Here is a 66,986-nt window from a genome sequence, read left to right as displayed (position 1 = left end):
AACAGAGAGTGGCAAAGAGAGGGAGATGGAGAGAGATAAAGCGGCAGAGAGAAAAAGAGAGAGTAGAAGAAAGAGAAAAAGTGATGGAGAGAGAGAAATAGAGTGGAAGAGAGAGAAGAAAAGAGAGAAAAATAGGGAGAGGAAGAGAGAGGAAAATAGAGAGTGGAAGGGAGAGAGAGAAGAAGAGAGAAAATTAGAAGAAGAGGAAGAGAGAGAAGGAGGAGGGAGGGGGAGAGAGAAAAGAGAGAGAGTGAGAGAGAGAGAGAGAAGAAAAGAGACAGACACCGAGGGAGAGAAAGGAAGACAAAGAAGGGGAAATGGAGAAGAGGACAGAGTGGAGGATATATATATATATATATATATATATATATATATATATATATATATATATATACACACACACACACACACAGAGAGAGAGAGAGAGAGGTGGAGAGAAAGATAGTAGAAGAGAAAGAGGAAGAGAAAAAGAGAAAGGCAGAAAAGGGGAATTAAGAAAGAGGAAGAGAGAGGGAAAAATAGAGAGTGGAAGAGACAGGGAGAAAAATAGAGAGTGGAAAAAGAGAGGGAGAGGGAGAGAGACAGAAAGCGGGAGAGAGAAAAAAAGAGAGTGGAAGAAAGAAAGAAAAAGAGAGAGAGAGGGAGAGAACGAGTGGAAGAGAGAAGAAAAGAGAGAGAAAATAGGGAGAGGAAGGGAGAGAGAGGAGGAGAGAAAAATAGAAGAAGAGGAAGAGAGAAGCAGGGAGGAAGGGAGGGGGAGAGAAAAGGAGAAGAAAAGAGACAGACACAGAGGTAGAGAAAGGGAGGGGGAAATAGAAAAGAGGAGGAGAGAGAGGAAGAGCAATGGAGAGAGAGTGGAAGAGAGAGAGAGAGAGAGAGAGAGAGAGAGAGAGAGAGAGAGAGAGAGAGAGAGAGAGAGAGAGACACGAAGAAAGAATGGAAAAGAGGTGGAGAGAGAGAAAGATAGTAGAAGAGAGAGGAAGAGAGAGAAAAAAAGAAAGGAAGAAAGAGGGGAAAAAAGAGGAAGAGAGAGGGAAAATAGAGTGGAAAAGAGAGGGAGAAAGAGAAAGCTGGAGAGGGAGAAAGAGAGAGTGGAAGAAAGAAAGAAAGAAAAAGAGACAGAGAAAGAGGGAGAGAGAGTGGAAAAGAGAAGAAAAGAGAGAGAAAAATAGGGAGAGGAAGAGAGAGAAAAATAGAGAGTGGAAGGCAGAGAGAGAGGAAGAGAGAAAAATAGAAGAAGAGGAAGAGAGAGAGGGAGGGAGGGGGGAGAGAGAAAAGAGAGAGAAGAGACAGAGAGAGAAAAGGAGAGAAAGCAGGAAATAGACAAGAAGAAGAGAGAGGAAGAGCGATGGAGAGAGAGTGGAAGAGAGAGAGGAAGTAAAAAAGAAAGGAAGAGAGGTGGAGAGAGAGAAAGATAGTGGAAGAAAGAGAGAAAAAGAAAGAAAGAAAGAGGGGAAAAAAGAGGAAGAGAGAGAAAAAGGAAGAGGGAAAATAGAGTGGAAGAGAGAGGGAGAAAATCAGAGCTTGGAAAAGAGAGGGAGAGAGACAGAAAGTGGGAAAGAGAAAAAGAGAGTGGAAGAAAGAGAAATAGAGAGAAAAATAGGGGGAGAAAGAGAGAGAAGGAGGGAGGGAGGGGGAGAAAGAAAAGAGAGAGAAGAAAAGAGACACAGGGAGAGAAAGGAGAGAAAGAGAGGGGGAAATAGAAAAGAGGAGAGAGAGGAAGAGCAATGGAGAGAAGGTGGAACAGAGTGATAATAGTGTGTGAGAGAGAGGAAGAAAGAAAGGAAGAGAGGTGGAGAGAGAGAAAGATAGTGGAAGAGAGAGAGGAAGAGAGAAAAAGAGAAAAGAAGAAAAGGGGAAATAAGAAAGAGGAAGAGAGAGGGAAAAATAGACAGTGGAAGAGAAAGGAAGAAAAATAGTCGAAAAGAGAGGGAAAGGGAGAGAGAGAGAGAAAGCGGGAGAAAGAAAAAGAGAGAATGGAACAAAGAGAAAAAGAGAGATGGAGAGAGTGTGAGAGAAATAGAGTGGAAGAGAGAGAAGAAAAGAGAGAAAATAGGGAGAGGAAGAGAGAAAAATAGAGAGTGGAAGGGAGAGAGAGATGAAGAGAGAGGAAAATAGAAGAAGAGGGAGAGAGAGAAGGAGGGAGGAATGGGAGAGAGAAAAAGAGAGAAGAAAAGTGACAGACACCGAGGAAGAGAAAGGAAGACAGAGAGGGGGAAATAGAAAAGAAAAGGAGAAAGAGGAAGAGCGATGTACAGAGGAAGAGAGAGAGAGAGAGAGAGAGAGAGAGAGAGAGAGAGAGAGAGAGAGAGAGATGAAGAGAGGTGGAGAGAGAAAAAGATAGTAGAAGAGAGAAAAATAGAGAAAGGAAGAAAAAGGGAAAAAAGAAAGAGGAAGAGAGAGGGAAAAAATAGAGAGTGGAAGAAAGAAAGTAAAAGAGGGAGAGAGAGAGAATGGAAGAGAGAAGAAAAGAGAGAAAAATAGGGAGAAGAAAAAAGAAAAATAGAGAGTGGAAGAGAGAGAGAGGAAGAGAGAGAAAGAAGAAGAGGAAGAGAGAGGAGGGAGGGAGGGGGGATAGAGAGATAGAGAGAGAAGGAGAAGAAAAGAGACACACAGAGAGAGAAAGAGAGGGGGAAATAGAAAAAAGGAGGAGAGCGAAAAAGAAAGAGATAATAATACAGAGAGAGAGGAAGAAAGAAAGGAAGAGAGGTGGAGAGAGATATCGGAAGAGAGAGAGAGAAAGAGAAAGGAAGAAAGAGGGGGAAAAAGGAAGAGATGGAAAAATAGAGAGTGGAACAGAGGGGGAGAGAGAGAGAGAGACAGAAAGTGGGATAGAAAAAGAGAGAGTGGAAGAAAGAGTAAAAGAGAGACAGAGAAGAACCGAGAGTGAAAGGGAGAGAGAGAGGAAGAGAGAAAAATAGAAGAAGAGGAAGAGAGAATAGAAGAGAGGGAGGGGGGAGAGAGAGAGAAGAAAAGAGACAGACACAGAGGAAGAGAAAGGAAAAGAGAGAGGGGGAAATAGAGAGGAGGAAAGAGAGGAAGAGCTATGTAGAGAGAGTGGAAGAGAGAGAGATTAGTAGAGAGAGAGAGAGAGAGAGAGAGAGAGAGAGAGAGAGAGGAAAGAGAGAGGATGAAAGAAAGGAAGAGAGGTGGAAAGAGATAAAGATAGTGGAAGAGAGAGGGAGAAAAATAGAGAGTGGAAGAGAGAGAGAGGGAGAGAGAGAAAGGAAGAGAGGTGGAGGGAGAGAAAGGTAATGAAAGAGAGAGAGAAAGAAAGAAAGGAAGAAAGAGGGAAAAAGGATAGGAAGAGAGAAAAATAGAGAGTGGAAGAGAGAGAGAGAGAGAAAGAGTGGAAGAAAGAGAGAAAAGAGGGACAGACAGAGAGGGAGAGAGAAAAATAGAGTGGAAGAGAGAAGAAAAGAGAACATTAGGGAGAGGAAGAGAGAGAAGGAGGGGAGGGATGGGGGAAGAGAGAGAGAGAAGGAGAAGAAAAGAGACAGACGGCAAATAGAAAAGAGGAGGAGAGAGGAAGAGAGAGATAATAATACAGAGAGAGGAAGAAAGAAAGGAAGAGAGGAGGAGAGAGAGAAATAGCGGAAGAGAGAGAGGAAGAGAGAGAAAAAGAGAGGAAAAAGGGGGGGAAAGTAAGAGAAAAAGAGGAAGAGAGGGAAAAAATAGTAGAAGAGAGAAAAAGCGGGAGAGAGAAAAAGAGAGTGGTAGAAAGAGAGAAAAAGAGAAGGCACGAGAGAGAAATAGAGTGGAATAGAGAGAAGCAAAGAGAGGAAATAATAGGGAGAGGAAGAGAGAGAGAAAAATAGAGGGTGGAAGGGAGAGAGAGGAAGAGAAAAAGAGAAGAAGAGGAAGAGAAAGAAGGAGGGAGGGAGGGGGAGAGAGAAAAGAGAGAGAGAGAGAGAAGAAAAGAGACAGACACAGGAAGAGAAAAAGAGGGGGAAATGGAGAAGAGGAGAGAGAGGAAGAGCTATGGAGAGAGAGTGGAAGAGACAGATATTAATAGTGACGGAGAGAGGAAGAAAGAAATAAAGAGAGGTGGAGAGAGAGAGTGGAAGGGAGAGAGAAAAAAAGAAAGGAAGAAAGAGAAAAAGGAGAGGAAGAGTGAGAAAAATAGAGAGTGGAAGAGAGAGGGAGAGAGACAGAGAATGTGGGAGAGAGAGAGAAAAAGAGAGAGTGGAAGAAAGAGAAAAAGAGGGACAGAGAGGGAGAGAGAAAAATATAGTGGAAGTGTGAGAAGAAAAGAGAGAGAACAATAGGGAGAGAGAGAGAAGGAGGGAGAGAGAGAGAGAGGGAGGGGGAGAGAGAAAAGAGAGAGAGAAGAGACAGAGGGAGAGAAAAGAAGAGGGGGGGAAATAGACAAGAGGAAGAGAGAGAGGAAGAGTGATGGAGAGAGTGGAAGGGAGAGATAGTAATAGTGAGAGAGAGAGAGAGAGAGAGGGAGTAATAAAGAAAGGAAGAAAGGTGGAGAGAGAGAAAGATAGTGGAAGAGAGAGAATAAGAAAGGAAAAAGGGGAAAACGAGGAAGAGACAGAAAAAGAAAAAGGAAGAGAGCGAAAAAATAGAAAGTGGAAGAGAGATGGAGAATATCAGAGAGTTGAAAAGAGAGGGAGAAAAAGAGACAGAGAAAGTGGGAGAAAGAAAAAGAGAGAGTGGAAGAAAGAGAGAGAGAGACAGAGGGAGAAAGAGAGAGAAAAATAGGGAGAGGAAGAGAGAGAAGGAGGGAGGGAGGGGGAGAAAAAAAGAGAGAGAAAAGAAAGAGAGACACAGAGGGAGAGAAAGGAAGAGAAAGAGAGGGTTAAGTAGAAAAGAAGAGGAGAGAGAGGGAAACGATTGAGAGAGAATGGAAGAGAGAGATAATAGTGAGAGAGAGGAAGAAAGAAAGGAAGAGAGGTAGAGAGAGAGGAAGAGAGAAAAAGAGAAAGGAAGAAAAGGGGAAATAAGAGAGAGGGAAAAATAGAGTGGAAGAGACAGGGAGAAAAATAGAGAGTAGAAAATAGAGGGAGAGGGAGAGAGATAGAGCAAGTGGGAGAGAGAGAGAGAGGGGGGAACAAAGAGAAAAAGAGAAGACGGAGAGAGGAGAGAGACAAATAGAGTGGAAGAAAGAGAAGAAAAGAGAGAAAAATAGGGAGAGGAAGAGAGAGGAAAATAGAGAGTGGAAGGGAGAGAGAGAGGAAGAGAGAAAAATAGAAGAAGAGGAAGAGAGAGAAGGAGGGAGGGAGGGGGAGAGAGAAAAGAGAGAGATTGAGAGAAGAAAAGAGACAGACACAGAGGGAGAGAAAGGCAGAGAAGGGGAAATAGAGAAGAGGAGTACAGAGAGGAAGAGCTATGGAAGAGAGAGATATTAATAGAGAGAGAGACATACACACACTGAGAGAGATGAAGAAAGAAAGGAAGAGAAGTGGAGAGAGAGATAGTGGAAGGGAGAGAGAAAAAAAGAAAGGAAGAAAGAGGGGAAAAAGGGGAAGAGAGAGAAAAAGAGAGTGGAAGAGGGAGAAGAAAAGAGAGAGAAATGGGAAGAGGAAGAGAGAGATGGAGGGAGAATGGAGAAAGAAAACAGACAGACAAAGAGGAAGAGAGAGGGGAAAATAAAGAAGAGGAGAGAGAGGAAGAGCAATGGAGAGAGAGTGGGAGAGAGAGAGAGAGAGAGAGAGAGTGGGAGAGAGAGAGAGTGTATAAGAAAGAAAGGAAGAAAGGAGGAGAGAGAGAAAGATAGTAGAAGAGAGAGAAAAAGAAAGGAAGAAAGAGGGAAAAAGAGGAAGAGAGGGAAAAATAGAGAGTGAAAGAGAGGGAGAAAATCAGAGAGTGGAAAAGAGAGGGAGAAAGAAAGTAGGAGAGAGAGAAAAAGAGACAGAGGGAGAGAGAGAAGAAAATAGAAGAAGAGAGAGAAGGAGGGAGGGAGGGGGGAAAAAGCAAAGAGAGAGAGAAGAAAAGAGACAGGCATGGGTGCGGGGGAGAGAAAGGAAGAGAAAGAGGGGGAAATAGAAAAGAAGAGAAGAGAGAGGAAAAGCGATGGAGAGAGAGTGGAAGAGAAACTTAATAATAGTGTGAGAGAGAGAGGAAGAAAGAAAGGAAGAGAGGTGGAGAGAGAGAAAGAGTGGAAGAGAGAGAGAGGAAGAGAGGAAAAAGAGAAAGGAAGAAAAGGGGAAATAAGAAAGAGGAAGAGAGAGGGAAAAAATAGAGAGTGGAAGAGACAGGGAAAAAATAGAGAGTGGGAAAGAGAGGAGAGGGAGAGAGAAAGCAGGAGAGAGAAAAAAAGAGAGAGTGGAAGAAAGAGAAAAAGAGAGAGGGACAGAGAGGAGAGAGAGTGGAAGAGAGAGAAGAAAAGAAAGAGGAAAAAATAGGGAGAGGGAGAGAGAAAAATAGAGACTGGAAGGGAGAAAGAGAGAGAGAGAAATAGAAGAAGAGGAAGAGAGAGAAGAAAAAAGGAAGAGAGGTGGAGAGAGAGAAAGATAGTGGAAGGGAGAGAGAAAAAAGAAAGGAAAAAAGAGGAAGAGAGAAAATTAGTGCGTGGAAGGGAGAGGGAGAAAGAAAGAGAAAGTGGGAGAGAGAAAAAGAGAGAGTAGAAGAAAGAGAGAAAAAGAGGGACAAACAGAGAGGGAGAGAGAAAAATAAAGTGGAAGAGAGAGAAGAAAAGAGACGGAAAATTAGGGAGAGGAAGAGAGTCGGAGGGACGAGGGAGAAAGAAAAGAGAGAGAGAAAAGAGTCAGAGACAGAGTAAGAGAAAGGAAGAGAAAGGGGAAAATAGACAAGAGGAAGAGAGAGAGGAAGAGCGATGGAGAGAGTGGAAGAGAGAGATAGTAATAGAAAGAGAGAGAGACACACACACACACACTGAGAGAGATGAAGAAAGAAAGGGAGATGGAGAGAGAGATAGTAGGAGAGAGGAAGAGGGAAAAAAAAAGAGAAATTGAAGAAAGAGGGGAAAAAAGAAAGAGGAAGAGAGAAGAAAAATAGAGAGTGGAAGAGAGAGGGAGAAAATCACAGAGTGGAAAAGAGGGAGAGGGAGAGAGACAGAAAGCAGGAGAGAGAGAAAAAGAGTGGAAGAAAGAAAGAAAAAGAGAGTCAGACAGAGAGTGAAAGAGAGAGAAAAATAGAGAGTGGAAGAGAGGGAGAAAAATAGAGAGTGGAAGACAGAGGGAGAGTGGAGAGACAGAGAAAGTGGGAGAGAGAGAATAAAAGTGGAAGAAAGAAAAAGAGGGACAGATAGAGAGGGAGAGAGAAAAATAGAGCGGAAGAGAGAGAAGAAAAATAGAAGAAGAGAGTGAAGGAGGTAGGGAGGGGAGAGAGAGAAAATAGAGAGAGAAGAGAAGAGACAGACACAGAGGGAGAGAAAAGAAGAGAGGGGGAAATAGACAAGAGGGAGAGAGAGAGGAAGAGCGATGGAGAGAGTGGAAGAGAGAGATAGTAATAGTGAGAGGGGGGGTGGAATAAGAAAGAAAGGAAGAGAGGAGGAGAGAGAGATAGTAGAAGAGAGAGAAAAAGAAAGGAAGAAAGAGAAAAAAGAGGAAGAGAGGGGAAAAATAGAGAATGGAAAAGAGGGATAAAATCAGAGTGGAAAAGAGAGGGAGAAAGAGAGAGACATAGAAAGTAGGAGAGAGAGAGAAAGAGAGAGTGGAAGAAAGAGAGAGAGACGAAGAAAGAGAGAAGAAAAGAGAGAAAAATAGGGGGAGGAAGAGAGAGAAGGAGGGAGGGAAGGGGGAGAAAGCAAAGAGAGAAGAAAAGAGACAGGCACGGGGGGGGGGGGAGAAAAGAAGAGGAGAGAGAGGAAAAGTGATGGAGAGAGAGTGGAAGAGAAAGACAATAATAGCGTGAGAGAGAGAGGAAGAAAGAAAGGAAGAGAGGTGGAGAGAGAGAAAGATAGTGGAAGAGAGAGGGGAAAAATAGAGAGTGGAAGAAAGAGAAAAAGAGAGGGAGAGGGAGAGAGTAGAAGAGAGAGAAGAAAAGAAAGAGAAAAATAGACAGTGGGAGAGAAAAATAGAGACTTGAAGGGAGAAAGAGAGAGAGAAATAGAAGAAGAGGAAGAGAGAGAAGGAGGGAGGGATGGGGAAGAGAGAAAAGAGAGAGAAGAAAAGAGACAGACACTGAGGGAGAGAAAGGAAGACAGAGAAGGGGAAATAGAGAAGAGGAGGAGAGAGTGGAAGAGAGAGATATTAATAGAGAGAGAGACAGAGAGAGATGAAGAAAGAAAGGAAGAGAGGTGGAGAGAGAGGAAGATAGTAGAAGAGAAAGGAAGAGAGAAAAAAGAGAAAGGAAGAATGAGGGAAAAAAGAAAGGAAGAGAGAGGGAAAAAATAGAGAGTGGAAGAGAGAGGGAGAAAATCAGAGAGAGGAAAAGAGACGGAGAGGGAGAAAGAGAAAGTGGGAGAAAGAGAAAAAGAGATAGTGGAAGAAAGAAAGAAAAAGAGAAACAGAGAGAGAGGGGGAGAGATAGTGGAAGAGAGAGAAAAATAGGGAAAGGAAGAGAGAGAAAAAAATAGACAGTGGAAGGAAGAGAGGTGGAGAGAGAAAGTGGGAGAGAGAAAAAGAGAGAGTGGAAGAAAGAGAGAAAAAGAGGGACAGACAGAGAGGGAGAGAGAAAAATAGAGTGGAAGAGAGAGAAGAAAAGAGAGAGAAAAATAGGGAGAGGAAGTGAGAGGAAAATAGAGAGTGGAAGGGAGAGAGGAAGAGAGAAAAATAGAGAGATGGAAAAAAAGGGAAGAAAGAGGGAAGAGAGAAGAGAGATAGAGAGAGAGAGAGAAAAAAGAGAGAAGAAGGAGGAAAAGAGGGAGAGAGAGAAAAGAGGGAAGAAAAGAAAGAGAAAAATAGAAGGAGGGAGGGAGAGAGAGAAAGAGAGAGATTGAGAGAAGAAAAGAGACAGACACAGAGGGAGAGAAAGGCAGAGAAGGGGAAAAAGAAAAGAGGAGTACAGAGAGGAAGAGCTATGGAGAGAGAGTGGAAGAGAGAGATATTAAGAGAGAGAGAGAGAGACACACACACACTGAGTAAAATGAAGAAAGGAAGGAAGAGAAGTGGAGAGAGAGAGATAGTGGAAGGGAGAGAGAAAAAAAGAAAGGAAGAAAGAGGGAAAAAGGAGGGGAAGAGAGAAAATAGAGAGTAGAAGAGGGAGTGAGAAAAATAGAGAGTGGAAGGGAGAGGGAGAGAGAAAAAGAGAGTAGAAGAAAGAGAGAAAGAGACAGAGTGGAAGAGGGAGAAGAAAAGAGAGAAATGGGAAGAGGAAGAGAGATGGAGGGAGAACGGAGAAAGAAAAGAGAGACAAAGAGGAAGAGAGAGGGGAAAATAAAGAAGAGGAGAGAGAGGAAGAGCAATGGAGAGAGAGTGGAAGAGAGAGAGAGAGAAAGAAAGGAAGAGAGGAGGAGAGAGAAAAAGATAGTAGAAGAGAGAGAAAAAGAAAGGAAGAAAGAGGGAAAAAGAGGAAGAGAGGGAAAAATAGAGAGTGAAAGAGAGGGAGAAAGAGAAAGTAGGAGAGAGAGAAAAAGAGAGTGGAAGAAAGAGAGAGAGACAGAGGGAGAGAGAGAAGAAAAGAGAGAGAAAATAGAGAGAAGAAGAGAGAGAAGGAGGGAGGGAGGGGGGAGAAAGCAAAGAAAGAGAGAAGAAAAGATACAGGCATGGGGGGGGAGAGAGAAAGGAAAAGAAAGAGAGGGGGAAATAGAAAATAAGAGGAGAGAGAGGAAAAGTGATTGAGAGAGAGTGGAAGAGAGAGGGAGAAAATCAGAGAGTGGAAAAGAGAGGGAGAGGGAGATCAACAAAGAAAGTGGAGAGATAAAAAAGAGAGAGTGGAAGAAAGAAAAAGAGAGACAGAGAGAGTGGAAGAGAGATAAGAAGAGAGAAAAAATAGGGAAAGGAAGAGAGAGAAAAATAGACAGTGGAAGGAAGAGAGGTGGAGAGAGATAGTGGAAGAGAGAAAGAGAGAAGAGGGGACATACAGAGAGGGAGAGAGAAAAATAGAGTGGAAGAGAGAGAAGAAAAGAGAGAGAAAAATAGGGAGAGGAAGAGAGAGGAGGGACGTAGGTGGGAGAGAGAAAAGAGAGAGAAGAGAAGAGACAGACACAGAGAGAGTGAAAAGAAGAGAGGGGGAAATAGACAAGAGGAAGAGAGAGAGAGAGCGATGGAGAGTGGCAGAGAGAGATAGTAATAGTGAGAGAGAGAGAGAGGGGAGTAAGAAAGAAAGGAAGAGAGGTGGAGAGAGAGAAAGATAGTGGAAGAGAGAGAGAAAAAGGAAGAAAGAGGGGAAAAAAGAGAAAGAGAGAGGGAAAAATAGAGAGTGGAAGAGAGAGGGAGAAATTCAGAGACTGGAAAAGAGAGGAGAGGGAGAGAGACAGAGAAAACGGGAGAGAGAGAAAAAGAGAGAATGGAACAAAGAGAAAAGAGGAGAGAAAGGAGAGAGAGAAATAGAGTGGAAGAGAGAGAAGAAAAGAGAGAAATAGGGAGAGGATGAGAGAGGAAAATAGAGAGTGGAAGGGAGAGAGAGAGAGGAAGAGAGAGGAGGGAGGGAGGTGGAGAGAGAAAAGAGAGAGATTGAGAGAAGAAAAGAGACAGACACCAAGGGAGAGAAAGGAAGACAGAGAAGGGGAAATAGAGAAGAGGAGGACAGAGAGGAAGAGCTATGGAGAGAGAGTGGAAGAGAGAGATATTAATAGAAAGAGAGAGAGAGAGAAACACACACACACAGATAAAGAAAGGAAGGAAGAGAGAGAGAAAAATAGTAGGAGAGAGGAAGAGGAAAAAAAGTGAAATGAAGAAAGAGGGGAAAAAGAAAGAAGAAGAGAGAGGGAAAAAAGAGAGGGAGAGAGAAAAATAGGAAGAGAGAGGGAAAAATAGAGTGGAAGAGAGAGGAGAGGGAGAGATACCGAGAAAGAGAGAGTGGAAGAAACAGAAATAGAAGGAGAAAGAGAGAGTGGAAGAGAGAGAAGAAAAGAGAGAAAAATAGGGAGAGGAAGAGAGAGAAGGAGGGAGGGAGGGGAGAAAGAAGAGAGAGAGAGAGGGAGAAAGAGAGAGAGAGAAGAAAAGAGACACCGAGGGAGAGAAAGGAAGAGAAAGAGAGGGGGAAATAGAAAAGAGGAGAGAGAGGAAAAGCGATGGAGAGAGAGTGGAAGAGAAACATAATAATAGTGTGAGAGAGAGAGGAAGAAAGAAAGGAAGAGAGGTGGAGAGAGATAAAGATAGTGGAAGAGAGAGAGGAAGAGAGAAAAAAAGAAAGGAAGAAAAGGGGAAATAAGAAAGAGGAAGAGAGAGGGAAAAAATAGAGAGTGGAAGAGACAGGGAGAAAAATAGAGAGTGGGAAAGAGAGGAGAGGGAGAGAGAAAGCAGGAGAGAGAAAAAAAGAGAGAGTGGAAGAAAGAGAAAAAGAGAGAGGGACAGAGAGGAGAGAGAGAGTGGAAGAGAGAGAAGAAAAGAAAGAGGAAAAAAATAGGGAGAGGGAGAGAGAAAAATAGAGACTGGAAGGGAGAAAGAGAGAGAGAGAAATAGAAGAAGAGGAAGAGAGAGAAAGAGGGAGGGATGGGCAAGAGAGAAAAGAGAGAAAGAGAGAAGAAAAGAGACAGACACCGAGGGAGAGAAAGGAAGATAGAGAAGGGGAAATAGAGAAGAGGAGGACAGAGAGGAAGAGCTATAGAGAGAGAGTGGAAGAGAGAGATATTAATAGAAAGAGAGAGAGAGAGGAAACACACACACACAGATAAAGAAAGAAAGGAAGAGAGGTAGAGAGAGAGAAAAATAGTAGAAGAGAGAGGAAGAGGAAAAAATGAAATGAAGAAAGAGGGAAAAAAGAAAGAAATAGAGAGAGGGAAAAAATAGAGAGTGGAAAAGATAGGGAGAGGGAGAGAGAGACAGAGAAAGCAGGAGAGAGAGAAAAGAGAGAGTGGAAGAAAGAAAAAGAGTCAGAGAGAGAGAGTGGAAGAGAGAGGAAAAATAGGGAGAGGAAGAGAGAGAGAGAGAGAGAGAGAGAGAGAGAGAGAGAGAGAGAGAGAGAGAGGAGAGAGAGAGAGAGAGAGAGAGAGAGAGAAGAAAGGAAGAGGAAGTGGAGAGAGAGAGAGCTAGTGGAAGGGAGAGAGAGAGGAACAGAGAAAAAATAGAAGAAGAGGAAGAGAGAGAAGGAGGGAGGGGAGAGACAGAGACAGAGAGAGAAGAAGAAAGGAAGAGAGGTAGAGAAAGATAGTGGAAGGGAGAGAGAAAAAAAGAAAGGAAGAAAGAGGGAAAAAAGAGGAAGACAGAAAAAGAGGAAGAGAGAGGGAAAAAAATGGAGAGTGGAAGAGAGGGAGAAAATCAGAGTGAAAAGAGAGGGAGAAAGAGGGAGAAAATAGGGAGAGGAAGAGAGAGAAAAATAGAAGAGGAAGAGAGAAGGAGGGAGGGGAGAGAGAAGAAAGGAAGAGAAGTGGAGAGAGAGAAAGCTAGTGGAAGGGAGAGAGAGAGGAACAGAGAAAAAAATAGAAGAGGAAGAGAGAGAAGGAGGGAGGGGAGAGAGAGACAGAGAAGAAGAAAGGAAGAGAGGTGGAGAGAGAGATAGTGGAAGAGAGAGACAGAAAAAAGAAAGGAAGAAAGAGGGGGAAAAAGAGGAAGAGAGAGGGGAAAAAATAGAGAGTGGAAGAGAGGGAGAAAATCAGAGGGGAAAAGAGAGTGAGAAAGAGACAGAGAAAGTGGGAGAGAGAGAAAAGAGAGAGTGGAAGAAAGAGAGAAAGAGACAGAGGGAGAAAGAGAGAGAAAAATAGGGAGAGGAAGAGAGAGAAGGAGGGAGGGAGAGGGGAGAAAGCAAACAGAGAGAGAAGAAAAGAGAGGCGGGGGGGGGGGGGGGGGAGAGAGAGAAAGGAAGAGGAAGAGAGGGGGAAATAGAAAAGAAGAGGAGAGAGAAAAAAGTGATGGAGAGAGAGTGGAAGAGAGATAATAATAGTGTGAGAGAGAGAAAGGAAGAAACAAAGGAAGAGAGGTGGAGAGAGCGAAGAAGATAGTGAAGAGAGAAAAAGAGAAAGAATAAAAGGGGAAATAAGAAAGAAGAAGAGAGAGGGAAAAATAGAGAGTGGAAGAGACAGGGAAAAAATAGAGTAGAAGAGAGGGAGAAAATCAGAGAGTGGAAAAGAGAAGGAGAGGGAGAGAGACAGAGAAAGCAGGAGAGAGAGAAAAAGAGAGAGTGGAAGAAAGAAAGAAAAAGATTCCAATTGATTAATGATGGACATTCCAATTGATTAATGATGGACAGAACCAGCTACATCCAGAAAAGGAACACTGGGAAATGAGTGTAAACTGTTATTTTTACCTTCTGAATCCAATTCTTCCTGTGCAACAAAAAATTCGGTTCTACACACATATATTGTATCTAAATTATACTGTAATATATTTAACATATATAAGACTGCTTGCCATCTGGGGGAGGGGGTTGGGGGAGGAAGGGAAAAAATCTGAATAGAAGTAAGTGCAAAGGATAATGTTGTAAAAAATTACCCATGCATATGTACTGCCAAAAAATGTTATAATTATGAAATAAAATAAAAAAAATTAAAAAAAAAAAAGAAAAAGAGAGACATAGAGAGAGGGGGGAGAGAGAGAAGAAGAGAGAGAGAAAAATAGGGAAAGGAAGAGAGAGAGAAAAATAGACAGTGGAAGGAAGAGAGGTGGAGAGAGAGATAGTGGAAGAGAGGGAGAGAGAGACAGAAAAAGAGGGAGTGGACAAAAGAGAAAAAGAGGGACAGAGAGAGGGAGAGAGAAAAATAGAGTGGAAGAGAGAGAAAAATAGGGAGAGGAAGAGAGAGAGAAAAATAGACAGTGGAAGGAAGAGAGGTGAGAGAGAGATAGTGGAAGAGAGGGAGAGAGAGACAGAAAAAGAGGGAGTGGACGAAAGAGAAAAAGAGGGACAGAGAGAGGGAGAGAGAAAAATAGAGTGGAAGAGAGAGAAGAAGAGAGAGAGAAAAATAGGAAGAGGAAGAGAGAGAAGAGAGAAGAGAAGAGACAGACACAGGGAGAGAAAAGAAGAGAGGGGGAAATAGACAAGAGGAAGAGAGAGAGGAAGAGCGTTGGAGAGAGGAAGAGAGAAAGTAATAGTGAGAGAGAGAGAGGGAGTAAGGAAGAAAGGAAGAGAGGTGGAGAGAGAGATAGTGTAAGAGAGAGAGAAAAAGGAAGAAAGAGGGGAAAAAAGAGGAAGAGAGAAAAAGAAAGAGGAAGAGAGAGGGAAAAAATAGAGAGTGGAAGAGAGAGGGAGAAAATCAGAGAGTGGAAAAGAGAGGGAGAGAGACAGAAAGCGGGAGAGAGAAAAAGAGAGAGTGGACAAAAGAGAAAAAGAGGGAGAGAAAGAGGGAGAGAGAAAAATAGAGTGGAAGAGAGAGAAGAAGAGAGAGAAAAATAGGGAGAGGAAGAGAGAGAAAAATAGGGAGAGGAAGAGAGAGAGAAAAATAGACAGTGGAAGGAAGAGAGGTGAGAAAGAGATAGTGGAAGAGAGGGAGAGAGAGACAGAAAGTGGATGAAAGAGAAAAAGAGGGACAGGGAGAGGGAGAGAGAAAAATAGAGTGGAAGAGAGAGAAGAAGAGAGAGAGAAAAATAGGGAGAGGAAGAGAGAGAAGAGAGAAGAGAAGAGACAGACACAGAGGGAGAGAAAAGAAGAGAGGGGGAAATATAGAAGCGGAAGAGCGATGGAGAGAGGAAGAGAGATAGTAATAGTGAGAAAGAGAGAGAGAGAGGGAGTAAGAAAGAAAGGAAGAAAGGAAGAGAGTTGGAGAGAGAGATAGTGTAAGAGAGAGAGAAAAAGGAAGAAAGGGAAAAAAGAGGAAGAGAGAAAAAGAAAGAGGAAGAGAGAGGGAAAAAATAGAGAGTGGAAGAGAGAGGGAGAAAATCAGAGAGTGGAAGAGAGGGAGAGGGAGAGAGAGAAAGCCGGAGAGAGAAAAAGAGAGAATGGAACAAAGAGAAAAAGCGAGACAGAGAGGAGAGAGAAATAGAGTGGAAGAGAGAAATAGGGAGAGGAAGAGAGAGGAAAATAGAGAGTGGAAGGGAGAGAGAGAGAGGAAGAGAAAGAAAATTAGAAGAAGAGGAAGAGAGAGAAGGAGGGGGAGAGAGAAAAGAGAGAGATTGAGAGAAGAAAAGAGACAGACACCGAGGGAGAGAAAGGAAGACAGAGAAGGGGAAATAGAGAAGAGGAGGACAGAGAGGAAGAGCTATGGAGAGAGAGTGGAAGAGAGAGATGTTAATAGAAAGAGAGAGAGAGAGAGAGACACACACACACACACACACACTGAGAGAGATGAAGAAAGAAAGGAAGAGAGGTGGAGAGAGAGGAAGATAGTAGAAGAGAGAGGAAGAGGAAAAAAGAGAAATGAAGAAAGAGGGGAAAAAGAAAGAGGAAGAGAGAGGGGAAAAATAGAGTGGAAGAGAGAGAGAGAGAAAATCAGAGAGTGGGAAAGAGAGGGAGAGGGAGGAAAAGAGAGAGTGGAATAAAGAAAGAAAAAGAGAGTCAGAGAGGGAGAGTGGAAGAGAGAGAAAAATAGGGAGAGGAAGAGACAGAAAAATAGACAGTGGAAGGGAGAGAGAGAGAGAGAGGAAGAGAGAGAAGGAGGGAGGGGGGAGAGAGAGAGAGAGGAAGAGAGAGAAGGAGGGAGGGGGGAGAGAGAGAGAGAGAGAGAGAGAGAGAGAGAGAGAGAGAGAGAGAGAGAGAGAGAGAGAGAGAGGGGAAGAAGAAGAAAGGAAGAGAGGTGGAGAGAGAGAAACTAGTGGAAGGGAGAGAGAAAAAAGAAAGGAAGAAAGAGGGAAAAGGGAGAGGAAGAGAGAGAGAAATAGAGAGTGGAAGGGAGAGGGAGAGAGACAGAAAGTGGGAGAGACAGAAAGAGAGAGTGGAAGGGAGAGGGAGAGAGACAGAGAAAGTGGGAGAGACACAAAGAGAGAGTGGAAGAAAGAGAGTGTGGAAGAGAGAAGAAAATAGAGAGAAAAATAGGGAGAGGAAGAGAGAGATGGAGGGAGGAGGGAGAAAGAAAAGAGAGAAGAAAAGAGACAGGAAGAGAAAGAGGGGAAAATAAAGAAGAGGAGAGAAGAAGAGCGATGGCGAGAGAGTGGAAGAGAGAGATATTGAGAGAGAAAGAAAGAAAGGAATAGAGGTGGAGAGAGAGATATAGTGGAAGGGAGAGAGAAAAAAAGAAAGGAAGAGAGAAAAATAGAAAGTGGAAGAGAGAAGGAGAAAAATAGAGAGTCGAAGGGAGAGGGAAAGGGACAGAGAAAGTGGGAGAGAGAAAAAAAGTGGAAGAAAGAGAGAAAAAGAGGGATAGACAGAGAGGGAGAGAGAAAAATAGAGTGGAAAAAAGAGAAGAAAAGAGAGAAAAATAGAGGAAGAGAGAGAAGTAGGGAGGAAGGGAGGGGAGAGAGAAAATAGAAGAGAAGAGACAGACACACAGGGAGAGAAAAGGAGATAGGGGGGAATAGACAAGAGGAAGAGAGAGAGAGGAAGAGTGAGAGAGAGAAAGAGGGAGTAAGAAAGAAAATAAGAGAGGAGGAGAGATAGTAGAAGAGAGAGAAAAAGAAAGGAAGAAAGGGAAAAAATTGAAAGTGGAAGAGAGGGAGAAAATCAGTGTGTGGAAAAGAGAGACAGAAAGTGGGAGAGAGAGTAGAAGAAAGAGAGAAAGAGACAGAGGGAGAAAGAGAAAAATAGGGATACGAAGAAAGAGAAGGAGGGAGGGATGGAGAAGAGAGAAAAGAGAGAGAGAGAAGAAAAGAGACAGACACCGAGGGAGAGAAAAGAAGACAGAGAGGGTGAAATAGAGAAGAGGAGGAGAGAGTGGAAGAGAGAGATATTAATAGAGAGAGAGAGACAGAGACAGAGAGACGAAGAAAGAAAGGAAGAGAGGTGGAGAGAGAGATAATAAAAGAGAGAGGAAGAGAGAAAAATAGAAAGGAAGAATGAGGGAAAAAAGAGAGGAAGAGAGAGGGAAAAAATAGAGTGGAAGAGAGAGGGAAAAAATAGAGAGTGGAAAGGAGAGGGAGAGGGAGAGACAAAGAAAGCAGGAGAAGGAAAAAAGAGAGTGGAAGAAAGAAAGAAAAAGAGAGAGAGAGGGGGAGAGAGAGAAGAAGAGCGAGAAAAAATAGGGAAAGGAAGGAAGAGAGGGAGAGAGAGAGAGACAGAAAGCGGGAGAGAGAGAGAAAAAGAAAGTGGACGAAAGAGAGAAAAAGAGGGACAGACAGAGAAGGAGAGAGAAAAATAGAGTGAAAGAGAGAGAAAATTGGGAGAGGAAGAGAGAGAAGGAGAGATTGGGGGGAGAGAGAAAAGAGAGAGAGAAGAGAAGAGACAGACATAGAGGGAGAGAAAAGGAGAGAGAGGGGTGGAAATAGACAAGAGGAAGAGAGAGGAAGAGCTATGGAGAGAGTGGAAGAGAGATAATAATAGAGAGAGAGAGGAAGGAAGAAAGAAGAGAGGTAGGGAGAAATAAAGATAGTGGAAGAGAGAGAGGAAGAGAGAGAAAAAGAGGAAGAAAGGGGAAATAGGAAAGAGGAAGAGAGAGAAAAAGAGAGAGGAATAGAGAGGGGAAAAAACAGAGTGGAAATAAAGGGAGAGAGAGATAGAGAAAGCGGGAGAGAGAGAAAGGGAGAGTGGAAGAAAGAGAGGAAAAGAGAGACGGAGAGAGAGGAGAAAAAGAAATAGAGTGGAAGAGAGAGAAGAAAAGAGAGCAAAATAGGAAGAGGAAGAAAGGGAAAAATATAGAGTGGAAGTGAGAGAGAGAGGAAGAGAGAAAAATAGAAGAAGAAGAAGACAGAAGGAGGGAGGGAGGGGGGAGAGAGGACAGACAGAGAGAGAGAAGAAAAGAGACAGACACCGAGGGACATAAAGGAAGAGAAAGAGAGGGAAATAGAAAAGAGGAGGAGAGAGAGGAAGAGCGATGGAGAGACAGTGGAAGAGAGAGAGAATAGTGAGAGAGAGAGATGAAGAAAGAAAAGAAGAGAGGTAGAGAGAGAGAAAGATAGTGGAAGGGAGAAAAAGAGGAAGAAATAGGGGAAAAAAGAGCATGAGAAAGAGAAAGTGAAAGAGGGAGAGAGAGAGAAAGTGGGAAAGAGAAAAACAGAGAGTGGAAGAAAGAGAGAAAAAGAGGGACACACAGAGAGGGAGAGAGAGAAATAGAGTGGAAGAGAAAGAAGAAAAGAGAGAGAAAACTAGGAAGAGGAAGAGAGAAGGAGTGCGGGAGGGAGGAGAGAGAGAAGAGAAAAGACAGACACAGAGGGAGAGAAAGGAAGAGAAAGTGGGGGAAATAGACAAGAGGAAGAGAGAGAGGAAGAGCGATGGAGAGAGAGTGGAAGAGAGATAGTAATAGTGAAAGAGAAAGAGAAAGAAAGAAAGGAATAGAGGTGGAGAGAGAGAAAGATAGTGGAAGAGAGAGAGAAAAAGAAAGGAAGAAAGAAGGAAAAAAGAGAGGGAGAGAGAGAAAAAGAGGAAGAGAGAGGGAAAAATAGAGTGGAAGAGACAGGGAAAGGGAGAGAGACAGAAAGCTGGAGAGAGAGAAAAAGAGAGTGGAAGAAACAGAAATAGAGGGAGAAAGAGAGAATGGAAGAGAGAGAAAATAGGGAGAGGAAGAGAGAGAGAAGAAAAGAGACACCGAGGAAGAGAAAGAGAGGGGGAAATAGAAAAGAGGAGAGAGAGGAAAAGTGATGGAGAGAGAGTTGAAGAGAGAGAAAAAATAGAGAAAGGAAGAAAAAGGGAAAAAAAGAAAGAGAAAGAGAGAGGGAAAAAAATAGAGAGTGGAAGAGAGAGGAGAAAATCAGAGAGTGAAAAAGAGAGGGAGAGAGACAGAAAGGAGAGAGAAAAAAAGAGTGGAAGAAAGAAAGAAAAAGAGAGACAGAGAGAGGGAGAGAGAGAAATAGAGTGGAAGAGAGAGAAGAAAAGAGAGAAAAATAGGGAGAGGAAAAGAGAGAAAGAGGGAGGGAGGGGGAGAGAAAAAAGAGACAGACACCGAGGGAGAGAAAGGAAGACAGAGAGGGGGAAATAGAGAAGTGGAGGAGAGAGAGGAAGACCGATGGAGAGCGAGAGAGAGAGAGAGGAAAGAAAGAAAGGGAGGTGGAGAGAGAGAAAGATAGTAGAAGAGAGAGAAAAATAGAGAAAGGAAGAAAAAGGGGAAAAAAAGAGGAAGAGAGAGGGAAAAAATAGAGAGTGGAAGAGAGAAAATCAGAGAGTGGAAAAGAGGGAGGGGGAGAGACACAGAGAAAGCCGGAGAGAGAAAAAAAAGATTGTAAGACAGAAATAAAAAGAGAGAGAGGGAGAGAGAAGAAAAGAGGAGAGAGTGGAAGAAAGAAAAAGAAAGACAGAGAGAGGGAGAGAGAAATAGTATGGAAGAGAGAGAAAAATAGGGAGAGTAAGAGAGAGAAGGAGAGAGGGAGGGGGGAGAAAAAAAGAGAGAGAGAGAAGAAAAGACAGACACAGAGGAAGAGAAAGAGGGGGAAATAGAGAAGAGGAGAGAGAGGAAGAGCTATGGAGAGATAGTGGAAGAGACAGATATTAATATTGCGAGAGGGGGGAGAGGGAGGAAGAAAGAAAGGAAGAGAAGTAGAGAGAGAGAAAGATAGTGGAAAAGAGAGAAAAAGATAAAGGAAGAAAGGGGAAAAGAGGAAGAGAGAAAAATAGAGAGTGGAAGAGAGAGGGAGAAAATCAGAGAGTGGAAAAGCGAGGGAGAGAGACAGAGAAAGCTGGAGAGAGAAAAAAAGAGTGGAAGAAACAGAAATAGAGGGAGAACGAGAGTGGAGGAGAGAGAAGAAAACAGAAAAATAGGGAGAGGAAGAGAGAGAAGGAGGGAGGGAGGGGGGAGAAAGAAAAGAGAGAGGGAGAGAGAGAAGAAAACAGACAGACACAGAGGAAGAGAAAGGAAGAGAGAGGGGGAAATAGAGAGGAGGAAAGAGAGGAATAGCTATGGAGAGAGAGTGGAAGAGAGAGATATTAATAGAGAGGGGGGGAAGAAGGAAAGAAACGAAGAGAGGGAGAGAGAATGAAAAGGAGAGAGAAAAAAGAAAGGAAGAAAGAGGGAAAAAGGAGAGGGAGAGAAAAATAGAGAGTGGAAGAGAGAGGGAGAAAAATAGAGAGTGGAAGAGAGGGAGAGAGAGAGAAAAAGAGAGAGTGGAAGAAAGAGAAAAAGAGGGACAGACAGAGAGGGAGAGAGAAAAATAGAGTGTAAGAGAGAAGAAAAGAGAACATGAGGAAGAGAGAGGAGGGAGGGATGGGGGAAGAGAGAGAGAAGGAGACAGACACAGAGGGAGAGAAAGGGAGGGGCAAATAGAAAAGAGGAGGAGAGAGAGGAAGAGAGAGATAATACAGAGAGAGAGGAAGAAAGAAAGGAAGAGGGGAGGAGAGAGAGAAATAGCAGAAGAGAGAGAAAAAGAGAAAGGAAAAAAGGGGGGCAAAGTAAGAGAGAAAAATAGGAAGAGAGGGAAAAATAGAGAGTGGAAGAGAGGGAGAGAGAGAGAGAGAAAGCAGAAGAGAGAAAAAGAGAGAGTGGTAGAAAGAGAGAAAAAGAGAGAAGGCGAGAGAGAGAAATAGAGTGGAATAGAGAGAAGCAAAGAGAGGGAATAATAGGGAGAGGAAGAGAGAGAGAAATAGAGTGTGGAAGGGAGAGAGAAGAAGAGAGAAAAATAGAGGAAGAGAAAGTAGGAGGGAGGGGGAGAGAGAAAAGAGAGAGAGAGAAGAAAAGACACAGACACAGGAAGAGAAAGAGAGGGGGAAATGGAGAAGAGGAGAGAGAGGAAGAGCTATGGAGAGAGAGTGGAAGAGACAGATATTAATAGTGACGGAGAGAGGAAGAAAGAAATAAAGAGAGGTGGAGAGAGAGAAAGTGGAAGAGAGAGAGAAAAAAGAAAGGAAGAAAGAGAAAAAGGAGAGGTAGAGTGAGAAAAATAGAGTGGAAGACAAGAGGGAGAGGGAGAGAGACAGAGAAAGTGGGAGAGAGAGAAAAAGAGAGAGTGGAAGAAAGAGAGATAAAGAGGGAGAGAGAAAAATAGAGTGGAAGAGAGAGAAGAAAAGAGAGAGAAAAATAGGGAGAGGAAGAGAGAGAAGGAGGGAGAGAAGGGGAGAGGGAGGGGGAGAGAGAAAAGAGAGAGTGAAGAGAATAGACTCAGGGAGAGAAAAGAAGAGGGAGGGAAAATAGGAAAGAGGAAGAGAGACGGGAAGAGTGATGGAGAGAGTGGAAGAGAGAGATAGTAATAGTGAGAGAGAGAGGGAGTAATAAAGGAAGAGAGGTGAAGAGACAGAAAGATAGTAGAAGAGAGAGAATAAGAAAGGAAAAAGAGGGAAAAAAGAGGAAGAGACAGAAAAAGAGAAAGAGGAAGAGAGAGGGAAAAAATAGAAAGTGGAAGAGAGATGGAGAAAATCAGAGAGTGGAAAAGAGAAGGAGAGAGAGAGAAAGTGGGAGAGAGCAAAAGAGAGAGTGGAAGAAAGAGAGAAAGAGAGGGAGAAAGAGAGAGAGAGAAATAGGGAGAGGAAGAGAGAGAAGGAGGGAGGGAGGGGGAGAAAGAAAAGAGAAAGACACAGAGGGAGAGAAAGGAAGAGAAAGAGAAGGGGAAATAGAAAAGAAGAGTAGAGAGAGAGAAATGAAGAGACAGTGGAAGAGAGATAATAGAGAGAGAGAGAGAGAGAGAGAGAGAGAGAGAGAGAGAGAGAGAGAGAGAGAGAGGAAGAGAGAAAAAGACAAAGGAAGAAAAGGGGAAATTAAAAAGAGGAAGAGAGAAGGGAAAAAATAGAGTGGAAAAAGACGGAGAAAAATAGAGTGGAAAATAGAGGGAGAGGGAGAGAGATAGAGGAAGCTGGAGAGAGGAAAAGAGAGTGGAACAAAGAGAAAAAGAGAAGACAGAGAGAGAGGAGAGAGAGAAATAGAGTGGAAGAGAGAGGAAAAGAGAGAAAAATAGGGAGAGGAAGAGAGAGGAAAATAGAGAAAAATAGGGAGAGGAAGAGAGAGGAAAATAGAGAGTGGAAGAGAGAGAGAGAGGAAGAGAAAGAAAAATAGAAGAAGAGGAAGACAGAGAAGGAGGGAGGGAGGGGGAGAGAAAAAAGAGAGAGATTGAGAGAAGAAAAGAGACAGACACCGAGGGAGAGAAAGGAAGACAGAGAAGGGGAAATAGAGAAGAGCAGGACAGAGAGGAAGAGCTATGGAGAAAGAGTGAAAGAGAGAGATATTAATAGAAAGAGAGACAGAGACAGAGACAGACACACACACACACACACACACACACACACTGAGAGATGAAGAAAGAAAGGAAGAGAGGTGGAGAGAGAGAGATAGTAGAAGAGAGAGGAAGAGGGAAAAAAAGAGAAATGAAGAAAGAGGGGGAAAAAGAAAGAAGAGAGAGGGAAAAAATAGAGAGTGGAAGAGACAGGGAGAAAATCAGAGAGTGGAAAAGAGGGAGAGAGACAGAGAAAGCAGGAGAGAGAGAAAGAGAGAGTGGAAGAAAGAAAGAAAAAGAGAGAGAGAGTGGAAGAGAGAGAAAAATAGACAGTGGAAGGGAGAGAGAGAGGAAGAGAGAGAAAATAGAAGAAGAGGAAGAGAGAGAAGGAGGGAGGGGAGAGAGAGACAGAGAGAGAGAAGAAGAAAGGAAGAGAGTTGGAGAGAGAGAAAGATAGTGGAAGGGAGAGAGAAAAAAAGAAATGAAGAAAGAAGGGGAAAAGGAGAGGAAGAGAGAAAAATACAGAGTGGAAGGGAGAGGGAGAGAGAGAGAAAGTGGGAGAGACAGAGGGAGAAAGAGAGAATGTGGAAGAGAGTGAGAAATAGGGAGAGGAAGAGAGAGATGGAGGAAGGAGGGAGAAAGAAAAGAGAAGAAAAGAGACAGACACAGGAAGAGAGGGGAAAATAAAGAAGAGAAGAGAGAAGAAGAGCGATGGAGAGAGAGAGTGGAAGAGAGAAATATTGAGAGAAACAGAGAGAGAGGTAGAAAGAAAGGAAGAGAGGTGGAGAGAGAGAGATAGTAGAAGAGAGAGGAAGAGGAAAAAAAGAAATGAAGAAAGAGGGGGAAAAAGAAAGAGAGAGGGAAAAAATAGAGAGTGGAAGAGACAGGGAGAAAATCATAGAGTGGAAAAGAGGGAGAGAGACAGAGAAAGCAGGAGAGAGAGAAAAAGAGAGAGTGGAAGAAAGAAAGAAAAAGAGAGAGAGAGTGGAAGAGAGAGAAAAATAGAAGAGGAAGAGAGAGAAGGAGGGAGGGGAGAGAGAGACAGAGAAGAAGAAAGGAAGAGAGTTGGAGAGAGAGAGAGTGGAAGGGAGAGAGAAAAAAAGAAATGAAGAAAGAAGGGAAATGATAGGAAGAGAGAAAAATACAGAGTGGAAGGGAGAGGGAGAGAGAGAGAAAGTGGGAGAGACAGAAAGAGAGTGAGATAGAGGGAGAAAGAGAGAGTGTGGAAGAGAGTGAGAAATAGGGAGAGGAAGAGAGAGATGGAGGAAGGAGGGAGAAAGAAAAGAGACAGACACTGAGGAAGAGAGGGGAAAATAAAGAAGAGAAGAGAGAAGAAGAGCGATGGAGAGAGAGAGTGGAAGAGAGAGATATTGAGAGAAATAGAGAGAGAGGTAGAAAGAAAGGAATAGAGGTGGAGAGAGAGAAAGATAGTGGAAGGAAGAGAGAAAAAAGAAAGGAAGAGAGAAAGATAATAAGTGGAAGAGAGAGGGAGAAAAATAGAGAGTGGAAGGGAGATGGAAATGGACAGAGAAAGTGGGAGAGAGAAAAAAAGTGGAAGAAAGAGAGAAAAAGAGGGACAGTCAGAGAGGGAGAGAGAAAAATAGAGTGGAAAAGAGAGAAGAAAAGAGAGAGAAAAATAGGAAGAGGAAGAGAGAGAAAGAGGGGGGAGAGAGAAAATAGAGAGAGAGAAGAGAAGAGACAAACACAGGGAGAGAAAAGAAGAGAGGAGGGGAAATAGACAAGAGGAAGAGAGAGAGAGGAAGAGCGATGGAAAGAGAGTAGAAGAGAGAGATAGTAATAGTGAGAGGGAGAAAGAAAGAGGGAGTAAGAAAGAAAGAGGAGGAGAGAGAGAAAGATAATAGAAGAGAGAGAAAAACAAAGGAAGAAAGAGGGAAAAAAGAGGAAGAGAGAGGGAAAAGTAGAGAGTGAGAGGGAGAAAATCAAAGAGTAGAAAAGAGAGGGAGAAAGAGAGAGACAGAAAGTGGGAGAGAGAAAAAGAGAGAGTAGAAGAAAGAGAGAAAGAGACAGAGGGAGAAAGAAGAAAAGAGAGAGAAAAATAGGGAGAGGAAGAGAGAGAAGGAGGGAGGGAGGGGAGAGAAATCAAAGAGAGAAAGAAGAAAAGAGACAGGCATGGGTGCGGGGGAGAGAAAGGAAGAGAAAGAGAGGGGGAAATAAAAAAGAAGAGGAGAAAGAGGAAAAGCGATGGAGAGAGAGTGGAAGAGAGAGATAATAATAGTGTGAGAGAGAGAAAGGAAGAAACAAAGGAAGAGAGGTAGAGAGAGAGAAAGATAGTGGAAGAGAGAGAGGAAGAGAGAAAAAGAGAAAGAAAGAAAAGGGGAAATAAGAAAGAGGAAGAGGGAAAAAATAGAGAGTGGAAGAGACAGGGAGAAAAATAGAGAGTGGAAAAGACATGAGAAGGAGAGAGAGTGGGAGAGAGAAAAAGAAAGAATGAAAGAAAGAAAGGAAAAGAGAGACAGAGAGATTGAGTGGAAGAGAGAGAAGAAAAGAAAGAGAAAGATAGGGAGAGGGAGAGAGAAAAATAGAAACTGGAAGGGAGAAAGAGAGAGAGAGAGAAATAGAAGAGGAAGAGAGAGAAGGAGGGAGGGATGGGGAAGAGAGAAGGGGGGGGGAGAGGAAGACGAAGAGAAGTGGAGAGAGAAAAAGATAGTAGAAGAGAGAGAAAAATAGAGAAAGGAAGAAAAAGGGGAAAAAAGAAAGAGGAAGAGAGAGGAAAAAAATAGAGAGTGGAAGAGAGAGCGCTAAAATCAGAGAGTGGAAAAGGGAGGAAAAGGGAGAGAGACAGCGGGAGAGAAAAAAAGAGAGTGGAAGAAAGAAAGTAAAAGAGGGAAAGAGAGAATGGAAGAGAGAAAAATAGAGAGAAGAAAAAAGAGAAAAATAGAGAGTGGAAGGGAGAGAGAGGAAGAGAGAGAAAAATAGAAGAAGAGGAAGAGAGAGGAGTGAGGGAGGGGGAGAGAGAAAAGAGAGAGAGTGAGAGAGAGAAGAAAAGAGACAGACACCGAGGGAGAGAAAGGAAGACAGAGAAGGGGAAATAGAGAAGAGGAGGACAGAGAGGAAGAGCTATAGAGAGAGAGTGGAAGATATATATATATATATATATATATATATATATATATATATATATATATATATATATATATATATATATATATATATATATATATATATATATATATATATACACATATACATAGAGAGAGAGGGGGGGGTGGAGAGAAAGATAGTAGAAGAGAGAGAGGAAGAGAAAAAGAGAAAGGCAGAAAAGGGGAATTAAGAAAGAGGAAGAGAGAGGGAAAAATAGAGAGTGGAAGAGACAGGGAGAAAAATAGAGAGTGGAAAAAGAGAGGGAGAGGGAGAGAGACAGAAAGCGGGAGAGAGGAAAAAAGAGTGGAAGAAAGAAAGAAAAAGAGACAGAGAGAAAGGGAGAGAGCGAGTGGAAGAGAGAAGAAAAGAGAGAGAAAATAGGGAGAGGAAGGGAGAGAGAGAGGAAGAGAGAAAAATAGAAGAAGAGGAAGAGAGAAGGAGGGAGGAAGGGAGGGGAGAGAAAAGGAGAAGAAAAGAGACAGACACAGAGGTAGAGAAAGGGAGGGGGAAATAGAAAAGAGGAGGAGAGCGAGGAAGAGTGATGGAGAGAGAGTGGAAGACAGAGATATTGAGAGAGAGAGAGAGAGAGAGAGAGAGAGAGAGAGAGAGAGAGAGAGAGAGAGAGAGAAAGGAAGAAAGAGGGGGAAAAGAAAGAGGAAGAGAGAGGGAAAAATAGAGTGGAAAAGAGAGGGAGAGGGAGAAAGAGAAAGCTGGAGAGGGAGAGAGTGGAAGTAAGAAAGAAAAAGAGACAGAGAAAGAGGGAGAGAGAGTGGAAAAGAGTAGAAAAGAGAGAGAAAATAGGGAGAGGAAGAGAGAGAGAGTGGAAGGCAGAGAGAGAGGAAGAGAGAGGAAAATAGAAGAAGATGAAGAGAGAAGGAGGGAGGGAGGGGGGAGAGAGAAAAGAGAAGAGAGAAAGCAGGAAATAGACAAGAAGAGAGAGGAAGAGCGATGGAGAGAGAGTGGAAGAGAGAGAGGAAGAAAGAAAGGAAGAGAGGTGGAGAGAGAGAGATAGTGGAAGAGAGAGAAAAAAAGAAAGGAAGAAAGAGGGGAAAAAGAGGAAGAGAGAGAAAAAGGAAGAGAGAGGGAAAAATAGTGGAAGAGAGAGGGAGAAAATCAGAGCTTGGAAATGAGAGGGAGAGAGACAGAAAGCGGAAAAGAGAGAAAAAGAGAGTGGAAGAAAGAGAAATAGAAAGAGGGAGAAAGAGAGAGTGGAAGAGAGAGAAAAATAGGGGGAGGAAGAGGGAGAAGGAGGGAGGGAGGGGGAGAAAGAAAAGAGAGAGAGAAGAAAAGAGACACAGGGAGAGAGAAGAGAAAGAGAGGGGGAAATAGAAAAGAAGAGGAGAGAGAGGAAGAGCAATGGAACGAAGGTAGAACAGAGTGATAATAGTGTGAGAGAGAGAGAGAGGAATAAAGAAAGGAAGAGAGGTGGAGAGAGAGAAAGATAGTGGAAGAGAGAGAAAGAGAAAAGAAGAAAAGGGGAAATAAGAAAGAGGAAGAGAGAGGGAAAAATAGTGGAAGAGAAAGGGAGAAAATAGTGGAAAGAGAGGGAAAGGGAGAGAGATAGAGAAAGCGGGAGAAAGAAAAAGAGAGAATGGAACAAAGAGAAAAAAAGAGATGGAGAGAGTGAGAGAGAGAAATAGAGTGGAAGAGAGAGAAGAAAAGAGAGAAAATAGGGAGAGGAAGAGAGAGAAAAATAGAGAGTGGAAGGGAGAGAGAGAGGAAGAGAGAGGAAAATAGAAGAAGAGGGAGAGAGAGAAGGAGGGAGGAATGGGAGAGAGAAAAAAAGAGAAGAAAAGTGACAGACACCAAGGGAGAGAAAGGAAGACAGAGAGGGTGAAATAGAGAAGAGGAGGACAGAGAGGAAGAGAGAGATATGAATAGAGAGAGACAGAGACAGAGAGAGATGAAGAAAGAAAGGAAGAGAAGTGGAGAGAGAAAAAGATAGTAGAAGAGAGAGGAAGAGAGTAAAAAGAGAAAGGAAGAATGAGGGAAAAAAGAAAGAGGAAGAGAGAGGGAAAAAAGAAAGAGGAAGAGAGAGGGAAAAATAGAGAGTGGAAGAGGGAGGGAAAAAATAGAGAGTGGAAGTGAGAGGGAGAAAATCAGAGAGTGGAAAAGAGAGGGAGAAGGAGAGAGAAAAAAGAGTGGAAGAAAGAAAGAAAAAGAGACAGATAGAGAGGGAGAGAGAGTGGAAGAGAGCGAAAAAATAGGGAAAGGAAGAGAGAGAGAAAAATAGACAGTGGAAGGAAGAGAGGTGGAGAGAGAGAAAGTGGAAGAGAGGGAGAGACAGAGAAAGTGGGAGAGAGAGAAAAAGAGAGTTGACAAAAGAGAGAAAAAGAGCGACAGACAGAGAGGGAGAGAGAAAAATAGAGTGGAAGAGAGAGAAGAAAACAGAAAAATAGGGAGAGGAAGAGAGAGAAGGAGGGACGTAGGGGGGAGACAGAAAAGAGAGAGAGAGAAGAGAAGAGACAGACAGAGGGAGAGAAAAGAAGAGAGAGGGGGAAATAGAGAAGAGGAAGAGAGAGAGGAAGAGCGATGGAGAGAGAGTGGAAGAGAGAGATAGTAATAGAGAGAGAGAGGGAGTAAGAAAGGAAGAGAGGTGGAGAGAGAGATAGTGGAAGAGGGAAAAATAAAGAGGAAGAGAGAGGGTAAAATAGAGAGTGGAAGAGAGAGGGAGAAAATCAGAGAGTGGAAAGAGAGGGAGAGGGAGAGAGATAGAGAAAGCGGGAGAGAGAGAAAAAGAGAGAATGGAACAAAGAGAAAAAGAGAGACGGAGAGAAAGGAGAGAGAGAAAAAGAGTGGAAGAGAGAAGAAAAGAGAGAAATAGGGAGAGGAAGAGAGAGGAAAATAGAGAGTGGAAGGGAGAGAGAGAGGAAGAGAAAGAAAAATAGAAGAGGAAGAGAGAGAAGGAGGGGGAGAGAGAAAAGAGAGAGATTGAGAGAAGAAAAGAGACAGACACCGAGGGAGAGAAAGGAAGACAGAGAAGGGGAAATAGAGAAGAGGAGGACAGAGAGGAAGAGCTATGGAGAGAGAGTGGAAGAGAGAGATGTTAATAGAAAGAGACACACACACACACACACACACACACACACACACACACTGAGAGAGATGAAGAAAGAAAGGAAGAGAGGTGGAGAGAGAGGAAGATAGTAGAAGAGAGAGGAAGAGGAAAAAAGAGAAATGAAGAAAGAGGGGAAAAAGAAAGAGGAAGAGAGAGGGGAAAAAATAGAGTGGAAGAGAGAGAGAGAGAGAAAATCAGAGAGTGGAAAAGAGAGGGAGAGGGAGAGAGACAGAGAAAGCAGGAGAGAGAGGAAAAGAGAGTGGAAGAAAAAGAAAAAGAGTCAAAGAGCGAGTGGAAGAGAGAGAAAAATAGGGAGAGGAAGAGGGAGAAAAATAGACAGTGGAAGGGAGAGGGAGAGGAAGAGAGAGAAAAATAGAAAAAGAGGAAGAGAGAGAAGGAGGGAGGAGAGAGACAGAGAAGAAGAAGAAAGAAAGAGGCAGAGAGAGAGAGTGGAAGGGAGAGAGAAAAAAAGAAAGGAAGAAAGAGGGAAAAGGAGAGAGAGAGAGAGAAAAATAGAGAGTGGAAGAGGGAGAGAGAAAATCAGAGAGTGGGAAAGAGAGGGAGAGGGAGGAAAAGAGAGAGTGGAATAAAGAAAGAAAAAGAGTCAGAGAGGGAGAGTGGAAGAGAGAGAAAAATAGGGAGAGGAAGAGACAGAAAAATAGACAGTGGAAGGGAGAGAGAGAGAGGAAGAGAGAGAAGGAGGGAGGGGAGAGAGAGAGAGAGAGAGAGAGAGAGAGAGAGAGAGAGAGAGAGAGAGAGAGAGAGAGAGAGAGAGAGAGAGAGAGAGGGAGGGGGGGGAAGAAGAAGAAGAAAGGAAGAGAGGTGGAGAGAGAGAAACTAGTGGAAGGGAGAGAGAAAAAAGAAAGGAAGAAAGAGGGAAAAGGGAGAGGAAGAGAGAGAGAAATAGAGAGTGGAAGGGAGAGGGAGAGAGACAGAAAGTGGGAGAGACAGAAAGAGTGGAAGGGAGAGGGAGAGAGACAGAGAAAGTGGGAGAGACACAAAGAGAGAGTGGAAGAAAGAGAGTGTGGAAGAGAGAAGAAAATAGAGAGAAAAATAGGGAGAGGAAGAGAGAGATGGAGGGAGGAGGGAGAAAGAAAAGAGAGAAGAAAAGAGACAGGAAGAGAAAGAGGGGAAAATAAAGAAGAGGAGAGAAGAAGAGCGATGGCGAGAGAGTGGAAGAGAGAGATATTGAGAGAGAAAGAAAGAAAGGAATAGAGGTGGAGAGAGAGATATAGTGGAAGGGAGAGAGAAAAAAAGAAAGGAAGAGAGAAAAATAGAAAGTGGAAGAGAGAAGGAGAAAAATAGAGAGTCGAAGGGAGAGGGAAAGGGACAGAGAAAGTGGGAGAGAGAAAAAAAGTGGAAGAAAGAGAGAAAAAGAGGGATAGACAGAGAGGGAGAGAGAAAAATAGAGTGGAAAAAAGAGAAGAAAAGAGAGAGAAAAATAGAGGAAGAGAGAGAAGTAGGGAGGGAGGGAGGGGAGAGAGAAAATAGAAGAGAAGAGACAGACACACAGGGAGAGAAAAGGAGATAGGGGGGAATAGACAAGAGGAAGAGAGAGAGAGGAAGAGTGAGAGAGAGAAAGAGGGAGTAAGAAAGAAAATAAGAGAGGAGGAGAGATAGTAGAAGAGAGAGAAAAAGGAAGAAAGGGAAAAAATTGAAAGTGGAAGAGAGGGAGAAAATCAGTGTGTGGAAAAGAGAGACAGAAAGTGGGAGAGAGAGTAGAAGAAAGAGAGAAAGAGACAGAGGGAGAAAGAGAAAAATAGGGATACGAAGAAAGAGAAGGAGGGAGGGATGGAGAAGAGAGAAAAGAGAGAGAGAGAAGAAAAGAGACAGACACCGAGGGAGAGAAAAGAAGACAGAGAGGGTGAAATAGAGAAGAGGAGGAGAGAGTGGAAGAGAGAGATATTAATAGAGAGAGAGAGACAGAGACAGAGAGACGAAGAAAGAAAGGAAGAGAGGTGGAGAGAGAGATAATAAAAGAGAGAGGAAGAGAGAAAAATAGAAAGGAAGAATGAGGGAAAAAAGAGAGGAAGAGAGAGGGAAAAAATAGAGTGGAAGAGAGAGGGAAAAAATAGAGAGTGGAAAGGAGAGGGAGAGGGAGAGACAAAGAAAGCAGGAGAAGGAAAAAAGAGAGTGGAAGAAAGAAAGAAAAAGAGAGAGAGAGGGGGAGAGAGAGAAGAAGAGCGAGAAAAAATAGGGAAAGGAAGGAAGAGAGGGAGAGAGAGAGAGACAGAAAGCGGGAGAGAGAGAGAAAAAGAAAGTGGACGAAAGAGAGAAAAAGAGGGACAGACAGAGAAGGAGAGAGAAAAATAGAGTGAAAGAGAGAGAAAATTGGGAGAGGAAGAGAGAGAAGGAGAGATTGGGGGGAGAGAGAAAAGAGAGAGAGAAGAGAAGAGACAGACATAGAGGGAGAGAAAAGGAGAGAGAGGGGTGGAAATAGACAAGAGGAAGAGAGAGGAAGAGCTATGGAGAGAGTGGAAGAGAGATAATAATAGAGAGAGAGAGGAAGGAAGAAAGAAGAGAGGTAGGGAGAAATAAAGATAGTGGAAGAGAGAGAGGAAGAGAGAGAAAAAGAGGAAGAAAGGGGAAATAGGAAAGAGGAAGAGAGAGAAAAAGAGAGAGGAATAGAGAGGGGAAAAAACAGAGTGGAAATAAAGGGAGAGAGAGATAGAGAAAGCGGGAGAGAGAGAAAGGGAGAGTGGAAGAAAGAGAGGAAAAGAGAGACGGAGAGAGAGGAGAAAAAGAAATAGAGTGGAAGAGAGAGAAGAAAAGAGAGCAAAATAGGAAGAGGAAGAAAGGGAAAAATATAGAGTGGAAGTGAGAGAGAGAGGAAGAGAGAAAAATAGAAGAAGAAGAAGACAGAAGGAGGGAGGGAGGGGGGAGAGAGGACAGACAGAGAGAGAGAAGAAAAGAGACAGACACCGAGGGACATAAAGGAAGAGAAAGAGAGGGAAATAGAAAAGAGGAGGAGAGAGAGGAAGAGCGATGGAGAGACAGTGGAAGAGAGAGAGAATAGTGAGAGAGAGAGATGAAGAAAGAAAAGAAGAGAGGTAGAGAGAGAGAAAGATAGTGGAAGGGAGAAAAAGAGGAAGAAATAGGGGAAAAAAGAGCATGAGAAAGAGAAAGTGAAAGAGGGAGAGAGAGAGAAAGTGGGAAAGAGAAAAACAGAGAGTGGAAGAAAGAGAGAAAAAGAGGGACACACAGAGAGGGAGAGAGAGAAATAGAGTGGAAGAGAAAGAAGAAAAGAGAGAGAAAACTAGGAAGAGGAAGAGAGAAGGAGTGCGGGAGGGAGGAGAGAGAGAAGAGAAAAGACAGACACAGAGGGAGAGAAAGGAAGAGAAAGTGGGGGAAATAGACAAGAGGAAGAGAGAGAGGAAGAGCGATGGAGAGAGAGTGGAAGAGAGATAGTAATAGTGAAAGAGAAAGAGAAAGAAAGAAAGGAATAGAGGTGGAGAGAGAGAAAGATAGTGGAAGAGAGAGAGAAAAAGAAAGGAAGAAAGAAGGAAAAAAGAGAGGGAGAGAGAGAAAAAGAGGAAGAGAGAGGGAAAAATAGAGTGGAAGAGACAGGGAAAGGGAGAGAGACAGAAAGCTGGAGAGAGAGAAAAAGAGAGTGGAAGAAACAGAAATAGAGGGAGAAAGAGAGAATGGAAGAGAGAGAAAATAGGGAGAGGAAGAGAGAGAGAAGAAAAGAGACACCGAGGAAGAGAAAGAGAGGGGGAAATAGAAAAGAGGAGAGAGAGGAAAAGTGATGGAGAGAGAGTTGAAGAGAGAGAAAAAATAGAGAAAGGAAGAAAAAGGGAAAAAAAGAAAGAGAAAGAGAGAGGGAAAAAAATAGAGAGTGGAAGAGAGAGGAGAAAATCAGAGAGTGAAAAAGAGAGGGAGAGAGACAGAAAGGAGAGAGAAAAAAAGAGTGGAAGAAAGAAAGAAAAAGAGAGACAGAGAGAGGGAGAGAGAGAAATAGAGTGGAAGAGAGAGAAGAAAAGAGAGAAAAATAGGGAGAGGAAAAGAGAGAAAGAGGGAGGGAGGGGGAGAGAAAAAAGAGACAGACACCGAGGGAGAGAAAGGAAGACAGAGAGGGGGAAATAGAGAAGTGGAGGAGAGAGAGGAAGACCGATGGAGAGCGAGAGAGAGAGAGAGGAAAGAAAGAAAGGGAGGTGGAGAGAGAGAAAGATAGTAGAAGAGAGAGAAAAATAGAGAAAGGAAGAAAAAGGGGAAAAAAAGAGGAAGAGAGAGGGAAAAAATAGAGAGTGGAAGAGAGAAAATCAGAGAGTGGAAAAGAGGGAGGGGGAGAGACACAGAGAAAGCCGGAGAGAGAAAAAAAAGATTGTAAGACAGAAATAAAAAGAGAGAGAGGGAGAGAGAAGAAAAGAGGAGAGAGTGGAAGAAAGAAAAAGAAAGACAGAGAGAGGGAGAGAGAAATAGTATGGAAGAGAGAGAAAAATAGGGAGAGTAAGAGAGAGAAGGAGAGAGGGAGGGGGGAGAAAAAAAGAGAGAGAGAGAAGAAAAGACAGACACAGAGGAAGAGAAAGAGGGGGAAATAGAGAAGAGGAGAGAGAGGAAGAGCTATGGAGAGATAGTGGAAGAGACAGATATTAATATTGCGAGAGGGGGGAGAGGGAGGAAGAAAGAAAGGAAGAGAAGTAGAGAGAGAGAAAGATAGTGGAAAAGAGAGAAAAAGATAAAGGAAGAAAGGGGAAAAGAGGAAGAGAGAAAAATAGAGAGTGGAAGAGAGAGGGAGAAAATCAGAGAGTGGAAAAGCGAGGGAGAGAGACAGAGAAAGCTGGAGAGAGAAAAAAAGAGTGGAAGAAACAGAAATAGAGGGAGAACGAGAGTGGAGGAGAGAGAAGAAAACAGAAAAATAGGGAGAGGAAGAGAGAGAAGGAGGGAGGGAGGGGGGAGAAAGAAAAGAGAGAGGGAGAGAGAGAAGAAAACAGACAGACACAGAGGAAGAGAAAGGAAGAGAGAGGGGGAAATAGAGAGGAGGAAAGAGAGGAATAGCTATGGAGAGAGAGTGGAAGAGAGAGATATTAATAGAGAGGGGGGGAAGAAGGAAAGAAACGAAGAGAGGGAGAGAGAATGAAAAGGAGAGAGAAAAAAGAAAGGAAGAAAGAGGGAAAAAGGAGAGGGAGAGAAAAATAGAGAGTGGAAGAGAGAGGGAGAAAAATAGAGAGTGGAAGAGAGGGAGAGAGAGAGAAAAAGAGAGAGTGGAAGAAAGAGAAAAAGAGGGACAGACAGAGAGGGAGAGAGAAAAATAGAGTGTAAGAGAGAAGAAAAGAGAACATGAGGAAGAGAGAGGAGGGAGGGATGGGGGAAGAGAGAGAGAAGGAGACAGACACAGAGGGAGAGAAAGGGAGGGGCAAATAGAAAAGAGGAGGAGAGAGAGGAAGAGAGAGATAATACAGAGAGAGAGGAAGAAAGAAAGGAAGAGGGGAGGAGAGAGAGAAATAGCAGAAGAGAGAGAAAAAGAGAAAGGAAAAAAGGGGGGCAAAGTAAGAGAGAAAAATAGGAAGAGAGGGAAAAATAGAGAGTGGAAGAGAGGGAGAGAGAGAGAGAGAAAGCAGAAGAGAGAAAAAGAGAGAGTGGTAGAAAGAGAGAAAAAGAGAGAAGGCGAGAGAGAGAAATAGAGTGGAATAGAGAGAAGCAAAGAGAGGGAATAATAGGGAGAGGAAGAGAGAGAGAAATAGAGTGTGGAAGGGAGAGAGAAGAAGAGAGAAAAATAGAGGAAGAGAAAGTAGGAGGGAGGGGGAGAGAGAAAAGAGAGAGAGAGAAGAAAAGACACAGACACAGGAAGAGAAAGAGAGGGGGAAATGGAGAAGAGGAGAGAGAGGAAGAGCTATGGAGAGAGAGTGGAAGAGACAGATATTAATAGTGACGGAGAGAGGAAGAAAGAAATAAAGAGAGGTGGAGAGAGAGAAAGTGGAAGAGAGAGAGAAAAAAGAAAGGAAGAAAGAGAAAAAGGAGAGGTAGAGTGAGAAAAATAGAGTGGAAGACAGAGGGAGAGGGAGAGAGACAGAGAAAGTGGGAGAGAGAGAAAAAGAGAGAGTGGAAGAAAGAGAGATAAAGAGGGAGAGAGAAAAATAGAGTGGAAGAGAGAGAAGAAAAGAGAGAGAAAAATAGGGAGAGGAAGAGAGAGAAGGAGGGAGAGAAGGGGAGAGGGAGGGGGAGAGAGAAAAGAGAGAGTGAAGAGAATAGACTCAGGGAGAGAAAAGAAGAGGGAGGGAAAATAGGAAAGAGGAAGAGAGACGGGAAGAGTGATGGAGAGAGTGGAAGAGAGAGATAGTAATAGTGAGAGAGAGAGGGAGTAATAAAGGAAGAGAGGTGAAGAGACAGAAAGATAGTAGAAGAGAGAGAATAAGAAAGGAAAAAGAGGGAAAAAAGAGGAAGAGACAGAAAAAGAGAAAGAGGAAGAGAGAGGGAAAAAATAGAAAGTGGAAGAGAGATGGAGAAAATCAGAGAGTGGAAAAGAGAAGGAGAGAGAGAGAAAGTGGGAGAGAGCAAAAGAGAGAGTGGAAGAAAGAGAGAAAGAGAGGGAGAAAGAGAGAGAGAGAAATAGGGAGAGGAAGAGAGAGAAGGAGGGAGGGAGGGGGAGAAAGAAAAGAGAAAGACACAGAGGGAGAGAAAGGAAGAGAAAGAGAAGGGGAAATAGAAAAGAAGAGTAGAGAGAGAGAAATGAAGAGACAGTGGAAGAGAGATAATAGAGAGAGAGAGAGAGAGAGAGAGAGAGAGAGAGAGAGAGAGAGAAGAGAGAGAGAGAGAAGAAAAGAGACAGACACCGAGGGAGAGAAAGGAAGACAGAGAGGGTGAAATAGAGAAGAGGAGGAGAGAGTGGAAGAGAGAGATATTAATAGAGAGAGAGAGAGACAGAGACAGAGAGAGACGAAGAAAGAGAGGTGGAGAGAGAGAAAGATAGTAAAAGAGAGAGGAAGACAGAAAAAAGAAAAGAAGAATGAGGGGGAAAAAAGAGGAAGAGAGAGGGAAAAAATAGAGAGTGGAAGAGAGAGGGAGAAAATCAGAGAGTGGAAAAGAGAGGGAGAGAGACAGAGAAAGCAGGAGACAGAAAAAGCAAGACTGGATGAAAGAGAGAAAGAGAGAGAGTGGAAGTGAGAGAAAAATAAATAAAGGAAGAGAGAGAAGGAGGAGGGAGGGGGAGAAAGAAAAGAGAGAGAGAAGAAAAGAGACAGACACAGAAGAAGAGAAAGGAAGGTAAAAACAGGGGAAAATAAAGAAGAGGAGAGAGAGAGGAAGAGCAATGGAGAGAGAGTGGAAGAGAGAAATAGTAAGAGTGAGAGAGAGAGGGGAGGGAGTAAGAAAGAAAGGAAGAGAGGTGGAGAGAGAGATAGTGGAAGAGAGAAAAAAAGAAAAGAAGAAAGAGGGTAAAAAGAGAGGAAGAGAGAGAGGAAGAGTGAGGGAAAGAATAGAGGAGTAGAAGAGATAGGGAGAGGGAGAGAGACAGAGAAAGTGGGAGAGAGAGAAAGAGATAGTGGAAGAAAGAAAGAGATAGAGGGAGAAAGAGAGAGTGGAAGAGAGAGAAGAAAAGAGAGAGAAAAATAGGGAGAGGAAGAGAGAAATGGAGGGAGGACGGAGAAGAAAAGAGAGAAGAAAAGAGACAGGAAGAGAAAGGGAGAAATAAAGAAGAGGAGAGAAGAAGAGCGATGGTGAGAGAGTGGAAGAGAGAGATATTAAAAGAGAGAGGAAGAAAAGAAAGGAAGAGAGGTGGGGAGAGAGAAAGATAGTGGAAGGGAGAGAAAGAAAGGAAGAAAGAGGAAAAAAGGAGAGGAAGAGAGAAAAAGAGAGAGGGAGAGAAATAGAGAGTGGAAGGGAGAGGGAAAGAGACAGAGAAAGTGGGAGAGAAAGAAAAAGAGGAAGAAAGAGAGATTGAGAGAAAGAGAGAGAGAGGAATAGAGGTGGAGAGAGAGAAAGTGGAAGAGAGAGAAAAAAAGAAAAGAAGAAAGAGGGTAAAAAGAGAGGAAGAGAGAGAGAGGAAGAGTGAGGGAAAGAATAGAGAGTGGAAGAGATAGGGAGAGGGAGAGAGACAGAGAAAGTGGGAGAGAGAGAGAGATAGTGGAAGAAAGAGAGAAAGAGTCAGAGGGAGAAAGAGAGTGGAAGAGAGAGAAGAAAAGAGAGAGAAAAATAGGGAGAGGAAGAGAGAAATGGAGGGAGGATGGAGAAAGAAAAGAGACAGGAAGAGAAAGGAAGAGAAAGAGGGGAAAATAAAGAAGAGGAGAGAGAGGAAGAGCGATGGAGAGAGAGTGGAAGAGAGAGATTGAGAGAAAGAAAAAAAAGGAATAGAGGTGGAGAGAGAGAGATAGTGGAAGAGAGAGAAAAAAAGAAAGAAAGAGGGTAAAAAGAGAGGAAGAGTGAGGGAAAGAATAGAGAGTAGAAGAGATAGGGAGAGGGAGAGAGACAGAGAAAGTGGGAGAGAGAGAAAGAGATAGTGGAAGAAAGAAAGAGACATAGGGAGAAAGAGAGAGTGGAAGAGAGAGAAGAAAAGAGAGAGAAAAGGAGGGAGGACAGAGAAAGAAAAGAGACAGGAAGAGAAGAGGGGAAAATAAAGAAGAGGAGAGAGAGGAAGAGCAATGGAGAGAGAGTAGAAGAGAGAGAGAGAGAGAGAGAGAGAGAGAGAGAGAGAGAGAGAGAGAGAGAGAGAGAGAGAGAGAGAGAGAGAGAGAGAGAGTGGAAGGGAGAGAAAAAGGAGAGGAAGATAGAGAAAAATAGAGAGTGGAAGGGAGAGGGAAACGGAGAGAGAAAGTGGGAGAGAGAGAAAAAGTGGAAGAAAGAGAGAAAAAGAGGGACAGACAGAGAGGGAGAGAGAAAAATGGAGTGGAAAAGAGAGAAGAAAAGAGATAGAAAATAGGGAGAGGAAGAAAGAGAAGGAGGGAGGGAGGGGGGAGAGAGAAAATAGAGAGAGAGAAGAGAAGAGACAGACACAGAGGGAGAGAAAAGAAGAGAGAGGGGGAAATAGACAAGAGGAAGAGAGAGAGGAAGAGCGATGGAGAGAGTGGAAGAGAGAGATAGTAATAGAGAGAGAAAGAGGGAGTAAGAAAGAAAGGAAGAGAGGAGGAGAGAGAAAAAGATAGTAAAAGAGAGAAAAAGAAAGGAAGAAAGAGGGAAAAAAGAGGAAGAGAGGGAAAAAACTAAAAGTGGAAGAGAGGGGGAAAAGATTGAGACAGAAAGTGGGAGAGAGAGAGAGAGTGGAAGAAAGAGAGAAAGAGACAGAGGGAGAAATAGAGAGAAAAATAGGGAGAGGAAGAGAAGGAGGGAGGGAGGGGGGGAGAAAGCAAAGAGAGAGAGAAGAAAAGAGACAGACATGGGGGGGAGAGAAAGGAAGAGAAAGAGAGGGGGAAATAGTAAAGAAGAGCAGAGAGGAAAAGCAATAGAGAGAGAGTGGAAGAGAGAGATAATAGTGAGAGAGAGAGAGAGAGGAAGAAAGAAAGGAAGAGAGGTGGGAGAGAGAGAAAGATAGTGGAAGAGAGAGGAAGAGAGAGAAAGGAAGAAAAAGGGGAAATAAGAAAGAGGAAGAGAGAGGGAAAAAATAGAGAATGGAAGAGACGGGAAAAACAGAGAGTGAAAAGAGAGGAGAGGGAGAGAGAAAAAGAGAGAGTGGAAGAAAGAGAAAAAGAGAGAGGGAGAGAGAGGAGAGAGAGAGAGCAGAAGAGAGAAAAGAAAAGCAAGAGAAAAATAGGAGAGGGAGAGAGAAAAATAGAGACTGGAAGGGAGAAAGAGAGAGAGAGAAATAGAAGAAGAAGAAGAGAGAGAAGGAGGGAAGGATGGGGGAGAGAGAAGATAGAGAGAGAAAAAGAGACAGACATTGAGGGAGAGAAAGGAAGACAGAGAAGGTGAAATAGAGAAGAGGAGGAGAGAGTGGAAGAGAGAGATATTAATAGAGAGAGAAAGAGACAGAGACAGAGAGAGACGAAGAAAGAGAGGTGGAGAGAGAGAAAGATAGTAAAAGAGAGAGGAAGACAGAAAAAAGAAAAAGGAAGAATGAGGGGAAAAAAGAGGAAGAGAGAGGGAAAAAATAGAGAGTGGAAGAGAGAGGGAGAAAATCAGAGAGTGGAAAAGAGAGGGAGAGAGACAGAGAAAGCAGGAGACAGAAAAAGCAAGACTGGATGAAAGAGAGAAAGAGAGAGAGTGGAAGTGAGAGAAAAATAAATAAAGGAAGAGAGAGAAGGAGGGAGGGAGGGGGAGAAAGAAAAGAGAGAGAGAAGAAAAGAGACAGACACAGAAGAAGAGAAAGGAAGGTAAAAACAGGGGAAAATAAAGAAGAGGAGAGAGAGAGGAAGAGCAATGGAGAGAGAGTGGAAGAGAGAAATAATAAGAGTGAGAGAGAGAGGGAGGGAGTAAGAAAGAAAGGAAGAGAGGTGGAGAGAGAGATAGTGGAAGAGAGAAAAAAAGAAAAGAAGAAAGAGGGTAAAAAGAGAGGAAGAGAGAGAGGAAGAGTGAGGGAAAGAATAGAGAGTAGAAGAGATAGGGAGAGGGAGAGAGACAGAGAAAGTGGGAGAGAGAGAAAGAGATAGTGGAAGAAAGAAAGAGATAGAGGGAGAAAGAGAGAGTGGAAGAGAGAGAAGAAAAGAGAGAGAAAAATAGGGAGAGGAAGAGAGAAATGGAGGGAGGACGGAGAAAGAAAAGAGAGAAGAAAAGAGACAGGAAGAGAAAGGGGAAAATAAAGAAGAGGAGAGAAGAAGAGCGATGGTGAGAGAGTGGAAGAGAGAGATATTAAAAGAGAGAGGAAGAAAGAAAGGAAGAGAGGTGGGGAGAGAGAAAGATAGTGGAAGGGGAGAGAAAGAAAGGAAGAAAGAGGAAAAAAGGAGAGAAGAGAGAAAAAGAGAGAGGGAGAGAAATAGAGAGTGGAAGGGAGAGGGAAAGAGACAGAGAAAGTGGGAGAGAAAGAAAAAGAGGAAGAAAGAGAGATTGAGAGAGAGAGAGAGAGAGAGGAATAGAGGTGGAGAGAGAGAAAGTGGAAGAGAGAGAAAAAAAGAAAAGAAGAAAGAGGGTAAAAAGAGAGGAAGAGAGAGAGAGGAAGAGTGAGGGAAAGAATAGAGAGTGGAAGAGATAGGGAGAGGGAGAGAGACAGAGAAAGTGGGAGAGAGAGAAAGAGATAGTGGAAGAAAGAGAGAAAGAGACAGAGGGAGAAAGAGAGTGGAAGAGAGAGAAGAAAAGAGAGAGAAAAATAGGGAGAGGAAGAGAGAAATGGAGGGAGGATGGAGAAAGAAAAGAGACAGGAAGAGAAAGGAAGAGAAAGAGGGGAAAATAAAGAAGAGGAGAGAGAAGAAGAGCGATGGAGAGAGAGTGGAAGAGAGAGATTGAGAGAGAAAAAAAGGAATAGAGGTGGAGAGAGAGAGATAGTGGAAGAGAGAGAAAAAAAGAAAAGAAAGAGGGTAAAAAGAGAGGAAGAGTGAGGGAAAGAATAGAGAGTAGAAGAGATAGGGAGAGGGAGAGAGACAGAGAAAGTGGGAGAGAGAGAAAGAGATAGTGGAAGAAAGAAAGAGACATAGGGAGAAAGAGAGAGTGGAAGAGAGAGAAGAAAAGAGAGAGAAAAGGAGGGAGGACAGAGAAAGAAAAGAGACAGGAAGAGAAAGAGGGGAAAATAAAGAAGAGGAGAGAGAGGAAGAGCAATGGAGAGAGAGTAGAAGAGAGAGAGAGAGAGAGAGAGAGAGAGAGAGAGAGAGAGAGAGAGAGAGAGAGAGAGAGAGAGTGGAAGGGAGAGAAAAAAGGAGAGGAAGATAGAGAAAAATAGAGAGTGGAAGGGAGAGGGAAACGGAGAGAGAGAAAGTGGGAGAGAGAGAAAAAGTGGAAGAAAGAGAGAAAAAGAGGGACAGACAGAGAGGGAGAGAGAAAAATGGAGTGGAAAAGAGAGAAGAAAAGAGATAGAAAATAGGGAGAGGAAGAAAGAGAAGGAGGGAGGGAGGGGGGAGAGAGAAAATAGAGAGAGAGAAGAGAAGAGACAGACACAGAGGGAGAGAAAAGAAGAGAGAGGGGGAAATAGACAAGAGGAAGAGAGAGAGGAAGAGCGATGGAGAGAGTGGAAGAGAGAGATAGTAATAGAGAGAGAAAGAGGGAGTAAGAAAGAAAGGAAGAGAGGAGGAGAGAGAAAAAGATAGTAAAAGAGAGAAAAAGAAAGGAAGAAAGAGGGAAAAAAGAGGAAGAGAGGGAAAAAACTAAAAGTGGAAGAGAGGGGAAAAGATTGAGACAGAAAGTGGGAGAGAGAGAGAGAGTGGAAGAAAGAGAGAAAGAGACAGAGGGAGAAATAGAGAGAAAAATAGGGAGAGGAAGAGAAGGAGGGAGGGAGGGGGGAGAAAGCAAAGAGAGAGAGAAGAAAAGAGACAGACATGGGGGGGAGAGAAAGGAAGAGAAAGAGAGGGGGAAATAGTAAAGAAGAGCAGAGAGGAAAAGCAATAGAGAGAGTGGAAGAGAGAGATAATAGTGTGAGAGAGAGAAAGGAAGAAAGAAAGGAAGAGAGGTGGAGAGAGAGAAAGATAGTGGAAGAGAGAGGAAGAGAGAGAAAGGAAGAAAAGGGGAAATAAGAAAGAGGAAGAGAGAGGGAAAAAATAGAGAATGGAAGAGACGGGAAAAACAGAGAGTGGAAAAGAGAGGAGAGGGAGAGAGAGAAAAAGAGAGAGTGGAAGAAAGAGAAAAAGAGAGAGGGAGAGAGAGGAGAGAGAGAGAGCAGAAGAGAGAAAAGAAAAGCAAGAGAAAAATAGGGAGAGGGAGAGAGAAAAATAGAGACTGGAAGGGAGAAAGAGAGAGAGAGAAATAGAAGAAGAAGAAGAGAGAGAAGGAGGGAAGGATGGGGGAGAGAGAAGATAGAGAGAGAAAAAAGAGACAGACATTGAGGGAGAGAAAGGAAGACAGAGAAGGTGAAATAGAGAAGAGGAGGAGAGAGTGGAAGAGAGAGATTAATAGAGAGAGAGAGAGAGACAGAGACAGAGAGAGATGAAGAAATAAAGGAAGAGAGGTGGAGAGAGAGAAAGGATAGTAGAAGAGAAAGGAAGAGAGAAAAAAGAGAAAGGAAGAATGAGGGGGAAAAGAGGAAGATAGAGGGAAAAAATAAAGAGTGGAAGAGAGAGGGAGAAAATCAGAGATTTGAAAAGAGAGGGAGAGGGAGACAGACTAAGAAAATAGGAGAGAGAAAAATAGAGAGAGTGGAAGAAAGAAAAAGAAAGACAGAGGGGGAGAGAGAGAAGAAGAGCGAGAAATAAGGAAGAGAGGTGGAGAGAGAGATAGGGGAAGAGAGGTAGAGAGAGAGAGAGAGAGACAGAGAAAGCGGGAGAGAGAGAAAAAGAGAGAGTGGACGAAAGAGAAAAAAAGAGGGACAGACAGAAAGGGAGAGAGAAAAATAGAGTGGAAGAGAGAAAAGAAAAGAGAGAGAAAAATAGGGAGAGGAAGAGAGAGATGGAGGGATGTAGGGGGGAGAGAGAAAAGAGAGAGAGAAGAGACAGACACAGAGGAAGAGAAAAAAAGAGAGGGGGAAATAGACAAGAGGAAGAGAGAGGAAGAGTGATGGAGAGAGTGGAAGAGAGAGATAGTAATAGTGAGAGAGAGAAAGAAAGAGGGAGTAAGAAAGAAAGGCAGAGAGGTGGAGAGAGAGAGATAGTGGAAGAGAGCGAGAAAAAGGAAGAAAGGGAAAAAAGAGGAAGAGAGAAAAAAAGAGGAAGAGAGAGGGAAAAAATAAAGAATGGAAGAGAGAGGGAGAAAATCAGAGTGGAAAAGAGAGGGAGAGGGAGAGAGACAGAGAAAGCAGGAGAGAGAAAAAGAGAGAATGGAATAAAGAGAAAAAGAGAGGGGAGAGAGAGAAATATAGTGGAAGAGAAAGAAGAAAAGAGAGAAATAGGGAGAGGAAGAGAAAGAAGGAGGGAGGGAGGTGGGAGAGAGAAAAAAGTGAGAGGCACAGAGGGAGAGAGAGGAAGAAAGAGAAGGGGAAATAGAGAAGAGGAGGACAGAGAGGAAGAGCTATGGAGAAAGAGTGAAAGAGAGAGATATTAATAGAGAGAGAGAGACACACACACACACTGAGAGAGATGAAGAAAGAAAGGAAGAGATGTAGAGAGAAAGAGAAAGATAGTAGAAGAGAGAGGAAGAAGAAAAAAAGAGAAATGAAGAAAGAGGGGAAAAAAGAAAGAGGAAGAGAGAGGGGAAAAATAGAGAGTGGAAGAGAGAGAGAGAAAATCAGAGAATGGAAAAGAGGGAGAGAGACAGAGAAAGCAGGAGAGAGACAAAAAGAGAGTGGAAGAAAGAAAAAGAGAGTGAGAGGGGGAGAGAGTGGAAGAGAGAGGAGAAAAGAGAGAGAAAAATAGGGAGAGGAAGAGACAGAAAAATAGAGACTGGAAGGGAGAAAGAGAGAAAAATAGAAGGAGAAGAAGAGACAGAAGGAGGGAGGGACGGGGGAAAAGAGAGAGAGAAGCAGAAAAAAAGAGATAGACATAGAGGGCGAGAAAGGAAGGGGCAAATAGGAAAGAGGAGGAGAGAGAGGAAGAGAGAGATAATATAGAGAGAGAAGAAGAAAGAAAGGAAGAAAGGTGGAGAGAGAGATAGTGGAAGATAGGAAGAGAGAGAAAAAGAGAGGAAAAAAGAGGGGGGAAGTAAGAGAGATAAAAAGAGGAAGAGAGGGAAAAATAGAGAGTGGAAGAGAGGGAAAGAGAGAAAGCGGGAGAGAGAGAAGGCGAGAGAGAGAAATGTGGAATAGAGAGTAGCAAAGAGAGGGAATAATAGGGAGAGGAAGAGAGAAAAATAGAAGAAGAGAAAGAGAGACAAGGAGGGAGGGAGGGGAGAGAGAGAAAAGAGAGAGAGAAGAAAAGATACAGACACAGGAAGATAAAGAGAGGAGGAAATAGAGAAGGGGGGTAGAGAGGAAGAGCTATGGAGAGAGAGTGGAAAAGACAGATATTAATAGTGAGAGAGAGAGGGAGAAAGAAAGAAAGAGAGGTGGAGAGAGAGAGTGGAAGGGAGAAAGAAAAAGAAAGGAAGAAAGAAAAAGGAGAGGAAGAGTGAGAAAAAGAGTGGAAGACAGAGGGAGAAAATAGAGAGTGGAAGACAGAGGGAGAGGGAGAGAGACAGAAAGTGGGAGAGAGAGAAAAAGAGTGGAAGAAAGAGAAAAAGAGGGACAGACAGAGGGGGAGAAAAAATAGAGTGAAAGAGAGAGAAAAAAAGGGAGAGAGAGAGAAGGAGGGAGGGAGGGAGGGAGGGAGAGAGAGAGAGAGAGAGAGAGAGAGAGAGAGAGAGAGAGAGAGAGAGAGAGAGAGAGAGAGAGAGAGAGAGAGAGAAGAGGCAGAAACAGAGGGAGAGAAAAGAAGGGGTGAAATACACAAGAGGAAGAGAGACGGGAAGAGCGATGGAGAGAGAGTGGAAGAGAGATAGTAATACTGAGAGAGAGAGAGAGAGGGGGGGGGGAGACAGAGAAAGATAGTGGAAGAGAGAGGAAAAAAAGGGAAAAGAGGGAAAAAGAAGAAGAGAGAGGGAAAAAATAGAGTGGAAGAGATGGGGAGAAAAATAGAGAGTGGAAAAGAGAGGGAAAGGGAGAGAGATAGAGAAAGTGGAGAGAGAAAAAGAGAGAATGTTACAAAGAGAAAAAGAGAGACGGAGAGAGAGAAATAGAGTGGAAAAGAGAGAAGAAAAGAGAAAAATAGGGAGAAGAAAAGAGAGGAAAATATAGAGTGGAAGGGAGAGAGAGAGGAAGAGAAAGAAAAATAGAAGAAGAGGAAGAGAGAGAAGGAGGGAGGGAGGGGGAGAGAGAAGGGAGAGATTGAGAGAAGAAAAGAGACAGACACCAAGGGAGAGAAAGGAAGACAGAGAAGGGGAAATAGAGAAGAGGAGGACAGAGAGGAAGAGCTATGGAGAGAGAGAGTGGAAGAGAGAGATGTTAATAGAAAGAGAGAGAGAGAGAGAGAGAGAGAGAGAGAGAGAGAGAGAGAGAGAGAGAGAGAGAGAGAGAGAGAGAGAGACACTGAGAGAGATGAAGAAAGAAAGGAACAGAGGTGGAGAGAGAGAAAGATAGTACAAGAGAGAGGAAGAGGAAAAAAACAGAAATGAAGAAAGAGGGGAAAATAGAGACTCGAAGAGAGAGGGAAAAAATAGTGGGAGAGAGAGGGAGAAAATCAGAAAGTCGAAAAGAGAGGGAGAGGGAGAGAGACAGAGAAAGCGGGAGACAGAAAAAAAAGAGTGGAAGAAAGAAAAAAAAGAGAGTCCAGAGAGAGAGAGTGGAAGAGAGAGAAGAAAAGAAAGAGGGAAAAATAGACAGTGAAAGGGAGAAAGAGAGGAAGAGAGAGAAAAATAGAAGAGGAAGAGAGAAGGAGGGAGGGGACAGAGAGAGACAGAGACAGAGAGAAGAAGAAAGAGAGAGAAGAGAAGACACACAGAGGGAGAGAAAAGAAGAGAAAGAGAAGGGGAAATAGAGAAGAGGAGAGAGGGGAAGAGCTATGGAAAGAGAGTGGAAGAGAGAGCTATTAATAGTTAGAGAGAGGGGGGGGGAAGAAGAAAGAAAGGAAGAGAGGTGGAAAGAGAAAAAGATTAGTGGAAGAGAGAGAGAAAAAGAAAGAAAGAGGGAAAAAGAGGAAGAGAGAGAAAAATAGAGTGGAAGAGAGAGAAGAAAAGAGTGAGAAATATAGGGAGAGGAAGAGAGAGATGGAGGTAGGAGGGAGAAAGAAAAGAGAGAGAAGAAAAGAGAGACACAGAGGAAGAGAAAGAAAGGGTAAAATAGACAAGAGGAAGTGAGAGAGGAAGAGCAGTGGAGAGAGAGTGGAAGAGAGAGATAATAGTGAGAGAGAGAGTGGAAGAAAGAAGGGAAGAGAGGTGGAGAGAGAGAGAGATAGTGGAAGGCAGAGAGAAAAAAAGAAAGGAAGAAAGAGGAAAAAAGGAGAGGAAGGGAGAGAAAAATAGAATGTAAGGGAGAGGGAGAGAGACAGAGAAAGTGGGAGAGAGAAGAAGAGTGGAAGAAAAAGAGAAAGAGACAGGGAGAAAGAGAGAGAAAATAGGGAGAAGAAGAGAGAGGGGGGAAGACGGAGAAAGAAAAGAGAGAGAAGAAAAGACACAGACACAGAGGAAGAGAAGTAGAGGGATAAATAGAGAAGGGGTGAGAGAGGAAGAGCTATGGAGAGAGTGGAAGAGAGAGATATTAACAGAGGAAGAAAGAAAGGAAGAGAGGTGGAGAGAGAAAGATAGTGGAAGAGAGAGAAAAAAGAAAGGATGAAAGAGGAAAAAAGGAGAGGAAGAGAGAAATATAGAGAGTGGAAAGGACAGACAGAGACAGAGAAAGTGGGAGAGAGAGAAAAAGAGAGTGGAAGAGAGAAAAAGAGGGACAGACAGGAAGAGAGAAGAAAAGCGAGAGAAAAATAGAAGAAAAAGAGGAAGAGAGAAAGAGGAAGGGGAGAGAGAGAAGAAGAAGAAAGGAAGGAAGAGAGGTGAAGAGAAAGAAAGTTAGTGGAAGGGAGAGAGAAAAAAAGAAAGGAAGAAAGAGGGGAAAAAGGAGAGGAAGAGAGAAAAATAGAGAGTGGAAGGGACAGGGATAGAGACAGAAAGTGGGAGAGAGAGAAAAAGAGAGAATGGAAGAAAGAGAGAAAAAGAGGGACAGACAGAGGGAGAGAAAAAAATAGAGTGGAAGAGAGAGAAGGAAAGAGAGAGAAAAGTAGAAGAAGAGAAAGAGAGAGAAGGAGGGAGGGGAGAGAAAGAGAGAGAGACAGTGAGAGAGAGGAAGAAAGAAAGTAAGAGAGGTGGAGAGAGAGAAAAAGAAAGGAATAAAGAGGGGGGGAAAGAGAGGAAGAGAGAGAAAAAGAGAGGAAGAGAGAGGGAAAAAATAGAGAGAGGGAGAGGGAGAGAATCAGAGAAAGTGGGAGAGAGAGAAAAAGAGAAAGAGACAGGGTGAAAGAGAGAGAAAAATAGGGAGAAGAAGAGAGAGGGGGGAAGAGGGAGAAAGAAAAGAGAGAGAGAAGAAAAGACACAGACACAGAGGAAGAGAAGTAGAGGGATAAATAGAGAAGGGGTGAGAGAGGAAGGTCTATGGAGAGAGAGTGGAAGAGAGAGATATTAACAGAGAGAGGAAGAAAGAAAGGAAGAGAGGTGGAGAGAGAGAAAGATAGTGGAAGAGATAGAGAAAAAAGAAAGGATGAAAGAGGAAAAAAGGAGAGGAAGAGAGAAATAGAGAGAGTGGAAAGGAGAGACAGAGACAGAGAAAGTGGGAGAGAGAGAAAAAGAGAAAGTGGAAGAAAAGGAGAAAGAGACAGGGTGAAAGAGAGAAGAAAAGAGAGAGAAAAACAGGGAGAGGAAGAGAGAGGGGGGAAGAGGGAGAAAGAAAAGAGAGAGAGAAGAAAAGACACAGACACAGAGGAAGAGAAGTAGAGGGATAAATAGAGAAGGGGTGAGAGAGGAAGAGCTATGGAGAGAGTGGAAGAGAGAGATATTAACAGAGGAAGAAAGAAAGGAAGAGAGGTGGAGAGAGAAAGATAGTGGAAGAGAGAGAAAAAAGAAAGGATGAAAGAGGAAAAAAGGAGAGGAAGAGAGAAAAATAGAGAGTGGAAGGGACAGGGATAGAGACAAAAAGTGAGAGAGAGAGAGATAAAGAGAGAGTAGAAGAAAGAGAAAAAGAGGGATAGACAGAGAGGGAGAGAGAAAAGACAGTGGATGATAGAGAAGAAAAGAGAGAGAAACGTAGAAGAAGAGAGAGAGAGAAGGAGGGAGGGGAGAGAGAGAGAGAGACAGGGAGAGAGAGGAAGAAAGAAAGGAAGAGAGGTGGAGAGAGTGGAAGGCAGAGAGAAAAAAGAAAGGAAAGAGGAAAAAAGGAGAGAAAGAGAGAGAAAAATAGAGAGTGGAAGGGACAGGGATAGAGACAAAAAGTGAGAGAGAGAGAGAGAGAGATAAAGAGAGAGTAGAAGAAAGAGAGAAAAAGAGGGATAGACAGAGAGGGAGAGAGAAAAGAGAGTGGAAGATAGAGAAGAAAAGAGAGAGAAACGTAGAATAGAAAGAGAGAGAAGGAGGGAGGGGAGAGAAAGAGAGAGAGACAGGGAGAGAGAGGAAGAAAGAAAGGAAGAGAGGTGGAGAGAGAGAGTGGAAGGCAGAGAGAAAAAAAGGAAAGAGGAAAAAAGGAGAGGAAGAGAGAGAAAAATAGAGAGTGGAAGGGACAGGGATAGAGACAGAAAGTGGGAGAGAGAGAAAAAGAGAGAGTGGAAGAAAGAGAGAAAAAGAGGGACAGACAGAGAGGGAGAGAAAAAAATAGATTGGAAGAGAGAGAAGGAAAGAGAGAGAAAAGTAGAAGAAGAGAAAGAGAGAAGGAGGGAGGAGAGAGAGAGACAGCGAGAGAGAGGAAGAAAGTAAGGAAGAGAGGTGGAGAGAGAGAAAAGAATGGAACAAAGAGGCGGAAAAAGAGAGGAAGAGAGAGAAAAAGAGGAAGAGAGAGGGAAAAATAGGGAGAGGGAGAGAGTCAGAGAAAGTGGGAGAGAGAAAAAGAGTGGAAGAAAAAGAGAAAGAGACAGGGAGAAAGAGAGAGAAAATAGGGAGAAGAAGAGAGAGGGGGGAAGACGGAGAAAGAAAAGAGAGAGAGAAGAAAAGACACAGACACAGAGGAAGAGAAGTAGAGGGATAAATAGAGAAGGGGTGAGAGAGGAAGAGCTATGGAGAGAGAGTGGAGAGAGAAAAAGAGAAAGTGGAAGAAAAAGAGAAAGAGACAGGGTGAAAGAGAGAAGAAAAGGGAGAGAAAAACAGGGAGAGGAAGAGAGAGGGGGGAAGAGGGAGAAAGAAAAGAGAGAGAGAAGAAAAGAAAGAAAGGAATGAAAGAGGGAAAAAAGGAGAGGAAGAGAGAAAGGAAGAGAGGTGGAGAGAGAGGAAGAGAGGTGGAGAGAGAGAAAGATAGTGGAAGAGATAGAGAAAAAAGAAAGGAAGAAAGAGGGAAAAAGGAGAGGAAGAGAGAAATATAGAGAGTGAAAGGGAGAGCCAGAGAGATAGAGAAAGTGGGAGAGAGAGAAAAAAGAGTGCAAGAAAGAGAGAAAAAGAGGGACAGACAGAGAGGGACAGAGAAAAATAGAGTGGAAGAGAGAGAAGAAATGCGAGAGAAAAATAGAAGAAGAGGAAGAGAGAAAGAGGAAGGGGAGAGAGAGAGAAGAAGAAGAAAGGAAGGAAGAGAAGTAGAGAGAGAGAGAGTTTTTTTTTTCTTTTTCTGAGGCTGGGGTTAAGTGACTTGACAAGGGGTCACACAGCTAGGAAGTGTTAAGTGTCTGAGAACAGATTTGAACTCGGGTCCTCCTGAATTCAAGGCTGGTGCTCTATCCACTGTGCCACCTAGCTGCCCCGAGAGAGAGAAAGTTAGTGGAAGGGAGAGAGAAAAAAAGAAAGGAAGAAAGAGGGGAAAAAGGAGAGGAAGAGAGAAAAATAGAGAGTGGAAGGGACAGGGATAGAGACAGAAAGTGGGAGAGAGAAAAAGAGAGAGTGGAAGAAAGAGAGAAAAGAGGGACAGACAGAGAGGGAGAGAAAAATAGAGTGGAAGAGAGAGAAGGAAAGAGAGAGAAAAGTAGAAGAAGAGAAAGAGAGAGAAGGAGGGAGGGGAGAGAAAGAGAGAGAGACAGCGAGAGAGAGGAAGAAAGAAAGGAAGAGAGGTGGAGAGAGAGAGAGTGGAAGGCAGAGAGAAAAAAGAAAGGAAAGAGGAAAAAAGGAGAGGAAGAGAGAGAAAAATAGAGAGTGGAAGGGACAGGGATAGAGACAAAAAGTGAGAGAGAGAGAGAGAGAGAGAGAGAGAGAGAGAGAGAAGAAGAAGAAGAAAGAGAAAAAGAGAAGGAGAAAGAGAGGAGGGGGGGAGAAAGAGAGAGAGAGAGAGTGAGAGAGAGGAAGAAAGAAAGGAAGAGAGGTGGAGAGAGAGAGAGTGGAAGGCAGAGAGAAAAAAAGGAAAGAGGAAAAAAGGAGAGGAAGAGAGAGAAAAATAGAGAGTGGAAGGGACAGGGATAGAGACAGAAAGTGGGAGAGAGAAAAAGAGAGTGGAAGAAAGAGAGAAAAAGAGGGACAGACAGAGAGGGAGTGTTAGGATTACTAAGTGAGAACTGAGGTTGTCTGGACAGTGACAAGGTGAGAACTGAGGTTTTCTGGACAATTACAAGGTGAGAACTCAGGTTGACTTGATAGAGGGGGCAAGCTCATTGGCTGGGGTGGTTCTTCCCAGAAGCCCTTGCATTATCCCACGCCCATTCTCTGGGAGAATAAAAGAGAGGACTCCCAGAGACAGAGAGAAGACTCTGCATTGCATCAGGCCCGACGGGGCTCCCTGCAGGAAGGGAAGTCACTTCTCTGGACAAGAGTTAACAGCAACTGCCTGGAGACAACAGTTCGTTACAGGAAGAAGAATCAGTCGGAGAGATTTGAGTAGAAGACACAGCAGATCCCTTCCTGCAGAGAGCCCCGTCGGGCCTGATGCAATGCAGAGTCTTCTCTCTGTCTCTGGGAGTCCTCTCTTTTATTCTCCCAGAGAATGGGCGTGGGATAATGCAAGGGCTTCTGGGAAGAACCACCCCAGCCAATGAGCTTGCCCCCTCTATCAAGTCAACCTGAGTTCTCACCTTGTAATTGTCCAGAAAACCTCAGTTCTCACCTTGTCACTGTCCAGACAACCTCAGTTCTCACTTAGTAATCCTAACAAGGGAGAGAAAAAAATAGAGTGGAAGAGAGAGAAGGAAAGAGAGAGAAAAGTAGAAGAAGAGAAAGAGAGAAGGAGGGAGGAGAGAGAGAGAGAGACAGCGAGAGAGAGGAAGAAAGTAAGGAAGAGAGGTGGAGAGAGAGAAAAGAATGGAACAAAGAGGCGGAAAAAGAGAGGAAGAGAGAGAAAAAGAGGAAGAGAGAGGGAAAAATAGGGAGAGGGAGAGAGTCAGAGAAAGTGGGAGAGAGAAAAAGAGTGGAAGAAAAAGAGAAAGAGACAGGGAGAAAGAGAGAGAAAATAGGGAGAAGAAGAGAGAGGGGGGAAGACGGAGAAAGAAAAGAGAGAGAAGAAAAGACACAGACACAGAGGAAGAGAAGTAGAGGGATAAATAGAGAAGGGGTGAGAGAGGAAGAGCTATGGAGAGAGAGTGGAAGAGAGAGATATTAACAGTGGAAGAAAGAAAGGAAGAGAGGTGGAGAGAGAAAGATAGTGGAAGAGATAGAGAAAAAAGAAAGGATGAAAGAGGAAAAAAGGAGAGGAAGAGAGAAATATAGAGAGTGGAAAGGACAGACAGAGACAGAGAAAGTGGGAGAGAGAGAAAAAGAGAGTGGAAGAGAGAAAAAGAGGGACAGACAGGAAGAGAGAAGAAAAGCGAGAGAAAAATAGAAGAAGAAGAGGAAGAGAGAAAGAGGAAGGGGAGAGAGAGAGAAGAAGAAAGAAAGGAAGAGAGGTGAAGAGAAAGAAAGTTAGTGGAAGGGAGAGAGAAAAAAAGAAAGGAAGAAAGAGGGGGGAAAAGGAGAGGAAGAGAGAAAAATAGAGAGTGGAAGGGACAGGGATAGAGACAGAAAGTGGGAGAGAGAGAAAAAGAGAGAGTGGAAGAAAGAGATAAAAAGAGGGACAGACAGAGAGGGAGAGAAAAATATAGTGGAAGAGAGAGAAGAAAAGAGACAGAAAAATAGGGAGAGGAAGAGAGAGAAGGAGGGAGGGGAGAGAGAGAGAGAGACAGGGAGAGAGAGGAAGAAAGAAAGGAAGAGAGGTGGGGAGAGAGAAAATTAGTGGAAGAGAGAGAACAAAAGAAAGGAAGAAAGAGGAAAAAAGGAGAGGAAGAGAGAGAAAAATAGAGAGTGGAAGGGACAGGGATAGAGACAGAAAGTGGGAGAGAGAGAAAAAGAGAGAGTGGAAGAAAGAGAGAAAAAGAGGGACAGACAGAGAGGGAGAGAGAAAAGAGTGGAAGAGAGAGAAGAAAAGAGAGAAAAATAGGGAGAGTAAGAGAGAAAGTGGAAGGGGAGAGAGAGAATAAGAAGAAGAAAGAAAGGAAGAGAGGTGGAGAGAGAGAAAGTTAGTAGAAGGGAGGGAGAAAAAAAGAAAGGAAGAAAGAGGGGAAAAAGGAGAGGAAGAGAGAGAAAAATAGAGAGTGGAAGGGACAGGGATAGAGACAGAAAGTGGGAGAGAGAGAAAAAGAGAGTGGAAGAAAGAGAGAAAAAGAGGGATAGACAGAGAGGGAGAGAGAAAAATAGAGTGGAAGAGAGGGAAGAAAAGAGAGAAAAGTAGAAGAAGAGAGAGAGAAGGAGGGAGGAGAGAGAGAGAGGAAGAAAGAAAGGAAGGAAGGTGGGGAGAGAGAAAAAGAAAGGAATAAAGAGGGGGGAAAAGAGAGGAAGAGAGAGAAAAAGAGAGGAAGAGAGAGGGAAAAAATAGAGAGAGGGAGAGGGAGAGAATCGGAGAAAGTGGGAGAGAGAGAAAAAGAGATAGTGGAAGAAAAAGAGAAAGAGACAGGGAGAAAGAGAGAGAAAAATAGGGAGAAGAAGAGAGGGGGAAAGACGGAGATATTAACAGAGAGAGGAAGAAAGAAAGGAAGAGAGGTGGAGAGAGAGAAAGGTAGTGGGAGAGATAGAGAAAAAAAGAAAGGATGAAAGAGGAAAAAAGGAGAGGAAGAGAGAAATATAGAGAGTGGAAGGGAGTGGAAGAGAGACAGAGAAAGTGGGAGAGAGAGAAAAAGAGAGAGTGAAAGAAAGAGAGAAAAATAGGGACAGACAAAGAGGGAGAGAGAAAAATAGAGTGGAAGAGAGAGAAGAAAAGCGAGAGAAAAATAGAAGAAGAGGAAGAGAGAAAGAGGAAGGGCAGAGAGAGAAGAAGAAGAAAGAAAGGAAGAGAGGTGGAGAGAGAGAAAGTTAGTGGAAGGGAGAGAGAAAAAAGAAGGGAAGAAAGAGGGGAAAAAGGAGAGGAAGAGAGAGAAAAATAGAGAGTGGAAGAAAGAGAGAAAAAGAGGGACAGACAGAGAGGGAGAGAGAAAAATAGAGTGGAAGAGAGAAGAAAAGAGAGAAAAGTAGAAGAAGAGAGAGAGAAAAGGAGGGAGGGGAGAGAAAGAGAGAGAGACAGGGAGAGAGAGGAAGAAAGAAAGGAAGAGAGGTGGAGAGAGAAAAAGATAGTGGAAGGCAGAGAGAAAAAAGAAGGGAAGAAAGAGGAAAAAAGGAGAGGAAGAGAGAGAAAAAATAGAGTGTAAGGGAGAGGGAGAGAGACAGAGAAAGTGGGAGAGAGAGAAAAGAGAGAGTGGAAGAAAGAGAGAAAAAGAGGGACAGACAGAGAGGGAGAGAAAAAAGAGAGTGGAAGAGAGAGAAGAAAAGAGAGAGAAAAATAGGGAGAGTAAGAGAGAGTCGGAGGAGGGAGATAGAAAAGAGACGGAGAAGAAAAGAGACAGAAACAGAGGAAGAGAAAGGAAGAGATATAGGGGAAATAGATAACAGGAAGCGAGAGAGTAAGAGCGATGGAGACAGAGTGGAAAGGAGAGATAATAGTGAGAGAGAGTGGAAGAAAGAAAGGAATAGAGGTGGAGAGAGAGAAAGATAGTGGAAGAGAGAAAAAAAGAAAAGAATGAGGGAAAAAAGAGAGGAAGAGAGAGGGAGAGAGAGACAGAAAAAAAGTGGGAGAAAGAGAAAAAGAGATAGGGGAAGAAAGAGTGAAAGAGAGAGAAAAATAGGGAGAGGAAGAGAGAGAGGGAGGGAAGATGGAGAAAGAAAAGAGAGAGACACAGAGGAAGAGAGAGGGGGAAATAGAGAAGAGGTGAGAGAGGAAGAGCTGTGGAGAGAGAGTGGAAGAGAGAGATATTAAGAGAGAGAGAGAGAGAGGAAGAAAGAAAGGAAGCGAGGTGGGGAGAGAGATAGTGGAAGGGGGAGAGAAAAAAAGAAAGAGAGAAAAATAGAGAGGGAGAAAAATAGAAAGTGGAAGGGAGAGGGAGAGAGACAGAGAAAGTGGGAGAGAGAGAAAAAGAGAGAGTGGAAGAGCGAGAGAAAAAGAGGGACACACAGAGAGGGACAGAGAAAAATAGAGTGGAAGAGAGTGAAGAAAAGAGAAAAATAGAGAGTGGAAGAGAGATGGAGAAAATCAGAGAGTGGAAAAAGAGGGAGAGGGAAACAGAATGTAGGAGAGACAAAAAAGTGAGAGGTGAAGAAAGAAAGAAAAAGAAAGAGAGGGAGAGAGTGAAGTGGAAGAGAGAGAAGAAAAGACAGAGAAAAATAGGGAGAGGACGAGAGAGAAATTGACAGTGGAAGGGAGAGAGAGGAAGAGAGGTGGAGAGAGAGAGATAGTGGAAGATAGAGAGAGAGGAAAAAAAGAGACAGGAAGAAAGGGGGAAAAGGAAGAGAGAAAAAGAGGACGAGAGAGGGAAAAATAGAGAGTTTAAGAGAGGGAGAGAGAGAGACAGAGAAAGCAAGAGAGAGAAAAAGAAAGAGGAATAGAGAAGGGAAAATAGAGATGGAAGAGAGAGGGAGAAAATCAGAGAGTGGAAAAGAGAGGGAGAGAGAGAGAGACAGAGAAAGCAGGAGAGAGAAAAAAAGCAAGATTAGACAAAAGAGCGAAAGAGACATGGTGGAAAAGAGAGAAAAATAGGGAGAGGAAGAGAGAGAAGGAGGGAGGGAGGGGGAGAAAGAAGAGAGAGAGAAGAAAAGAGGCAGACACAGAAGAAGAGAAAGGAAGAGAAAGACAGTGGAAAATAGAGAAGAGGAGAGAGAGGAAGAGCTATGGAGAGAGTAGAAGAGAGAGAAGAAGAGAGAGAAACAAATAAGGAGAGGATGAGAGAGTCGGAGGGAGGAGGGAGATAGAAAAGAGAGAGAGAAGAAAAGAGACAGAAACAGAGGAAGAGAAAGGAAGAGAGAGGGGAAAATAGACAAGAGGAAGAGAGAGAGGAAGAGCGATGGATAGAGTGGAAGAGAGAGATAATAGTGAGAGAGAGAGTGGAAGAAAGAAAGGAATAGAGGTGGAAAGAGAGAGATAGTGGAAGAGAGAAAACAAGAAAAGAACGAGGGGGAAAAGAGGGACAGGGAGAAAGAAAGAAAAAGTGGGAGAAAGGGAAAAAGAGATAGGGGAAGAAAGAGAAAGAGACAGGGAGAAAGAGAGAGAGTGGAAGAGAGAGAAGAAAAGAGAGAGAAAAATAGGGAGAGGAAGAGAGAGAGGGAGGGAAGATGGAGAAAGAAAAGAGAGAGAGAAGAAAAGAGACACAGAGGAAGATAAAGAGAGGGGAAAATAGAGAAGAGGTGAGAGAGGAAGAGCTATGGATACAGAGTGGAAGAGAGAGATATTGATAGAGAGAGAGGAAGAAAGAAAGGAAGAGAGGTGGGGAGAGAGAGTGGAAGGGAGAGAGAAAAAAAGAAAGGAAGAAAGGGAAAAAGGAGAGGAAGAGAGTGAAAAATAGAGAGAGGAAGAGAGAGGGAGAAAAATAGAGAGTGGAAGGGAGAGAGAGTGGAAGAAAGAAGAAAAGAGAGAGAAAAATAGAAGAAGAGGAAGAGAGAGAAGGAGGGAGGGGAGAGAGAGAGATACTGGAAGGGAGAGAGAAAAAGGAAAGGAAGAAAGAAGGAAAAAGGAGAGGAAGAGAGGGAAAAATAGAGAGAGGGAGAGAGACAGAGAATGTGGGAGGGAAAGAAAAAGAGTGGAAGAAAGAGAGAAAAAGAGGGACAGACAGAGAGGGAGAGAGAAAATAGAATGGAAGAGAGGGAAGAAAAGAGAGAAAAATAGGAAGAGGAAGAGAGAGACGGAGGGAGGGAGGTGGGATAGGGGAAAGAGAGAGATAGAAGAGAAGAGACAGAAACAGAGGGAGAGAAAAGAAGAGCGAGAGGGGGAAATAGACAAGAGGAAGAGAGAGAGGAAGAGCGATGGAGAGAGTGGAAGAGAGAGATAGTAATAGTGAGAGAGAGATGGAGTAAGAAAGAAAGGAAGAGATACAGTGGAAGAGAGAGAAAAAAAGGAAGAAATAGGGGAAAAAAGAGAGGAAGAGAGAAAAAGAAAGAGGAAGAGAGAGGGAAAAATAGAGAGTGGAAGAGAGAGGGAGAAAATCAGAGAGTGGAAAAGAGAGGGAGAGGGAGAGAGACAGAGAAAGCAGGAGACAGAAAAAGCAAGACTGGACGAAAGAGAGAAATAGACAGAGGGAGAAAGAGAGAGTGGAGGAGAGAAAAAAATAGGGCGAGGAAGAAAGAGAAGGAGGGAGGGAGGGGGAGAAAGAAAAGAGAGACAGACGCAGAAGAAGAGAAAGGAAGAGAAAGAGAGGGGAAAATAGAGAAGAGGAGAGAGAGAGGAAGAGCGATGGAGAGAGAGTGGAAGAGAGAGATAGTAATAGAGAGAGAGAGGAAGAAAGAAAGGAAGAGAGGTAGGGAGAGAGAAAGATAGTGAAAGAGAGAAAAAAGAAATGTAAGAGGGGAAAAAGAGAGGAAAAGAGGGAAAAAGAGAAAGAGGAAGAGAGAGGGAAAGAATAGAGAGTGGAAGAGAGAGGGAGAGGGAGACAGAAAAAGTGGGAGAAAGAGAAAAAGAGATAGTGGAAGAAAGAGAGAAAGAGACAGGGAAAAAGAGAAGAAAAGAGAGAGAAAATAGGGAGAGGAAGAGAGATTGGGAGGGAAGAGGGAGAAAGAAAGAGAGACAGAAGAAAAGAGACAGACACAGAGGAAGAGAAAGAGAGGGGAAAATAGAGAAGAGGTGAGAGAGGAAGTACTGTGGAGAGAGAGTAGAAGAGAGAGATATTAAGAGAGAGAGAGGAAGAAAGAAAGGAAGAGAGGAGGGGTGAGAGAAAGATAGTGGAAGAGAGAGAAAAAGAGAGTGGAAGGGACAGGGAGAGAGACAGAGAGAGTGGGAGAGAGAGAAAAAGAGAGAGTGGAAGAAAGAGAGAAAAAGTGGGACAGACAGAGAGGGAGTGAGAAAAATAGAGTGGAAGAGAGGGACAAAAAGAGAGAAAAATAGAGAGTGGAAGAGAGAAGGAAAAATAGCGAGTGGAAGAGAGAGGGAGAAAATCAGAAAGTGGAAAAGAGAGGGAGAGGGAGACAGACTAAGAAAATAGAGAGAAAAAAGAGACAGTGGAAGAAAGAAAGAAAGAGAGAGAGAGGGAGAGAGTGAAGTGGAAGAGAGAGAAGAAAAGAGAGAGAAAAATAGGGAGAGGACAAGAGAGAGAGAGAACTAGACAGTGGAAGGGTGAGAGAGGTGGAGAGAGAGAGATAGTGGAAGAGAGAGAGAGAGAGAGAAAGAGACATGAAGAAAGGGGGGAAAGAGAGAGAAAAATAGGAAGACAGGGAAAAATAGAGAGTTTAAGAGAGGGAGAGACAGAGACAGAGAAAGTGAGAGAGAGAAAGAAAGAGGAAGAGAGAGGGAAAATAGAGAGTGGAAAAGAGAGGGAGAGGGAGAGAGAGAGAAAGCAGCAGACAGAGAAAAAGCAAGAGTGGACGAAAGAGAGAAAGAGACAGAGGGAGAAAGAGAGAGAGTGGAAGAGAGAGAAAAAGAGAGAGTGGAAGAGAGAGAAAAAGAGAGAGTGGAAGAGAGAGGGAAAAATAGAGAGTGGAAGAGAGATGGAAAAATAGAGAGTGGAAGAGAGATGGAAAAAGTAGAGTGGAAGAGAGAGGGAGAAAATCAGAGAGTGGAAAAGAGAGAGAGAGGGAGACAGACTAAGAAAATAGGAGAGAGAAAAATAGAGAGTGGAAGAAAGAAAGAAAAAGAGACAGAGAGAGACGGAGAGCGAGAGAGTGGAAGAGAGAGAAGAAAAGAGAGGTAAAATAGGGAGAGGAAGAGAGAGAGGGAGGGAAGAGGGAGACGAAAAGAGACAGACACCGAAGAAGAGAGAGAGGGGGAAATAGAAAAGAGGTGAGAGATATTAAGAGAGAGAGAGGAAGAAAGAAAGGAAGAGAGGTGGGGAGAGAGAAAGATAGTGGAAGAGAGAGAAAAAGAGAAAGGAAGAAAGGAAAAAAGGAAAGGAAGAGAGAGAAAAATAGAGTTGAAGGGACAGGGAGAGAGACAGAGAAAGTGGGCGAGAGAGAAAAAGAGAGAGTGGAAGAGAGAGGGAAAAATAGAGAGTGGAAGAGAGATGGAAAAAATAGAGAGTGCAAGAGAGAGGGAGAAAATCAGAGAGTGGAAAAGAGAGGGAGAGGGAGAGGGAGACAGAGAACGTAGGAGAGAGAAAAAAGAGAGAGTGGAATTAAGAAAGAAAAAGAGAGACAGAGAGGGCGAGAGTGGAAGAGAGAGAATGAAAGAGAGAAAAATAGGGAGAGGACGAGAGAGAGAAATAGACACTGGAAGGGAGAGAGAAAGGAAGAGAGGTGGAGAGAGAGATAGTGGAAGAGAGAGAGAGAAAAAGAGACAGGAAGAAAGTGGGGAAAGGAAGAGAGAGAAAAAGAGACAGGAAGAGAGTGGGAAAAGGAAGAGAGAGAAAAAGAGGAAGAGAGAAGGAAAAATAGAGAGTTTAAGAGAGGGAGAGAGAGAGACAGAGAAAGCAAGAGAGAGAAAAACAAAGAGGAAGAGAGAGGGAAAAATAGAGAGTGGAAGAGAGAGGAAGAAAATCAGAGAGTGGAAAAGAGAGGGAGAGAGACAGAGAAAACAGGAGAGAGAAAAAAGCAAGAGTGGACAAAAGAGAGAAAGAGATAGAGGGAGAAAGAGAGAGAGTGGAAGAGAGAGAAAAATAGGGAGAGAAAGAGAGAGGAGGAGGGAGGGAGGGGGAGAAAGAAAAGAGAGAGAGACAGAGAAGAAGAGAAAAGAAGAGAAAGAGGGGAAAATAGAGAAGAGGAGAGAGAGGAAGATCTATAGAGAGAGAGTGTAAGAGAGATATATTAATAGTGAGAGAGAGAGAGAGGGGAGGGAGAGAGAGAGGGAGGAAGAAAGAAAGGAAGAGAGGTGGAGAGAGAGAAAGATAGTGGAAGAGAGAGAAAAAAGAAAGGAAGAAAGAGGAAAAAAGCAGAGGAAGAGAGAGAAAAATAGAGAGGGAGAAAAATAGAGAGTGGAAGAAAGAGAGAAAAAGAGGGACAGAGAGAGAGAGAAATAGAGTGGAAGAGAGAGAAGAAAAGAGAGAGAAAAAGAGGGAGAGGAAGAGGGAGATGGAGGGAAGAGGGAGAAAGAAAAGATAGAAGAAAAGAGTCACAGAGGAAGAGAAAGGAAGAGAAAGACGGCGAAATAAAGAAGAGGAGAAAGAGGAAGGGACATGGAGAGAGAGTTGAAGACTGAGATAATAGTGAGAGAGAGAGTGGAAGAAAGAAAGGAAGAGAGGTGGATAGAGAGAGGAAGATAGTGGAAGAGAGAAAAAAGAAAAGAAAGAGGGGAAAAAGAGAGGAAGAGAGGGAAAATAAGAGGAAGAGAGGGAAAGAATAGAGAGTGGAAGGGAGAGGGAGAGAGACAGAGAAAGTGGGAGAAAGAGAAAAAGATAAGGAGAAAGAGAGACAGGAAAAGAGAGAAAAATAGGGAGAGGAAGAGAGAGGGAGGGAAAAGGGAGAAAGAAAAGAGACACAGAGGAAGACAAAGGAATAGAGAGAGGGGGAAATAGAGAAGAGGAGAGAGAGGAAGAGCTCTGGAGAGAGTGTAAGAGATATATATTAAGAGAGGGGGGGGAGGGAGAGGAAGAAAGAAAGGAAGAGAGGTGGAGAGAGAGAAAGATATTGGAAGAGAGAGAAAAGAAAGGAAGAAAGAGGAAAAAAGGAGAGGAAGAGAGAGAAAATTAGAGAGGGAGAAAAATAGAGAGTGGAAGGGAGAGGGAGAGAGACAGAAAGTGGGAGAGAGTGGAAGAAAGAGAGAAAAAGAGGGACAGACAGAGAGGGAGAGAGAAAAATAGAGTGTAAGAGAAGGAAAAATAGGGAGAGGAAGAGAGAGGCTGAGGGAGGAGGGAGAAAAAAAGGGAGAGAGAAGAGACATACACAGAGGAAGAGAAAGAAGAGAGAGGGGGGAAATAGACAAGAGGAAGAAAGAGAGGAAGAGTGATGGAGAGAGAGTGGAAGAGAGATATTAATAGCGAGAGAGAGAGGGAGTAAGAAAGACAGAAAGATAGTGGAAGAGAGAGAAAAAAAGGAAGAAAGAGGGGAAAAAAGAGAATGAGAGAGAAAGAAAGAGGAAGAGAGAGGGAAATTTAGAAAGTGGAAGAGAGAGGGAGAAAATCAGAGAGTGGAAAAGAGAGGGAGAGGGGAGAGAGAGAAAGCGGGAGAGAGAAAAAGAGAATGGACGAAAGAGAGAGAGACAGGGAGAAAGAGAGAGAGTGGAAGAGAGAGAAAAATAGGGAGAGGAAGAGAGAGGAGGAAGGGAGAAAGAAAAGAGAGAGAGAAGAAAAGAGACACACAGAAGAAGAGAAAGGAAGAGAAAGAGAGTGGAAAATAGAGAAGAGGAGAGAGAGGAAGAGTTATGGAGAGAGTGTGTAAGAGATATATATTAAGAGAGAGGGGGGGAGGGAGAGGAAGAAAGAAAGGAAGAGAGGTGGAGAGAGAGAAAGATATTGGAAGAGAGAGAAAAGAAAGGAAGAAAGAGGAAAAAAGGAGAGGAAGAGAGAGAAAATTAGAGAGGGAGAAAAATAGAGAGTGGAAGGGAGAGGGAGAGAGACAGAAAGTGGGAAAGAGTGAAAAAGAGAGAGTGGAAGAAAGAGAGAAAAAGAGGGACAGACAGAGAGGGAGAGAGAAAAATAGAGTGGAAGAGAGGGAAAAATAGGGAGAGGAAGAGAGAGGCTGAGGGAGGAGGGAGAAAAAAGGGAGAGAGAAGAGACATACACAGAGGAAGAGAAAGAAGAGAGAGAGGGGGAAATAGACAAGAGGAAGAAAGAGAGGAAGAGTGATGGAGAGAGAGAGTGGAAGAGAGAGATATTAATAGCGAGAGAGAGAGGGAGTAAGAAAGAAAGGAAGACAGAAAGATAGTGGAAGAGAGAGAAAAAAAGGAAGAAAGAGGGGAAAAAAGAGAATGAGAGAAAAAGAAAGAGGAAGAGAGAGGGAAATTTAGAAAGTGGAAGAGAGAGGGGGAGAGAGAGAGAGAGACAGAAAGCAGGAGACAGACAAAAAGCAAGACTGGACGAAAGAGAGAGAGACGGAGAGAGAGAGTGGAAGAGAGAGAAAAATAGGAAGAGGAAGAGAGAGGAGGAGGGGAGAAAGAAAAGAGACAGACACAGAAGAAGAGAAAGGAAGAGAAAGAGAGTGGAAAATAGAGAAGAGGAGAGAGAGGAAGAGCTATGGAGAAAGAGTGGAAGAGAGAGAGAGGAAGAAAGAAAGGAAGAGAGGTGGGGAGAGAGAAAGATAGTGGAAGGGAGAGAGAAAAAAAGAAAGGAAGAAAGAGGGGAAAAAGGAGAGGAAGAGAGAGAAAAATAGAGAGTGGAAGGGAGAGGGAGAGAGAGAGAAAGTGGGAGAGAAAGAAAAATAGAGAGTGGAAGAAAGAGAGAAAAAGAGGGACAGACAGGGAGAGAGAAAAATAGAGTGGAAGAGAGATGGAAAAAATAGAGAGTGGAAGAAAAAGGGAGAAAATCAGAGAGTGTAAAAGAGAGGGAGAAAGAGACAGAGAAATTAGGAGAGAGAAAAAAAGAGAGTGGAAGAAAGAAAGAAAAAGAGAGACAGAGAGGGAGAGAGAGTGGAAGAGAGAGAAGAAAAGAGAGAAAAACAGGGAGAGGATGAGAGAGATGGAGGGAAGATAGAGAAAGAAAAGAGAGAGAAGAAAAGAGACAGACACAGAGGAAGAGAAACACAGGGGAAAATAAAGAAGAGGAGAGAGAGGAAGAGAAATGGAGAGAGAGTTGAAGACTGAGATAATGGTGAGAGAGAGTGGAAGAAAGAAAGGAAGAGAGGTGGATAGAGAGAGAGATAGTGGAAAAGAGAAAAAAAGAAAAGAAAGAGGGGAAAAAGAGAGGAAGAGAGGGAAAAAGAGAGAGGAAGACAGAGGGAAAGAATAGAGAGTGGAAGAGAGAGGGAGAGAGACAAACACAGAAAGTGGTAGAAAGAGAAAAAGAGATAGTGGAAGAAAGAGAGAGACAGGGAGAAAGAAAGAGAAGAAAAGAGAATAGGGAGAGGAAGAGAGAGGGAGGGAAGAAGGAGAAAGAAAGAGAGAAGAAAAGAAACAGACACATAGGAAGTGAAAGAGAGGGGAAAATAGAGAAGAGGTGAGAGAGGAAGAGCTGTGGAGAGACAGTGGAAGAGAGAGATATTAAGAGGGAGAGAGAGGAAGAGAGATGGGGAGAGAGACAGTGGAAGGGAGAGAAAAAAAAGAAAGGAAGAAGGAGGGAAAAAGGAGAGGAAGATAGAGTAAAATAGAGAGTGGAAGCGAGAGGGAGAAAATCAGAGAGTGGAAAAGAGAGCGAGAGGGAGAGAGACAGAGAAAGCAGGAGACAGAGAAAAAGCAAGAGTGGACGAAAGAGAGAAAGAGACAGAGGGAGAAAGAGAGAGTGGAAGAGAGAGAAAAATAGGGAAAGGAAGAGAGGGAAGGAGGGAGGGAGGGGGAGAAATAAAAGAGAGAGAGAAGAAAAGAGACAGACACAGAAGAAGAGAAAGGAAGAGAAAGACAGTGGAAAATAGAGAAGAGGAGAGAGAGAGCTATGGAGAGAGAGTGGAATAGAGAGATATTAAGAGAGAGAGAAGAAGAAAGAAAGGAAGAGAAGTGGGGAGAGAGAAAGTTAGTGTAAGGGAGAAAGAAAAAAGAAAGGAAGAAAGAGGGGAAAAAGGAGAGGAAGAGAGAGAAAAATAGAGAGTGGAAGAAAGAGAGAAAAAGAGGGACAGACAAAGTGGGAGAGAGAAAAATAGAGTGGAAGAGAGAAAAATAGGGAGAGGAAGAGAGAGATGGAGGGAAGAGTGAGGAATAAAAGAGAGAGAAGAAAAGAGACAGACACAGAGGAAGAGAAAGGAAGAGAAAGACGGGAAAATAAAGAAGAGGAGAGAGAGTTGAAGACTGAGATAATAGTGAGAGAGAGAGTGGAAGAAAGAAAGGAAGAGAGGTGGATAGAGAGAGAAAGATAGTGGAAGAGAGAAAAAAAGAAAAGAAAGAGGGGAAAAAGAGAGGAAGAGAGGGAAAAAGAGAAAGAGGAAGAGAGAGGGAAAGAATAGAGAGTGGAAGAGAGAGGTAGAGAGACAGAGAAAGCAGGAGACAGAGAAAAAGCAAGAGTGGACGAAAGAGAGAAAGAGACAGAGGGAGAAAGAGAGTGGAAGAGAGAGAAAAATAGGGAAAGGAAGAGAGGGAAGGAGGGAGGGAGGGGGAGAAATAAAAGAGAGAGAAAAGAGAAGAGAGACACAGAAGAAGAGAAAGGAAGAAAAAGACAGTGGAAAATAGAGAAGAGGAGAGAGAGGAAGAGCTATGGAGAGAGAGTGGAATAGAGAGATATTAAGAGAGAGAGAGGAAGAAAGAAAGGAAGAGAGGTGGAGAGAGAGAAAGATAGTGTAAGGGAGAAAGAAAAAAAGAAAAGAAAGAGGGAAAAGGAGAGAAAGAAAAATAGAGAGTGGAAGGGAGAGGGAGAGAGACAGAGAGTGTGGGAGAGAGAGAAAAATAGAGAGTGGAAGAAAGAGAGAAAAAGAGGGACAGACAAAGGGAGAGAGAAAAATAGAGTGGAAGATAGAGAAGAAAAGAGAGAAAGAAATAGGGAGAGGAAGAGAGAGATGGAGGGAAGAGGGAGGAAGAAAAGAGAGAGAAGAAAAGAGACAGACACAGACGAAGAGAAAGGAAGAGAAAGACAGGGAAAATAAAGAAGAGGAGAGAGAGGAAGAGATGTGGAGAGAGAGTTGAAGACTGAGATAATAGTGAGAGAGGGGAAGAAAGAAAGGAAGAGAGGTGGATAGAGAGAGAAAGATAGTGGAAGAGAGAAAAAAAGAAAAGAAAGAGGGGAAAAAGATAGGAAGAGAGGGAAAAAGAGAGAGGAAGAGAGGGAAAAAGAGAGAGGAAGAGAGGGAAAGAATAGAGAGTGGAAGAGAGAGGTAGAGAGACAGAGAAAGTGGGAGAAAGAGAAAAAGAGATAGTGGAAGAAAGAGAGAGAGACAAAAGAAAAGAGAAAGAAAAATAGGGAGAGGACGAGAGAGAGAGAAATAGACAGTGGAAGGGAGAGAGAGAGACAAAGTAAGCAAGAGAGAGAAAAAGAAAGAGTAAGAGAGAGGGAAAAATAGAGAGTGGAAGAGAGAGGGAGAAAATCTGAGAGTGAAAAGGAGAGGGAGAGAGAGAGAGAAAGCAAGAGTGGACGAAAGACAGAAAGAGAGAGGGAGAGAGGGAGTGGAAGAGAGAGAAAAATAGGGAGAGGAAGAGAGAGGCAGAGGGAGGAGGGAGAAAAAAAGAGAGAGAGAACAGAAGAGACAGACACAGAGAAAGAGTAAGGAAGAGAGAGGGAGAAATACACAAGAGGAAGAGAGAGAAGAAGAGCGATGGAGAGAGAGTGGAAGAGAGAGATAGTAATAGCGAGAGAGAGAGGGAGTAAGAAAGAAAGGAAGACAGAAAGATAGTGGAAGAGAGAGAAAAAAGGAATAAAGAGGGGAAAAAAAGAGAGGAAGAGAGAAAAAGAAGAAGAGGGGGGAAATAGAGAGTGGAAGAGAGAAGGAGAGGGAGGGAGAGAGATAGAGAAAGTGGGAGAAAGAGAAAAAGAGATAGTGGAAGAAAGAGAGAAAGGGACAGGGAGAAAGAGAGAGAAAAATAGGGAGAGGAAGAGAGAGATGGAGGGAAGAAGGAGAAGGGAAAGAGAGAAGAAAAGAGACAGAAACAGAAGAAGACAAAGAGAGGGGAAAATAGAGAAGAGGTGAGAGAGGAAGAGCTGTGGAGACAGTGGAAGAGAGAGATATTGAGAGAGAGAGATATTGAGAGAGAGAGAGAGATATTGAGAGAGAGAGAGAGATATTGAGAGAGAGAGAGAGAGAGAGAGAGAGAGAGAGAGAGAGAGAGAGAGAGAGAGAGAGAGAGAGAGAAAGGAAGAGAGGTGGAGAGAGAGAAAGATAATGGAAGAGAGAGAAAAAAAGAAAGGAAGAAAGAGGCAAAAAAAGAGAAGAAAAGAGAGAAAAGTAGAGAGTGGAAGGGAGAGGGAGAGAGACAGAGAGTGTGGGAGAGAGAAAAATAGAGAGTGGAAGAAAGAGAGAAAAAGAGGGACAGACAAAGAGGGAGAGAGAAAAATAGAGTGGAAGAGAGAGAAAAATAGGGAGAGGAAGAGAGAGATGGAGGGAGGAGGGAGAAAGAAAAGAGAGAGAGAAGAAAAGAGACAGACACAGAGGAAGAGAAAGGAAAAGAAAGACGGCAAAATAAAGAAGAGGAGAGAGAGGAAGAGATATGGAGAGAGAGTTGAAGACTGAGATAATAGAGAGTGGAAGAAGGAAAGGAAGAGAGGTGGATAGAGGGAGAAAGATAGTGGAAGAGAGAAAAACAGAAAAGAAAGAGGGGGAAAAGAGAGGAAGAGAAGGAAAATGAGAAAGAGGAAGAGAGGGAAAGAATAGGGAGTGGAAGAGAGAGAGGGAGAGGGAGAGAAAGTGGGAGAAAGAGAAAAAGATAGGGAGAAAGAGAGAAAAATAGGGAGAGGAAGAGAGAGAGGGAGGGAAAAGGTAGAAAGAAAAGAGAGAGAGAGAAGAAAAGAGACAGACACAGAGGAAGACAAAGGAATAGAGAGAGGGGGAAATAGAGAAGAGGAGAGAGAGGAAGAGCTCTTGAGAGAGATTGTAAGTGAGATATATTAATAGTGAGACAGAGTGAGGAAGAAAGAAAGGAAGAGAGGTGGAGAGAGAGAAAATTAGTGGAAGAGAGAGAACAAAAGCAAGGAAGAAAGAGGAAAAAAGGAGAGGAAGGGAAAATTAGAGAGGGAGAAAAATAGAGAGTGGAAGGGACAAGGAGAGAGACAGAGAGAGTGGGAGAGAGAGAAAAAGAGAGAGTGGAAGAGAGAAAAAGTGGGAAAGACAGAGAGGGAGAGAGAAAAATAGAGTGGAAGAGAGGGAAGAAAAGAAAGAGAAAATAGAGAGTGGAAGAGAGAGGGAAAAAATAGAGAGTGAAAGAGAGAGGGAGAAAATCAGAGAGTGGGAAAGAGAGGGAGAGGGAAAGAGACAGAGAAAGTAGGAGAGAGAAAAAAAGAGAATGGAAGAAAGAAAGAAAAAGAGACAGAGAGAGAGGGAGAGAGAGAAGAAAAGAGAAGGAAAAATAGGGAGAGGAAGAGAGAGGCGGAGGGAGGAGGGTGAAAAAAAGAGAGAGAGAAGAGAAGACAGACACAGAGGAAGAGAAAGAAGAGAGAGGGGGGAATAGACAAGAGGAAGAGAGAGAGGAAGAGCGATGGAGAGAGAGTGGAAGAGAGAGAGAGAGAGAGAGAGAGAGAGAGAGAGAGAGAGAGAGAGAGAGAGAGAAAGGAAGAGAGAGAGAAAGGAAGAGAGAGAGAAAGGAAGAGAGAGAGATAGTGGAAGAGAGAGAGATAGTGGAAGAGAGAGAGATAGTGGAAGAGAGAGAGATAGTGGAAGAGAGAGAGATAGTGGAAGAGAGAGAGATAGTGGAAGAGAGAGAGATAGTGGAAGAGAGAGAGATAGTGGAAGAGAGAGGAAAAAAAGGAAGAAAGAGGAGAAAAAACAGGAAGAGAGAGGGAGAAAATCAGAGAGTGGAAAAGAGAGCGAGAGGGAGAGAGACAGAGAAAGCAAGAGACAGAGAAAAAGCAAGAGTGGACGAAACAGAGAAAGAGACAGAGGGAGAAAGAGAGAGAGTGGAAGAGAGAGAAAAATAGGGAGAGGAAGAGAGAGAAGGAGGGAGGGAGGGGGAGAAATAAAAGAGAGAGAGAAGAAAAGAGACAGACACAGAAGAAGAGAAAGGAAGAGAAAGACAGTGGAAAATAGAGAAGAGGAGAGAGGAAGAGCTATGGAGAGAGAGTGGAATAGAGAGATATTAAGAGAGAGAGAAGAAGAAAGAAAGGAAGAGAGGTGGGGAGAGAGAAAGATAGTGTAAGGGAGAAAGAAAAAAAGAAAGGAAGAAAGAGGGAAAAAGGAGAGGAAGAGAGAGATGGAGGGAAGAGGGAGGAAGAAAAGAGAGAGAGAATAAAAGAGACAGACACAGAGGAAGAGAAAGGAAGAGAGACGACAAAATAAAGAAGAGGAGAGAGAGGAAGAGATATGGAGAGAGAGTTGAAGACTGAGATAATAGAGAGAGAGAGTGGAAGAAGGAAAGGAAGAGAGGTGGATAGAGAGAGAGATAGTGAAAGAGAGAATAAAAAGAAAAGAAAGAGGGGGAGAGAGAATAGAGAGTGGAAGAGAGATGGAGAGAGAGACAGAGAAAGTGGGAGAAAGAGAAAAAGAGATAGTGGAAAAAAGAGAGGAAGAGAGGGAGGGAAGAGGGAGAAAGAAAGAGAGAGAGAAGAAAAGAGACAGACACAGAGGAAGAGAGGGGAAAATAGAGAAGAGGTGAGAGGAAGAGCTGTGGAGAGAGAGTGGAAGAGAGAGATATTAAGAGAGAGAGGAAGAAAGAAAGGAAGATAGGTGGAGAGAGAGATAATGGAAGAGAGAAAAAAAGAAAAGGGGAAAAATAGAGGAAGAGAGAGAAAAAGAAAGAGGAAGAGAGAGGGAAAGAATAGAGAGTGGAAGAGAGAGGGAGAGAGACAGAAAGTGGGAGAAAGAGAAAAAGAGATAGTGGAAGAAAGAGAGAGAAGAAAAGAGAGAGAAAAATAGGGAGAGGAAGAGAGAGAGGGAGGGAAGAGGGAGAAAGAAAGAGAGAGAAAAGAGACAGACACAGAGGAAGAGAAAAAGGGGAAAATACAGAAGAGGTGAGAGAGGTAGAGCTGTGGAGAGAGTGGAAGAGAGAAATATTAAGAGAGAGAGAGAGGAAGAAAGAAAGGAAGAGAGGTGGAGAGAGAGAAAGATAGTGGAAGAGAGAAAAAAGGAAAAGAAGAAAGAGGGAAAAAAGGAGAGGAAGAGAGAGAAAAATAGAGAGGGAGAAAAATAGAGAGTGGAAGGGAGAGGTAGAG

General features: G+C 43.4%; 1 long non-coding RNA gene across 1 annotated transcript; it reads left to right on the top strand.

Moving 5' to 3' along the window:
* Window positions 1-37,633: 37,633 nt before the first annotated feature.
* LOC141548671 (uncharacterized) lies at window positions 37,634-40,765 on the top strand. The gene is made up of 2 exons (XR_012484026.1): window positions 37,634-37,702; window positions 40,721-40,765. It is a non-coding gene; the product is annotated as an uncharacterized LOC141548671 (long non-coding RNA).
* The last annotated feature ends 26,221 nt before the right edge of the window (window positions 40,766-66,986 follow it).

This window comes from Sminthopsis crassicaudata, chromosome X (genome assembly GCF_048593235.1).
Source record: "Sminthopsis crassicaudata isolate SCR6 chromosome X, ASM4859323v1, whole genome shotgun sequence".
NCBI classification, from domain to species: Eukaryota; Metazoa; Chordata; class Mammalia; order Dasyuromorphia; family Dasyuridae; genus Sminthopsis; species Sminthopsis crassicaudata.
Note: the sequence above shows the minus strand (reverse complement) of the source record. Positions and strands in the feature narration are given on the sequence as shown.